The 60,372-nt window shown below is 38.2% G+C and overlaps 2 pseudogenes; both read left to right on the top strand.

The window, feature by feature from the left end:
• The first annotated feature begins 41,828 nt into the window (after positions 1–41,828).
• Positions 41,829–47,471, top strand: LOC130684559 (CGG triplet repeat-binding protein 1-like; annotated as a pseudogene).
• A 37-nt stretch (positions 47,472–47,508) lies between these two features.
• Positions 47,509–51,765, top strand: LOC118929363 (cAMP-regulated phosphoprotein 19-like; annotated as a pseudogene).
• Positions 51,766–60,372: the final 8,607 nt, after the last annotated feature.

The raw sequence follows: 60,372 nt of genomic DNA, 5'->3' as shown, positions 1-60,372 counted from the left end.
TCAGTTTCCCATTAGTAGTCAGGATCAGTCACTCAGCTGGTACAGTGATCTCTGTTGCCTGTTGATTCACTGGCTTGTGGAGCTGTAAGTGGCCAGGTCTCAGCTTCCAGTTCAGTGGAATCATTTTGTTTCATGGTGGAAGTATTCTTTATATTGGAATAAGACCTCTCGACCAGCAGAGCCTAAAGTTGAGTCAATAGGAAGCAAAATTTTTGCCAGTCGATCACCAGGAAAGTAATAGAGATGTCTCTCCCATTTCTACTCCTTTGACTCCGGCTCCATAAATTCTGACTATGGGAGAAACAGGACCAAATAGTGGGTACTGATTTCAAGCATATGCCACAACTTGAAAGATGTTACACAAGCCCACCTACCTAGTTCTCTGAGTGTTCAGATGGCACTCCCCATCATTGATGGGGAACAGAGTAAGACCAATGATTACAAGGACATGTAGAGTTTCCCAGTCCAAAGCTTTATGGAACATGATGGTGGTGGATGAGGCATGCTGTAAATCCACTGATGTTTTGACACATGCAGACAGAAGGTAAATCCATGTACAGAGTAAATATCTTTTCCAGTGTGTACAAAGTACTGTCCCTTTCCTGATGAAAATGGTCTGATGTGATCAACCCAATACCAAGTATTCAACTTATCCCGGGAATTGTGCCAAGTTAGTTATTAACCATTGGTTTTGCCATTGGAATACTGGGCACTTAACAATGACTTTTGCCAGATTGGCCTTGGTGAGTGGAAGTCTACATTGCTGAGCCTGTGTATAAGCTTCACTGCTGCCACAGAAACCTGTTCATGAGCCCACTTCGCAATGACAGAAGTGGCTGGGGAGAGGGCTGACTGACAGGAGATTGATATTCACAGAACGTGTCCTTCTATCCACCTAATTTTTAAACCTTTCTCTGGTGAGTCACCCTTTGGTGAGCATATATGTGGGCAAACCAGTATTTTCACACTGCCCATTTGGAAAGGTCTATGCCCACACCTCTTACCCAGTCTTCTTGTCACAGTTTTCCAGAGGACTCCTTCTAAGTCCTTGACCATCCAGCCAAACCATTAGCCCCTGTGTGTGGATTGGGATAGGCTCATAAGTGTGGCATCTCTTTTTCCAGGCAAAAGAAATAACCAGATGCCTTGCTCAAATTTTTGCTCACTTGGATGTTTTTCTTTCACCACTGATTTTCAGGACCATCTCAGAGTAGGGCTGTTGTGCTGGATACCATGCAGAATTATCTAACCAAGCCCAGGTTTTTTATTTCTCAGTAAACTAGTCAAAGAACTCATGAGGCCATAGCTGTAGATAGAGAGAGAGACACGAGAACGGAGTACAGCATTTGTAGGGATCTGGGCATACTTACGCCCTCAGGACCTGCTAGAGCCTAATCCTGTATGTGCCATTTTCATTAAGTGATGAAGTGCCACTGTGAACACCCAATTGTATGACTTGATGCATCAGACAACACATCAGAGCGGCCTGGATTACACGGTAATTTAGTAGTCCATGGTTAAGTGTTTAATCTCCACTAAGGCCCATTAGCAAGCAAGACAAAAGCTATTTCTCAAAAGGAGGGTAGATGTTCACAGGGGATGGTGTGTCTTTGCTTAAAGAACCCTAAGGGTATGCACTCTGATTCACATATAGGGTCCTGCCAAAGGCTCTAAACAGGATCCTCATTCGCTACCAGTACTTCAAGTAACATGGTTCATGGATCTGCTGGATAATATAGCCCAAATGGCACAGTAGCTTGGCAACTTGGATCTGTTGCAGAACAGTTTTGTTCTAGACTCCTCTCCAAATTGGTAGGTTTTCTGGTCACTCAGTATACGGCTTGGACTAGCAGGCCCAAATGTGACATATGCTGTCTTCAAAATCCAAAAAAAAGCAACAAATGGAGTGTGCCACCTGATTAAATTCATAATCCACCATCATTATTTAAGATCCACATATCTTCTGCACAGGCCAGAGAAGTCATTTGAATGGAGATGTGGTGGAAATCACTATCCCTGGATCTGTCCAGACCCTGATGGAGGCACTAATACCTGCACTCACTCCAGGAATGCAGCATTGCTTTTGGTTCATTATCTTCACAGGTAGAGGCAGTTCTAGTGACTTTCACATGGCCTTTCCTACCATACTAGCTCTCACTTGATAGGGCAAGGAACCAATGTGTGGATTCTGAAAATATCTGGTCTCTATTTCACGTTTGCATTCCACGATTGAGAAAAGAACCACAATATAAGTTTGGGATACACTGGACTCATTGTGAGATAGACCTTGAGCTAAAACATGATTGCTTGACCTCTATGAGCCCCTCCTCTGAATGGTATACTGCAGTGACTTTTGGGTAATTGGGAAATAGCATCAGTTCAGGACCAGTGTTTGAGGAACCCCTGAAAAGTCTGATTGTTTCCCCCTACCCAATGCACAGTCACATTGGTAAGTGACTTTATGTCCCTTTTGGGGAACACTGCGAAGATTAGCAGTATATGTTTTTGGCAGTGGATTCTTCCACAAGGAGACCTGGACACCTGCCTCTTCTGTGATCCTCTGGGTCTATACACTGGCTCAAGGCTGGGAACTGATTGAAGGGGCATGACTCTTTGGTGATTCAAGTCATACTTCTGTTCATTATACCTGGAGGTTTTTCCACTTAAATGAAGACTTTTGTGGACTTCCCATATATTGTAGTTCTGGTTATACAATGATCAACATCAAATATCTCTGTAAGCCAAACTATTCTGATTACTGCTTCAGCTCCACTGTCCATTACAGTAACCACATCCATGTTTTTGATGGTTAATTGACGCACTTTGGCCCAGCCATCCTAGGATATCGGCATCCTCATTGGACTAACATATCCCCATTTGAAGGTAGCAGTTTCCCCTGTAATTTATGGTTTACAGAGAAGAGCAACCACACTGCAGGTTTGGGACATGCTGGGCTCACTGTGCTTTTCAAGGATTCTGGGGCTTCTCTGATAAAAGGCATTGTCCTTTGGACCTTTTGAGATTGGTAAGCAACTCTTACATAAATCCCCTCTAAATTCTAATACTCCTAAGAGGAATACTTGCCTCTATAGTATACCAAGGAAGTTTTGGCATTTCAACTTCTTTCATATAGGTTTATATTTTGGTCAACCAAATGAAGCAAACAATTAGAGCCATTACTAGCCCCTTGAGATACTTAGTGGCCCCATGTCAATAAAGTCAGCCTGATCCAACTTTATATTCTTTCCACTCTGATTCCAAACATATTCCCCAGTTTTCTGTTAATATAAAGTTATAAAATTATACACCTCCTTGGGTATGTCACACTTCTCCATGGATCACAATTTGTACTGTTGAACATCTGTTGAGATTTATGTCTGGTTATAGGTCCAGAAGCAAAGAGAGGTGGTGCGGTAGGTCCGGAGGAGGATCAGTTCTTTGCAAGACAACTATGACATGGAAGGCCATATTAGGTTCTTAAAGCCAAGGGCGACTCAACTCATCAGGTACAAGTGGAGGGGCTGGTTTTATTGGAAAGAAGGATCACTAGATACATCAGAGATATTGTAGGCATTGAAGACACTCAGCTGCACTGAAACCCACTTATGTTTTCCCAACCCAGTTTTTAGGACCTCATCCCACCATGCACTATCTTTAATAAGAGACCCTGTAAGGTTGGGAACTCAATTTGCATTGTAATTAAGCTGTCCAACGAATTTGTCACTGAGTCTGGTTTTCATAAGTCTCAGCCCTGCAAGCTTTAGGGGTAAGAGCTTCTTTCAGAGTAGACAAAGAATATTCTAAGGCCCCTGGTGGGGATCTTGAGCTGGGAATTTAACCCCCTGAGTTTCTCATGTTTTCCCAAGTTCTCCACACATTTAGAAGTAAGCAGTCAATCCTCTTATACTCTTTATGTTCACTACAATATCTAGGCAGCAAATATTTGATTCCTGAGAACCTTGCTTTCTACAGGTACCTAAACTAATTGCCACTGCACACCAAAGACTATCAGTGCCCCTTTACCACTGAAACAGGGCCATTAATTTCAAATCTAAATCTAATCAGATTACAGAATCCAATCCAGAAACTCCAGACCCATTTCAAGATGTATTACTATGGGGAAAGGTAAGAGGTTGATCCTGGAATGGGGCATGGGAAAGGCTTTTCGGGTATCTGGTGAAGTTCTTTTTCTTGACCTGGTGGTGATAGTAGGATGTCTGCCTTGTAACATTTATTAATGCTGTATATTTATACAGCTTTCGTCTGCTGCGGCCTCGCGAGGAGACGGTACTGGAGCTTTCGGAGGCCGGGCGGGCGCGGGGGCAGGGCAGCGGCGGCGGAGCCCGCGGAGCGCAGGTGGTCTGGGACGCCGTGCCGGAGGGGCGTGTGCGGGAGGCGGCTCTGTGCCTGGCCCCGGTAGGAATTTTGCTCAATCTCGTGCGCCCGCCCGACAAGATCCATCACCGCTCAGCGCTCGTTACCTGGGGAAACTTCGTTTGCCATCCTTGGTGGAGGGTCGCCCGAGGCCTCGGTAAGACTGCGCGCAGGCTGGCCGCTTCTCGCCTCGGGAGAACCTTGTTCTCCCCTCAGATTCTCGCTCAGCCTTCCCAGCCATCTGTGGCCCGCGTCGCGTCCCTGACTTAGTGAACCAGGCTCCAAGTCGTGACGGGAGCCCCAGGTGGCCAACGAAGCAGGGTGGGAGCGAGGACGGTCTGGCCCACGCAGTAGCCAGGGCGCGGTCAGGAGACAGTGAGCAGCCTTGTGACCCTGGCCTCTCAAGGAAGTGATTGCAAGTGAACTTGACATTGGACTGGGAACTCCCTCTTGTTTCTAAGGCAGCTGTGAACCTGGCACATACCTGGAGGCACCCAGGTCCCTTTGGCACCCTCCAGCTTCCGTCCTCGGCACCAGTTCGCATTTCCCGAAGTGACTGAGGGTGACAGGAAGAGCCAAGAGCTATAGACCCTGGACGAGCATTCTAACTGGCTTGCTACGCCCAGCTGCCTTGGAACAAAACAGCTCCTGTGAGGTGAGAAGGGGTATTCCAGAAGCAGGAAACCCTCTTAGGACAGTCAGTTGGCCTGAGAACTCAGAAGAGATAGTGTGGAAGTGGAAGAAGCAGAGGCTCTATTGCTCAGCCAGAAGCAATTCAGGTCCTCCTGCCAGAACCACCGCCACATCCAGAGCCTCACAGACTGGCTGATGATGGAAGCTTTGTGCCAACTGTCAGAGATATAAACTGTGGCTGGGAGAGGAGAGCAAGCAAAAGGAACAGAATACTGCTCCTTGGGGACCTGTGAAGGCATCATGTGGAAGGAGTTACTTAACCAGCCACAGGGGTAGGGAGTGCCTTCTTCATCCCTCCCTTCTTCATGTGTCTGCTCTCTGGATTCCGAGCTGCTTGCACACTCGCACACATCTAGAGATGTGCAGACGCCCCTATCTTATTTGCAGGTGTTTTGCCAGCAGCTATGTGGATGTTTGGGGCAGGTAATATATCTCATGATCTTTCCTTTCTCATCTTACCCTCACAGTTCTCTACAATCTTCAAGGACTAGCAAAAAATGATAACATCCCAGGTAAGTTGTTCATTTATTCAGTTTTGCTTAACGATGATTATGTGAGGTTTGTAAAATATTTATACAGTCATAGAAGATAGTAGAAATGAATATGTTAACATCAGGGAAAATAAAGAGATGTCAGCAAATTGCTGGCCATGTGCCAAATGCAGTCTGCTGCCTTTTTTTTTTTTAAGGCCTGCAAACTAGAAATTTTTAGTTGGTTGATAAAAATCCAAAGTAACATTTTGTGATTGAAAAGTGTATGAAATTCAAATTACAGCATCTAAAGTTTTATTAGGACACAACCATTCTCATTCATTTATGGCTATGGCTATTTTTACATTTCAAGAGCAGAGTTAGGTGGTTGTGACAGCCGCTATATGATTTACAAGCCTAAAATATTTACTACCTGGCCTTTTACCAAAATGTTTGCTGACCTCTGATAGAGAGCAGCAAATCAGTGGTAAGGCAAAGATACCATGTAGGTTAGTGCAGATCTGGTGAGAAATGCATTGTGAGAAAATAATCTTGTGATCTTGTGAGAAATGACATTGTGAGACAGTAAGAATTGCGTTGTGAAACTGGGGCATAAACATTTTTTGATAGGCTTCATTAGGTGACATTTTGAATCTTCCAACAACAATCCTGCAATTATATCAAGAAGTGGTAGGAATAAAGTGATTCTTGGCCATTTCAGAGGAAAAGTTAAAAGAAAATATGTGACTAAATATGCAAGTGAACCATGCCAGTGCTGTTCAAAGAAGAGACATGTCTGGTTAGACCAGGGTGATGCAGGGTGGTTAGTCAGATGAGGCAGGCTCGGTGAAAGCCCTAGTAACCAGGCAGAATCTAAATCTTTGTTGTCTGGTGAGGGATTGCACTTTTTAAAAATTGTGGTAAGATATGTATAACATGAAATTCATACTTTAACCATTTTAAAGTGTAAAATTCAGTGTTGTTCACTACATTCACAATGTCATCTACTTCCAGAATATTTTTATCACACCAAAGGAAACCCTCTACCCTTAATATGCAGTACTGTAACTTGATAAGCCATTGCTGCCCATCCCCTCCCAGTCCCTAGCAAGCGCTAATATGCTTTCTGTTTATGGATTACCTATTCTGGATATCTCATACAAATGGAATGCTTTCTGTTTATGGATTACCTATTCTGGATATCTCATACAATGGAACCCATCCATGTTGTAGCATATATCTCTACTTCATCCCTTTTATGACTGCATAATATTCCACTGTATGTATACCACCTTTTACTTATCTATGAATTGATGGATATTTTGGAGCATCTTTGGTTAATGTAAACACTGCTGCTATGAGCATTCATGAACAAATTTTTGTTTGAACACCTATTTTCATTTTCTGAGGAGTGAAACTGATGGGCCATGCAACAATTCTATGTTTAACTTACTATGAAATCACCAAGCTGTGTTTTTATAGCAAGATCCCTTGCAAGTCCCTGTGACTGTTAGGTTAGTCTTTCTATTTCTGCAAAAAGCACTATTGAGATTTTAATAAAGATTGCATGGAATCTGTACACCATTTTGGGAGAGTATTGACATATTAACAGTATTAAGTCTTGCAATCCACAAATGTGAGATGTTTTTCTATTTATTTAGGTCTTTTAAAATTTCACTATTGTTTTGGAATTTTCAGTGTGCAAATCATATATCCTTACTAAAGTTTATTCTTAAGTATTTTATGCTGTTGTAAATTAATTGTTTTCTTAATTTCCTTTTTGATTGCTTATTGATAGTATATAGGAATAGAACTGGTTTTTTAGTTTCTTTGTAGATCCCTTTTTAAAATTGAAGTACAGTTGATACACATTATTATACTAATTTCAGGTGTACTACATAGTGATAGACAATTATATACATTACTAAATGCTCATAAGTGTAGTTACTATCTGTCAACAGTTATTACATTATTATTATTAACTGTATTTCTTATGCTGTAGTTCTCATTCCTGTGACTTATTTTATAATTGGAAGTCTGTACCTCTTTATCCCTTTCACCTATTTTTTCCATCCTCCCACTCCTCCCCTATGGCAACCACAAGTTTGTACTCTGTATTTATGACTTTATTTGTTTTATTTATTAATTTTTTTAGATTCCACATATAAGTGAAATCATATGATATTTGTCTTTCGCTGACTTATTTCACTTTGTATAATATCTTCTATGTCCATTCATGTTGTATGGCAAAATCTCATTATTTTTTATAGTTAATCTATTGATGAACACTTAGGTTGCTTCCATATTTTGGCTGTTGTAAATAATGCTGCAATAAACAGAGACGTGCACATATCTGTTCAAATTAGTGAGGTGTTTTTCAGGTACATACCCAAAAGTGTAATTACTAGGTTATGCAGTAGTTCTGTTTTTACTCTTTTGATGAACCACAATACTTTTCCTACAGTGCACAAGTGTTCCCTTTTCTCCACATCCTCACCAATACTTAATTCTTGTCTTTTTGATATTAGCCATTCTGACTGATGTGAGGTGAAATCTCATTGTGTTTTTGATTTGCCCTTCTCTGATGTTTAGTGATGTTGAACCTTTTTCATGTGCTTGTTGTGTTGAAGACCTGTGAGTCTTTGGAAAAATTTCTTTTCAGGTTCTCTGCCCATCTTTAAATTGGATTATTTGATATCTTTGCTGTTGTGTTGTATGTCTTTATATTTTGGATATTAACGCCTTAACAGATACCTCATTTGCAATTATATTTTCCTATTCAGTAGGTTGCCTTGTGCTCTGTTGCTGATTTCCTTTGCTGTGTAGTTCTTAAGTTTCATATAGTCCCACTTATTTATTTCTGCTTTTGTTTCCCTTTCCCGGGGAGAAATATCCAGAAAAAAATTTCTAATGCCGATCGATGGTGAAGAGTTTACTGTCTGTGTTTTCTTTTTCTTATTTTTTATTTTGGTATCATTAATATACAATCACATGAGCAACATTGTGATTACTAGATTGCCCCCATTATGAAGTCCCCACCACATACCCCATTACAGTCACTGTCCATCAGCGTAGTATACTAGAAGCTATAGAGTCACTGCTTGTCTTCTCTGTGCTGTAGTGCCTTCCCGTGTCCCTCCCCTACATTATGTGTGCTAATCATAATGCCCCTTATTCCCCTTCTTACCCACCCTCCCTAGTCCCTTTCCCTCTGACAAATATTAGTCTGTTCTTGGGTTGTGTGAGTCTGTTGCTGTTTTTTTCCTTCAGTTTTTGCTTTGTTCTTACGTTCCACAGATGAGTAAAATCATATGGTACTTGTCTTTCTCCACCTGGCTTATTTCACTGAGCATAATACCCTCTAGCTCCATCCATGTTGTTGCAAATGGTAGGATTTGTTTTCTTCTTATGGGTGAATAGTGTTCCATTGTGTATATGTACCACATCTTCTTTATCCATTCATCTACTGATGGACACTTGGGTTGCTTCCATCTCTTGGCTATTGTAAATAGCGCTGCGATAAACATAGGGGTGCATATGTCTTTTTGAAACTGGGATCCTGCATTCTTAGGGTAAATTCCTAGGCATGGAATTCTTGGGTCAAATGACATTTCTATTTTGAGTTTTTGAGGAACCTCTATACTGCTTTCCACAATGGTTGAACTAGTTTACATTCCCACCAGCAGTGTAGGAGGTTTCCCCTTTCTCTGCATCCTTGCCAGTATTTGTTGTTCCTAGTCTTTTCTATGTTGGCCGTCCTAACTGATGTGAGGTGATATCTCATTGTGGTTTTAATTTGCATTTCCCTGATAATTAGTGATGTGGAGCATCTTTTCGTGTGCCTGCTGGCCATCTGAATTTCTTTTTTGGAGAAGTGTCTGTTCATATCCTCCAGCCATTTTTAAGTCAAGTTATTTGCGTTTTGTATGTTGAGGCTTGTGAGTTTTTTATATATTTTGGATGTTAACCCCTTGTTGGATATGTCATTTACAAATATATTCTCCCATATTGTAGGATGCCTTTTTGTTCTGGTGGTGTCTTTTACTGTACAGAAGCTTTTTAGTTTGATGTAATCCCATGTGTTCATTTTTGCTTTTGTTTCCCTTGCCCAAGGAGATGCATTCAGGAAGAAGTTGCTCATGTTTATTTTCAGGAATTTTTTGCCTATGTTGTCTTCTAAGAGTTTTATTGTTTCATGACTTACATTCAGGTCTTTGATCCATTTTGAGTTTACTTTTGTGTATGTGGTTAGACTATAATCCAATTTCATTCTCTTGCATGTATCTGTCCAGTTTTGCCAACACCAGCTGTTGAAGAGGCTGTCATTTCTCCATTGTATATCCATGGCTCCTTTATCATATATGAATTGACCATATATGTTTGGGTTAATGTTTGGAGTCTCTATTTTGTTCCACTGGTCTGTGGCTCTGTTCTTGTGCCAGTACCAAATTGTCTTGATTACTGTGGCTTTGTAGTAGAGCTTGAAGTTGGGGAGCATAATCCTCCCAGCTTTATCCTTCCTTCTTAGGATTTTTTTTGGCTATCCAGGGTCTTTTGTGGTTCCATATGAATTTTAGAACTATTTTCTCTAGTTTGTTGAAGAATGCCATTGGTATTTTGATAGGAATTTCACTGAATCTGTAGATTGCTTTAGGCAGGATGGCCATTTTGACAATATTAATTCTTCCGATCCATGAGCACGGGATGTTTTCATTTATTGGTATCTTCTTTAATTTCTCTCATGAGTGTCCTGTAGTTTTCAGAGTATAGGTCTTTCACTTTCTTGGTTAGGTGTATTCCTAGGTATTTTATTCTTTTGATGCAATTGTGAATGGAATTGTTTTCCTGATTTCTCTTTCCTCTAGTTCATCGTTAGTGTATAGGAATGCCACAGATTTCTGTGTATTAATTTTGTATCCTGCAACTTTGCTGAATTCAGATATTAGATCTAGTAGTTTTGGAGTGGATTCTTTAGGGTTTTTTTATGTACAGTACCATGTCATCTGCAAACAGGGACAGTTTAACTTCTTCCTTGCCCATCTGGATGCCTTTTATTTCTTTGTGTTGTCTGCCTGTGTTTTCTTATAGGAGTTTTATGGTTTCAGGTCTTAAACCCAAATTCAGTTCATTTTTACATACGGTGTAAGAAAGTGATTAAGTTTCATTGTTTTGACTGTGGGTGTCCAATTTTCCCAACACAGTTTATTGAAGAGACTGTCTTTTCCCCAGTGTACACTTTGGCTCCTTTATTGTAGATTAATTGATCATATATGCATGGGTTTATTTCTATGTTCTCTATTTTCCTTCATTGATCTTTGTGTTTTTATGCCAGTACAATACTCTTTTAATTACTGTAGCTTTGCTATATGGTTGTAATTCAAAAAGTGTCATGTTTCTAGCTTTGTTCTTTCTCAAGATTGTTTTGGCTATTTGGTTCTTTTGGTGGTTCCATACAAATTTTAGGGTTATTCTATTTCTTTGAAAAATGTTTCTGGAATTTTGGAAGGGATTGCATTGAATCTGGAGATTGCTTTGGTACCATGAAGATTTTAATAATATTGATTCTTCATGTCCATGTGCATGGTGTTATCTTTCCATTTATTTTTGTATTCTTCACTTTCATTAATGTCTTGTAGTTTTCAATATTCAGGTCTTTTACCTCCTTGTTTAAAATTATTCCTAGGTATTTTATTCTTTATACAATTGTAAATGGGATTGTTTTCTTTATTCTCTTTATGATAGTTCAATATTAGTGTATGAAAATAAAGCTTATTTTTGTGTATTTTGTATCTGCAACTATGGAATTCATTTATGATTTTTTAACATTTTTTGATGGAGTTTTTAGGTTTTTCTATATATAATATTTCATCTTCAAATAGTGATGGTTTTACTTCTCCCTTTCCAATATTTTGGTGCATTTCATTTCCTTTTCTTGTCCGATTGCTCTTGCCAGGACTTCTAATGCTATGTAGAAAAAAATGGCAAGAGTGAGCATCCTTGTCTTGTTCCATAGAGGAAATGCATTTTTAGCTTTTCACTGTTGAGTATGATGTTATCTGTGAGTTTGTCATTTATGGCCTATATTATGTTGAGGCATATTCTCTCTATATCCACTTTGCTGAGAGTTTTTAATCATGTTCACATGGATATTGAATTTTGTCAGATACTTTATCTGAATTTGTTGAGATGATCATATGATTTGTACTGTTCATTTTGTTAATATGGTATACCATATTGACTGATTTGTAGATGTTAAACCATCCTTGCATACTTGGAATAAATCCTACTTGATCATGTGTATGATCTTTTAATGTATTGTTAATATTTTGTTGAGGGTTTTTGCGTGTATGTTCATCAGGGATATGAGCTTGTAATTTTCTTTTTTGTGGTGTCATAGTGTGGTTTTGGTATCAGGGTAATGCTGGCCTCAGAAAATAAGTTTGGAAGAGATCCTTTTCTTCTGCTTTCTGGAAGAGTTTCAGAAGGATTGGTATTAATCCATCTGTAATGCTTGGTAGAATTCATCAGTGAAACTGTCAGGTCCTTTTGTTTGTTGGGAGGTTTTTGATTATTGATTCACTCTCCTTACTAGTAGTCTGCTTGTCCATATTTTCCATTTCATCATGATTCAATCTTGCTAGGTTGTATGTTCCTGGAATTTATCTATTTCTTCTAGGTTTTTCATATAATTGTTCATAGAAGTCTTCTTATGATCTCCTTTGTATTTTTTTGGTATAAACTATAACATTTTTTTTTCAGAAAAGCAACCCTTCATTATATTTATTCTGTAAGAAAAAGGCAAAAGTTGATCTCAGTCAAGCTACCGAATGCCACAGAAGCGATGATCTTTCTTAAATGATTCTGTGAGTAAATGATTCTGATGAATAAAATTAAGGAGAAGGGTGGTTTTAAAAAAAAGTCACACACAGAATTGAACAGTTGGAAAAGGAATCCAAGCTACCCCCAACCCTGACCTTTGTTGAAGGGCTCACCAGAGATCTATGTAAATATTATTTTGAAATTTGGAGCTTCAACTTGTATGAACATGAATGCCCATGCTGAGTTTTTGCGTGCCTCTGTGAAATAGCAAAAAGAACCTGACAGACCCTATTCTTGCATTAAAGCAACACACTGTGGAAAGCCTGAAAACAAACCATCTATGCTTCATTAATTAGGTTTGTAAGTATTGTTTCATAACCAAACAATATTTCTAAAGATTTTGATAGTTTAAAGATTGCCCCATTTTGTTTTTGATAGCACATTTTGTATCTTTTTATCTGTGTATCCCTTAACTAATCATTGCAATCAGCTTTTTATTACTTTTGTCTTTTAACCTTTATACTAGTTTTATAAATGATTACTACTTTTACTATATATTTCTTTTTTAGTGAGATTTATTCTTTCATATGTTTTCTTATCACTAATTAGCATCCTTTCTTTTCAGCTTAACAAGGTTTATTTTCTTGCAGTTTCTGGCTTTTTTAACAGAATTATGCTGGTCTCATATAATGAATTAGGAAGTGTTCTGTCCTCTTTTATTTTTTTGGAAAAGTTTGAGAAGGATTGGCATTCTTTAAATATTTGGTAGGATTTACCAGTGAAGTCATCAAGGCCAAGGCTTTTCTTTGTTGGGAGATTTTTGATTACTGATTCAGACTCCTTAGTAGTTATTAATCTGTTCAGATTTCTATTTCTTTGTAATTCAGTCTTTGTAGGTTTTGTGTTTCCAGGAATTTCTCCATTTCATCCAGGTTAACCAATTTCTTTTTTTTTTTTTTTTTTGGTGTACAGTTGGTCATAGTACTCTCTTGTAATGTCGATTTTTGTAGAATTGGTAGTCATTACCCCACTTCATTTCTGTTCTAGTACTTTGAGTCTTCTTTTTTTTTCTTGTCCCTCTAGCTAGTGTTCTGTCTATTTTGTTGATCTTTTTGAAGAACTGACTTTTGGTTTCATTTACTTTCTATTCTCTATTTCATTTATTTTTGCTCTTTAGTATTTCTGTCCTTTTGCTAGCTTTGGGTTTAGTTTATTCTTTTTCTACCTCCTTAAGTTGTAGGATTAGGTTGTTGATTTGAGATATTTCTTATATTTTAACATAAGCATTTATAGCTACAGATTTCCCCCTAAGCTCCAGTTTCACTATACCCCATAAGGTTTGGTATGTTGTGTTTTTTTTTCATTTGTAAGTATTTTCTAATTTCCATTGTGATTTTTTTCTTTGATTCATTGGTTTTAAAGTGTGTTGCTTAATTTCCAAAATTTTGTGAATTTTCCTTTTTTCTTTCTGTTGTTGTCTTCTGACTTCATTCTGTTATGGTCAGAGGAGATACTTTGTATAATATCTATCCACTAACATGTATTGTGACTTAATTTGTAGCCTACTACATGGTTCTGGAAAATGTTCCATGTGCACTCAAGAATGCATGCTGCTGTTCAGTGATGTGTTCTGTGTATGTCAGTTAAATCTAGTTGAGTTCTGGTTTATTGTGTTGTTTTAAGTCCTCTATTTCCTTATTTATCTCTGTCTAGTTCTTTCAATTATTGTGAGGTGGGTATTGACATCTCCAACTATTATTATTGTAGAACTATTTCTCCTTTTGATTGTCAGTTTTTGCTTTATAAATTTTGATGTTCTGTCATTAGCTGCATAAATATTTGTAATTGAATCTTGCTCTGTTGAACTTTAAAAAATATATAATTACCTCTGTCTCTCCTAAACTTTTTTGTTTTAAAGTTTAGTTTTTCTGGTATTAATGTAGCTACTTCATCTCTCTTTTGGTTAATGTTTGCTTGGATCTCAAGTGCATACTTTATTATAGACAGAATATAGTTCAGTTGTGTTTTTATTATGTCTTTTGAATGGAGGGTTTAATTTCCACTTAATTACTGATAAAGAATAGTTTCTGTCATTTTGCTGTTTTCAATATGTCCCATGGCTTTTTTGTCTATTTCCTGCATTACTGTCTTTTGTACTTCATTCATTTGTTGTAGTGAAATGTTTAAATGCCTTTCTCATTTTCTGTTATGTATATTTGATAGCTGTTTTGTTTGTGGTTACCACGCAGATCACACTTAACATCTTAACATTATTTTAATTTGAATTTATAGCTGCTTAACTTCAATAACCTATAAAAATGCTCCTTTAGAGCTCTGTCCTCACCCTTCAGTTGTTTATGTCACAGAATTATATCTTTATACATTGTGTGTCCCCATTTACAAGTTAATTATTCTTTTAAATGCATCAATTCCTAAAATATGTGGAAAAACATGATTTGGCATTAGAAACCAAAGTTACATTAATACTAGCTTTAATTCTAATAAATTTTTTCTTTAAATGTATAACTTTCTTAATTCTTGTAGAAAACAAAGTACAGTTATACACCACTGCTACAATAATGCTAGCCTTAATTGCCAGTATATATGCATTTACTGAGATCTTTGTACAGCTTTGAGTTACTACCTAGAATCCTTTCATTTCACCTTGCAGAGCTCCCTTAAACATTTCTTTCAGGGCAGTTCTGTTGGTCATGAACTCCCTCAGCTTTTGTTTATCTGGGAATATCTTAGTTTCTTCCTCATTTTTGAATAACAGTTTTGTCAGGTATAGGATTCTTGGTTGGCAGTGTTTTTCTTCTAGCACTTTGATAAATCTGCCCACTCTCTTCTGACTTCCAAAGATTCTGATGAGAAATCTAAAGATAATCTTATTGAGGATCCCTTGAATGTGGTGGTTTGCTTTGCTCTTGCTGCTTTCAAGATTCACTCATCTTTTGAAAGTCTGATTGCAGTGTGTCTTAGTGTGGGTGTCTTTGAGTTCATCTTATTTGGAGTTTGTTGAGCTTCTTGGATGTTAATGTCTTTCATCAAACTTGAGAAGTTTTCATTTGAATATTATTTCATTGATTACATCTCAAATATTTCTCTGAATATTCTCTCTGCTCTTTTCTCTCCTTCTGGGACTTGTGCAATGCAAAGTTTATTCCAATTGATGGTGTCTCACAGGTCCTTTTCACTTTTTTCAGTCTTTTTTCTTTCTGTTCCTCAGTCTTGATAATTTTCATTGCCTTTCCTCAACCTCACTGATTCTTTTTTCTACCTGCTCAAATATGCCTTTGAATATATGAACTTTTCATCTCAGTTACTGTACTTTTCACCTTCAGAATTTCTGGTTTCTTTTTAGTGTTTCCATCTCATGGATATTCCCATTTTGTTTGCACATGTGTTCTTGACTTTTTCCATGTCTTCCTTTTAGTTTTTTTTAGTATCTGTAAGACAGTTGTTTTGTCTAGGTATATCTAGATAACTGTCTAGACATAAAGTCTTTGTCTAATGTAACTGTCATTAAGTCTTCTTCACGGGCAAATTATGTTTATTTATTTTTCATTTGAACAAGTCTTATTTACTCTTTGTATGCCTGTTATTTTTATTTGTTGAACACTGGACAGTTGAATCTAGTAATGCGGCAACTCTGGAAATCAGGTTCTCCTCTTCCACAGGAGTTGCTGTATTTTCCTTCTCTTTTAGTTGATTGTTTTTGTTTTTGTTTTTGAGTGTTGTAGGCTGTGATTGTGCCAAGGATCAGCCTGATGTGTGAATTTGATGTCTTCTTAGGTCTTTTCTGAGCCTTTTTATCAGTATGCACACTTTCTAATTTTCCTAGCATATGCAGTTGCTTTTGAATATCTTAGTCTTTAATTTTTGGTTCCTGAAAGGGGAAAAGCAAAACATGAAGGGTGGAAAATGAAGGGGTAAAAGCCAAAAAAGAAAGGGGAACAATGAAGGGAAGTGCAACAATAATGTCTGTCTGCTTCTTTATACCTCTGCTATTTCAGGACTCCTTGCAGTTCTATCACTTTGACAAGTAGGTTTTTGTGATCAGAAGCATCTCTTAGCAATCAGAGCACAGATCCCTAACATTTGGAGGATGTTTTTTTTTACTGACCATAGCACCTGCAAACTATAGTGGCTGATACTGTGGTATAAGCAGAAATTGACCAAAATTAACCAAAATATGCCATCCAAACCTTTTCTTGGAAGTTGCAAGCCTTCAACAGATTCCAGAGTTCCAAAGTCTACATCAGACTGATCCTGCCAGTGCATTTGTTGTCTAGGTGGGGAGACAAATCTTTGGTGCTTGCTCCACCACCTTCCCAGAATTTTTTCAAATTATTCCTTTTTATGGCAGAATAACATTCCTTTGTATGTAAATACTACAGTTTCTTTATCCATTTATCCATTGATTGACATTTGGGCTATTTCTGCCTTTTGGCTTTTATGAACATCTGTGTGCATGTACTTTGTTGACTACCTATTTTCAGTTCTGTTTGATGTATATGTTATATACATAATGAGTGGTATTGCTGTCTTGCATGGTGATTCTATGTTTAACTTTTTGAGGAATGGCCAAACTTTTCCTCAGCATCTTGAATCATTTCTTATTGCATAAGAAATGTATGATAGTTTCAGATTCTCTTATTTGTCCCAAAATGTTTTCCAAGTTTTGATGATAGTTATCCTAGTGTGTGTGAAGCAATTCCTCGTTGTGATTTTGATATGCATTTCCCAAAAGACTAATGATGTTGAGCATATTTTTACATGTTTTTTTTTTAAAGTCTTTGGAGAAATGTTCAAGTCCTTTGCTCCTTTGCCCATTTAAAAATTTTGGCTGTTGGTCTTTGTTGTTGAGCTGTAAAATTTCTTTATATATTCTGGCTGTCAGACCTTTATCAGCTACATGATGGCAAATATTTTCATCCACTTTGGAGACTGTCTTTTCTCTTCCTTTAGTGCAGAGAAAATTTTATTTTAATTAAGTCTAATTTATATGTTTTTATTTTTATTACATTGTTGGTGTCATATTTAAGAATACACTACCAAGTCCAAGGTTTTGAAGGTTTACTCCTATATTTTCCTTTAAGAGTTTTATGGTTTTTAGCTTTTACTAGCTCCATTTTGAATATTTGTGTTAAATATCATGTTGAGGTGGTTATCCAACATCATTTCACTAGGACGTACATCCAGCTGTTCCATGATCAAACTGGTTTTTTCCCTATTGAGTGGTATCAGCCCCCCTGTTGAAAATCAGGTTGACCATAGATGTATGGGTTTATTTCTGGACTCAAACTATTCCATTGGTCTTCATGTTTTTTCTTATGCCAGTACCATACTGTTTTGATTACTGTACCTTGTAGTAATTTTTGAAATCAGGGAAGTGTGACTTCTAATTTGTTCTTTTTGTTTGTTTAAGACTGGGCTATTTCAGGACTGTTTGCAATTCTATCACTTCGAAAACTAAGCTTTTCTGTTTCTGAAAGAAAGGCTGTTAGGATTGTAATAGGAATTGCATTGAGTCTACCCATCACTTTGAGTGGTATTGCAATTTTAATAATGTAAGGTTCTCCAGTCCCTGGGCACAGGATGTCTTTCCATTTATTTAGGTGTTCTTTAATTTATTTTAGCAATCTTTTGTAGTTTTGCATATCCTTTGTTAGGTTTATTACTAGGTATTTTATTCTACTGGATAATATTGTAAATAGAATCATTTTCATAATTTCCATTTTGGACTGTTCATTGCTGATATAGAAAACCTGATTATTTTGTGTTGATTTTGTACTCTGTAACTTTGTTGAATTCATTTATTAGCTCTTGTAACTTTTATGTGGATTCTTTGGGGTTTTCTATATATAGGATAGTGTCATATGCAATGAGAGTTTTACTTCTGCCTTTCAAATGTGGGGTTCTTTTCTTTCTTTTACTTACCTAATTGCTCTGCCTAGAACTTTTAGTATAGTGGTGAATAGTAGTGGCAAAAGTGAGCATCTTTGTCTTATTTCTAATCTTAGTGAGGAAGCTTTCAATCCTTCATCATTGTGTGAGCTGTAGGTTTTCCATACATGCAGTTAATCATTTTGAGGAAGTTTGCCTCCATCTTAATTTTCTTAGCTTTTTTATCAACAAATGGTGTTGGATTTTGTCTTCTTTTTTTATGCATCAATTGAAATGGTCACTTGATGTTTTTCTTTTGTTTTACTAGTGTGGTATATTCCACTGATTGTCTTATATTGAACCACCTTTGTATTCCTGTGATAAATCCTACTTGGCATTATTAAATTATATTTAATCTAATTCTTGATTTAGTTTGCTAGTATTTTGTTAAGGATTTTTGCATCCATATCCTTAAAGGATATTAGTCTGTAATTTTCTTGTGTCTTTATCTGACTTTGATATCAATAAAATGCTGGCCCTACAGAATGAGTTAAGACATAATCTCTCCACTTATATATTTTGGATGAGTTTCAGAAGCATTGGTATTAATTATCCCTTAACTGATTGGTAGAATTCACCAATGAAGCCATCTTGTCCTGGACTTTTCTTCTTTGAGCAGTTTTTTTATTATTGATTCCATCTCTGCTTGTATGTCTGCTGACATTTTGTATTTCTTCTTGTCAGTTTTGATAATTTGTGTTTTCTAGAAATTTGTTTCACCCAGTTATCTAAATTATTGGGTACAATCATTCATAGTACACTCTTATATCCTCTATTCTTTCTTTAATGTCCCCACTTTCATTTCTGATTTTAGTTCCTTGTGTCTTCTTTCTTTTCCTTATTATAGCTAAAGCCTTATTAATTTTATTCTCTTAAAGGAATAGTTTTGGATTTTCTGTTTCTATCCTTTCTATTCTCTATCTTTGCTGTAATATTATTTCCTTCCTTTGGTACTTTTGAGTTTCATTTGCTTATCTTTCTTGTTTCTGAAGCTGTAAAGTAATGTTATTGATGTAAGATCATTTTTCTTTGAAACAGTTATTTACTACTATAAATATCCCTATATATGCCCTGGCTGTATCCCATAAGTTATGATATGTTGTATTGTCTTTTTCTTTTGTTTCTAAGTTTTTTCTGATTTCCCTTGTGATTTCTTCTTTGTTCAATTAACAGCATGTTAATGTCCACACATTTTTTATTTTCCTATTTTCATTTTGTTATTGGTTTCTAGTTTCATTCTATTAGAGTCAAACAAGGTTCTTATGATTTTGGTCTTTTAGAGTGTATTGAGATCTGTCTATGGTTCAGCCTCTGGTCTATCTTGTACAGTGTTTCTTGGGCACTTGGGAAGAATGTATACTCTGCTATTGGTAGGTGAAGTGTTCTTCATACTTCTTATGTCTAGTTTATAGTGTTGTTCAAGTACTCTATTTTCTTATTGATCTTTTATCTAGATATTCTATCATTAATTTAAGGGGGATAGTGAAGTGTCCACCTACAATTGTAAAACTATTGTTCCTGTAATATTTATTTTGGTTGGCTTGATGCTGTCCCATAGGTCTCTTAGGTTCTGTTTACTTTTTCTTTCTCTGCTCCTCAGACTTGGTAACTTCAATTGTCCTATCTTAAAGTTAGCTTATTCTTTTCTGCATGATCAAATATGTTGTTAAACCCCTCTAGGGAATATTTCATTTCATTTATAGTATTTTCCATTTCTAGAATTTGTTTGTTTCTATATTATAATTTGTCTCTTTGCTGAATTCTTATTTGGTTCATAATTTTTTTCCTGATGTCAAGTTTTTTTTCTATTTGATTTCCTTTAACTTTTTGAGCATATTTTGTAGTTGATTTGAAGTATCTTTAGAAAGTTCAATGTCTGTTCTTCCTCAGAAACATTTCTATCAATTTATATTTTTCCTCTGATTGGGACATACTTTCCTGTTTCTCTGTATGCTTTGTGATTTCTTTGGTCATTGAAACTGGGAATTGGTATATGATGATGTAATTTTTAGAAATCACTTTCTTGCCTTTCTCCAGGCTTTGCTGCTCTTTATTGTTGATGGCTACAGTTATCCACATTTTTAATGACTTTCCTGAACTGTTTCTTTTTTTACAAAGACTTTTTTTTTTTACATTTATGGTCACTGAATTATATGTTCCTTCAGCTTGTATTCAGCTAATGTTTTGTCAGACTTTTCCTTCAAGGTCAGGGTAAGCCCCTCTCCCCAAAGAAAACAACAGCCAGGACCTTTCCCAGTATTTGCCAATTGGGTATGTGCTGGCACTTCTTTAGGACTTAGTGTGCCCACGTACAAATCTGCCTTACCCTTGACATCTTGCTTGCACTGAGCACAAAGATGGGAGAGCCTAGGGTCTTGTGAGATCTTTTCCTGGAATATATCCTGCCCAGGGTATGTGTAAGGCTTTCTAATTTTCTAGTGTACATAGGTGTTTTGATTATCCTCATTTGACAAAGAAACTCTCTCCCTAGCTTTTTTCCTCCAGGTTTTAATCAGTCTTTTATATGTCTTTACTGTATCCCATTGTCCCATGTGGCTATCAGTTTTTCTTTTGTCTTGCAATGTTTTTGAGCAATGCCCACTGTTTTTCTCCCTTGAGAGAGTTTTTATTTATATGAAACAGAGATAAGCACTTTGCTTCAGTCCTCAGGTAGCACCAGACAGATGTGAACAAACAATAATTTGTGAATAAGATATGCTCTGCTCCTTCAGAACCAGGGACCAGGTTCCCACATTGGGAACATGAGATACCATATTCAGAACTGCTACCAAGCTAGGGAGGAATGTGGTGGTAAGGGCCAACGGATATGCCACAAAGCTTTCCTACTGTTGGTTTTTTTTTTGGTATCATTAATCTACAATTACATGAAGAATGTTATGTTTACAAGGCTCCCCCCTTCAACAAATCCCCCCCACAAACCCCATTACACTCACTGTCTATCAGTGTACTAAGATGCTGCAGAATCCCTACTCATCTTTTCTCTGTTGTACAGCCCTCCTGTGCCCCCACACACATTACACATGCTATTCATAATGCACCCGTTCTTTTTCCCCACCCTTATTCCTCCTTTCCCACCCATCATCCTGAGTCCCTTTCCCTTTGGTAACTGTTAGTACATTCTTCAGTTCTGTGAGTCTGCTGCTGTTTTGTTCCTTCAGTTTTTCTTAGTTCTTATACTCCACATGTGAGTGAAACCATTTGGTACTTGTCTCTCTCCACCTGGCTTATTTCACTGAGCATAATACCATCTAGCTCCATCCATGTTGTTGCAAATGGTAGGATTTGTTTTCTTCTTATGGCTGAATAATATTTCATTGTGTATATGTACCACATCTTCTTTATCCAGTCATCTACTGATGGACACTTAGGTTGCTTCCATTTCTTGGCTATTGTAAATAGTGCTGCAATAAACATAGGGGTGCATCTGTCTTTTTCAAACTGGAGTGCTGCATTCTTAGGGTAAATTCCTAGAAGTGGAATTCCTGGGTCAAATGGTATTTCTATTTTGAGCATTTTGAGTAACCTCCATACTGTTTTCCACAATGGCTGAACTAATTTACATTCCCACCAGCAGTGTAGGAGGGTTCTCCTTTCTCCACAACCACGCCAACATTTGTTGTTCTTGTCTTTTGGATGGTGGCGATCCTTACTGGTATGAGGTGATATCTCATTGTGGTTTTAATTTGCATTTCTCTGATGATTAGCGATGTGGAGCATCTTTTCATGTGTCTGTTGGCCATCTGAATTTCTTCCTTGGAGAACTGTCTGTTCAGCTCCTCTGCCCATTTCTTAATCAGATTATTTGCTTTTTGTTTGTTGAGGTGTGTGAGCTCTTTATATATCTTGGATGTCAGCCCTTTATCGGATCTGTCATTTATGAATATATCCTTCCATACTGTAGGATAACTTTTTGTTCTATTGATGATGTCCTTTGCTGTACAGAAGATTTTCAGCTTGATATAGTCCCACTTGTTCATTTTTGCTTTTGTTTCCATTGCCTGGGAGATATGTTCATGAAGAAGTCACTCACGTTTATATCCAAGAGATTTTTGCCTATGTTTTTTTCTAAGAGTTTTATGGTTTCATGACTTACATTCAGGTCCTTGATCCATTTCAAATTTACTTTTGTGTATGGGGTTAGACAGTGATCCAGTTTCATTCTCTTACATGGAGCTGTCCAGTTTTGCCAGCACCATCAGTTGAAGAGACTGTCATTTCTCCATTGTATGTCCATGGCTCCTTTATCATATATTAATTGACCATATATGTCTGGGTTAATGTTTGGAGTCTCTATTCTGTTCCACTGGTCTGTGGCTATGTTCTTATGCCAGTACCAAATTGTATTGATTACTGTGGCTTTGTAGTAGAACTTGAAGTTGGGGAGCAAGATACACCCCCCCAATTTATTCTTCCTTCTCAGGATTGCTTTGGCTATTTGGGGTCTTTGGTGGTTCCATATGAATTTTAGAACTATTTGTTTCAGTTCATTGAAGAATGCTGTTGGTAATTTGATAGGGATTGCATCGAATCTGTATATTGCTTTGGGCAGGATGGCCATATTGACAATATTAATTCTTCCTACCCAGGAGCATGGGATGAGTTTCCATTTGTTACTGTCCTCTTTAATTTCTCTTAAGAGTGTCTTGTAGTTTTCAGGGTATAGGTCTTTCACTTCCTTGGTTAGGTTTATTCCTAGGTATTTTATTCTTTTTGATGCTATTGTTAACTGAATTGTTTTCCTGATTTCTCTTTCTATTAGTTCATTGTTAGTGTATTGGAAAGCCACAGATTTCTGTGTGTTAATTTTGTATCCTGCAACTTTGCTGAATTCCTATATTAGTTCTAGTAGTTTGGGATTGGAGTCTTTAGGGTTTTTTTTATGTACAATATCATGTCATCTGCAAATAGTGACAGTTTGACTTCTTCTTTACCAATCTGGATTCCTTATGTATTTTTGTTTTGTCAAATTGCCTTGGCTAGGACCTCCAGTACTATGTTGAATAACAGTGGGGAGAGTGGGCATCCCTGTCTTGTTTCCGATCTCAGAGGAAAAGCTTTCAGCTTCTCGCTGTTCAGTATGATGTTGGCTGTGGGTTTATCATATATGGCCTTTATTATATTGAGGTACTTGCCCTCTATGCCCATTTTGTTGAGAGTTTTTATAATGAATGGATGTTGAATTTTGTTGAATGCTTTTTCAGCATCTATGGAGATGATCGTTGGTTTTTGTCCTCCTTTTTATTTATATGGTGGAGGATGTTGATGGATTTTTGAATGTTGTACCCTCCTTGCCTCCCTGGGATGAATCCCACTTGGTCATGTTGTATGATCCTTTTGGTGTATTTTTGCATTCGGTTTGCTATTATTTTGTTGAGTATTTTTGCATCTATGTTTCATCAGGGGTATTGGTCTGTAGTTTTCTTTTTTGGTGGGGTCTTTGCCTGGTTTTGGTATTAGGGTGATGTTGGCTTCATAGAATGAGTTTGGGAGTATTCCCTCCTCTTCTATTTTTTGGAAAACTTTAAGAAGAATGGGTATTATATGTTCTCTGTATGTCTGATAAAATTCCGAGGTAAATCCATCTGGTCCAGGGGTTTTGTTCTTGGGTAGTTTTTTGATTACCGACTCAATTTCTTTGCTGGTAATTGGTTTGTTTAGATTTTCTGTTTCTTCCTTCGTCACTCTTGGAAGGTTGTATTTTCCTAGAAAGTTTTCCATTTCTTTTAGGTTTTCCAGCTTGTTAGCATACAGGTTTTCATAGTATTCTCTAATAATTTTTTGTATTTCTGTAGGGTCCGTCATGATTTTTCCTTCCTCATTTCTGATTCTGTTGATGTGTTTTGATTCTTTTTTTCTCTTAATAAGTCTGGCTAGAGGCTTATCTATTTTGTTTATTTTCTCGAAGAACCAGCTCTTGGTTTCATTGATTTTTTCTATTGTTTTATTCTTCTCAATTTTATTTATTTCTTCTCTGATCTTTATTATGTCCCTCCGTCTGCTGACCTTAGGCCTCATTTGTTCTTCTTTTTCCAATTTCAATAATTGTGACATTAGACTATTCATTTGGGATTGTTCTTCCTTCTTTAAATATGCCTGGATTGCTATATACTTTCCTCTTAAGACTGCTTTTGCTGCATCCCACAGAAGTTGAGGCTTTGTGTTATTGTTGTCATTTCTTTCCATATATTGCTGGATCTCCATTTTAATTTGGTCATTGATCCATTGATTATTTAGGAGCATGTTGTTAAGCCTCCATGCGTTTGTGAGCCTTTTTGCTTTCTTTGTACAATTTATTTCTAGTTTTATACCTTTGTGGTCTGAGAAGTTGGTTGGTAGAATTTCAATCTTCTTGAATTTACTGAGGCTCTTTTTGTGGCCCAGTATATGGTCTATTCTGGAGAATGTTCCATGTGCACTTGAGAAGAATGTGGATCCTGTTGCTTTGGGATGCAGAGTTCTATAGATGTCTATTAGGTCCATGTGTTCTAGTGTGTTGTTCAGTGCCTCTGTGTGCTTACTTATTCTCTGTTAGGTGAATCTATGCTTTGGAGTGAGTGGCGTGTTGAAGTCTCCTAAAACGAGTGCATTGTATTCTATTTCCTCCTTTCATTCTATTAGTATTTATTTCACATATGCTGGTGCTCCTGTGTTGGGTGCATATATATTTATAATGGTTATATCCTCTTGTTGGACTGACCCCCTTATCATTATGTAATGTCCTTCTTTATCTCTTGTTACTTTCTTTGTTTTGAAGTCTATTTTGTCTGATACTAGTACTGCAACATCTGCTTTTTTCTCCTTGTTGTTTGCATGAAATATCTTTTTCCATCCCTTGACTTTTAGTCTGTGCATGTCTTTGGGTTTGAGGTGAGTCTCTTGTAGGCAGTATATGGATGGGTCTTGCTTTTTTATCCATTCTATTACTCTGTGTCTTTTGATTGGTGCATTCAGTCCATTTAGATTTAGGGTGATTATTGAAAGATACGTACTTATTGCCATTACAGGCTTTAGATTTGTGGTTTCCAAGTGTTCAAGGTTAGCTTCTTTAATATCTTCCTGTCAAACTTAACTCGCTTATTGAGCTATTATAAACACTGTCGGATGATTCTTTATATCTCTCCCTTCTTATTCCAGGATGTTTTATTCTGTGCTCTTTTGTGTTTTCTTTGACTGCTTTTGTGAGTAGTTGATTTTACTTTTTGCCTTTAGTTAGCATTTGGTTGGTCTACTTTCTTTGCTGTGATTTTATTTTCTTGGGTGACATCTATTTAGCTTTAAGGGTGCTCCCATCTAGCGCAGTCCCTCTAACATACCCTGTAGAGGTGGTTTGTGGGAGGCAAATTCCTTCAACTTTTGCTCGTCTGGGAATTGTTTAATCCCTCCTTCATATTTAAATGATAATCGTGCTGGATGTAGTATTCTTGGTTCAAGGCCCTTCTGTTTCATTGCATTAAATGTATCATGCCATTCTCTTCTGGCCTTTAAGGTTTCTGTTGAGAAGTCTGATGATAGCCTGATGGGTTTTCCTTTGTAGGCGACCTTTTTCTTCTCTCTAGCTGCCTTTAAAATTCTGTCCTTGTCCTTGAGCTTTGCCATTTTAATTATTATGTGTCTTCGTGTTGTCCTCTTTGGGTCCCTTCTGTTGGGGGTTCTTTGTATTTCTGTGGTCTGAGCAACCATTTCTACCCCCAGTTTGGGGAAGTTTTCAGCAATTATTTCTTCAAATACACTTTCTATCCCTTTTTCTCTCTCTTCTTCTGGTACCCCTATAATGTGGCTGTTACTCCTTTTGGATTGGTCACACAGTTCTCTTAATGTTGTTTCAATCTTGGAGATCCTTTTATCTCTCTCTGCATCAGCTTCTATGCGTTCCTGTTCTCTGGTTTGTAATCCATCAATGGCCTCTTGCATCTCATCCATTCTGCTTTTCAATCCTTCCAGAGATTGTTTTATTTCTGTATTCTCCCTCCTTAGCTCTTGCATATTTCTCTGCAAGTCCATCAGCATTGTTATGACCTTAGTTTTAAATTCTTTTTCAGAAGATTGGTTAAGTCTATCTCCTCAGATTCCTTTTCAGGGGAGACTGTCTGGGTTAGTCTGGTCTGTATCAAATTCTTCTGCCTTTTCATGGCGATAAAGGTAGTTGCGGGGAGCTGATGTGTGTGTTGGCTGGGAGAACGTCCCTTCTTGCTAGTTTGTGGCCTTCCTCTCCTGGGAGAATGGCGACCTCTAGCGGCTTGTGTTGGGCAGCTGCATGCAGACAGGGTATCTGTTTCTTGCCCAGCCGCTGTTAAGGAAGCTCTGCACTCAGTTGCTGTGGGCGTGGCCTCTGCCTCTATGGCGGAGTCCCACCAGAGGGGGAACAGGCGGGAGGCTGTTTATCTCTGTGAGGGGCCTCGGAGCTGCTCTGCTGTCCAGGGGGTTGGGGCGCCCGGAGTTCCCCTCGTTCCCAGCTGCTGAGCTGTTTGTGCCAGGACATCTCTGTCCAGCTGTGGGGTCCCTGTTCCTTTAAGACTTTCAAAAAGCACTCGCTTTCTCTTTGTCCCAGGGAAGCCTGCTGCGGAGTTCCACTCGCAGGTTTTACTGTTCCGTTCCCCTAGTATCCAGCATCCCATGTACTGTGTGTCTGCGCTCCAGTGCGGGTGGCTAGGGCTGGGTGTTTAGCGGTCCTGGGCTCCCTCTCCCTCCCAACTCCGACTCCTCTCCTCCCTCCGGGATGTGCGGTGAGGGGCACTCGTATGTATCTTACCCCCTTCGCAAGGTGCTGGGTTCTCGCAGGTGTAGATGTAGTCTGGCTGTTGTCCTGTATCTTCTGGTCTCTCTTTATGGAATAGTTGTATTTGTTGTATTTCCAAGAATATATATGTTTTTGGGAAGAGATTTCCACTGCTCTATTCACACCGCCATCTTGGCTCCACCCCTCTCTTTCCTGCTGTTTTTTAAGTTGCTTTTGTGTTGATTCAGTGTTGGCTTGGTTGTTGTAAGGCTTTGACTATTCTAGAGTTTGACAAAGCTGGTTCTGACTGTTTCTCCTTATTTTTTGATATTTCTATGGAAGAATGAAATATTTGCATTGCCTACTTTACCATTTTGCTCATGTCATTTCTCTAGTTATTTGGTTTTATTGTTGCTTAATTTTGTATGACTTCCTGGATTGACTTTTCTTTTTCTTCTTCTTCTTCTAGTAGTTTGAAAGTTTGACATTCTATAATTTTCTTGATGTAGTTTTAAATGTATATATTTTTATATTAATAGCATTTTTATTGTACCTAGCAGCAATTAAACAAGATGTGATTTTTTCCAAATGATTACTCCTCTTCTCTAGATCCCTTTTTTTCTATAGAAATCATCCTAATTGTTTTTTCCATGTTGAATATTAATATTTTTTCCATTCTGAATAGTTGACATGCTAGTGGTTTAGACTTGACAATAAGTATTCAGGTTCTTTTGTTGTCCCAATGTCAAAAGTAATTTGGAAATACTGGTAACAGTAGTTGTCAAGCTGTAGAAGAGCTCCAATTTAAGAAGAGCAATGTTTGAGACCCTTCAGGTGCCATATCTTTATTAACTCATATAATTCCAACATTTTTGGGGATTTGCTTATACTTTTATACCACTTTAGAGCTAATGAATACCAGTGAATAAAAGTTCATATTTGGAAGGTAGGTAGGGTGATATATTCAAGGGAATATTGTAAATGGCTGAGACATTTACCTGGGTTTGAGCCCACTGAAAACTGTCTTCCCCATCCCTAAGTAATCTGCTCATCTCAAGAAGATTTTGAAATGCCACAGCTCTTTGGGAGAAAGTGAGCTTGAAGCTCTCTATGCTATTTTTTTTTACAGACTATTGAAAAAGTGGATGTGGATGTTTTTGTATCTTTTATTGCAGATTTTATCTCATTTTAGGTTCCTATTTGAGAACTTGTCTTTATCGCTTCAGATACTCAGTTAATTGGTGGAGCAATGCCACTTCCCATATTTCAAGGCATTTCAGTCTCTCAAGTCCTCACCATGTTACAGTTTCTATGGGCATTATGGAAGTATGCTTGAGGCACATGTATTTCCTCAGGAAGCTAACAGTCTTATGCCACCTGTTCACTAAGTCACAGAACCACATTTTTTCCATTTATAACTTTGGTAGAAAGTTACTGCTGCCTTCTCTGGCATTACCAGAACAAAGTTAATGGTGGTCTGTTACATTCTCAATTACTTCTTATATGTCATGTACTCTTCTTCCTTGGGTTCTACTGTTTTGATAGAGTACATTCTGGAGTATTTTGCAAAATGGATTCATGGATTTATAGTTTTTTAATTTTGTCATACTTATTTTGCTTTATTGTATGGATGGTTACTTAAAAAAACTACCACTGTCAGAAAATTGTAGGTGTATCTTTCTCAATATTCTTCTATTTATTTTTGCTGAGGATGAATCAGGTGTCAGTTTGATTCTCATTTCTTTGTAGCTAGTCATTTCTTGTTTGCTTTCATGGAAGTTGAGACTTTTAACTGAATTTTAGAAATTTCATCAGGTTGTGCTATGCATTTTTACTTTTTTCCAGAAATCATCCTTTGTATTCAGTGTGTTCTTTAGATTTGAAGTTTTGTGTATCTCTTCAGGAACATGTTCTACTATTTCTTTTTTCCTTTCCTCTATTGTATGTGATCTGTCCTGGAATTTCTTCTGGAGTGTTATTATCTCTTCAACTAATCCATATTCTATAAACTCTTTTTCATTATTTATCTGATTTTTATTTTTTTATGAAAGATTTCTATAATTTTGTATTCTACATCCATTTTGTTTACTAGTAGATTTTTGAGAGCACTTGCTTTATTTTTATTTTCTTAATTAAAATGTCATTAATATACAATCTTATGTTGGTTTCAAATATACATCAACACCCCATGGTCAACTTATATAGTGATACTAAATTATTTGCCCCTTTATTTCTCTCCCTCTTCCCCCACACCCTGCACCTGCACCAGCCTTTCCCACTTGGCAAACACTAGTCACAAACACTAGCAGTGTCTGTGAGTCTACTGCTATTTTATTCCTTCTGCTTTGCTTTGTTTTTATATTCCACAAATAAGTGAAATCATATGGTATTTGTCTTCCTCCACCTGGCTCATTTCATTGAGCATAATACCCTCTAGATCCATCCGTGTTGTTGCAAATGGCATTCTTTTCTTTTTGTGGCTGAATAATATTCCACTGTGTATATTCCACTTTATCCATTCATCTACTGATGGATGCTTAGTTTGCTTCCATATCCTGGTTGTTGCAAATAATGCAGTGATAAATATAGGGGTGCATGTGTCTATTTGAATCAGGGATTTTGTTTTCTTCAGGTAAATTCCTAGTAGTGAATTATGGGTCAAATGGTATTTCTATTTTTAGTTTTTTGAGGAACCTCCATACTGATTTCCACAATGGTTGAACTAGTTTACATTCCCATCAGCAGTGTAGGAGGATTCCCCTTTCTCCACCTCCTTGCCAGCATTTGTTGTTCCTAGGCTTTTCTATGTTGGCCATCCTAACTGGAGTGAGGTGATATCTCACTGTAGTTTTAATTTTAATTTTCATTTATCTAATGATTAGCAATGTGGAGCATCTTTTGATGTGCCTGTTGACCATTTGTATATCTTCTTTGAAGAAGTGTTTGTTCAGGTCCTCCAACCATTTTTTAATTGGGTTATTTGTTTTTTGGGTGTTGAGGTGTATGAGTTCTTAATACATTTTAGCTGTTAACCTCTTACCAGATGAGTCATTTACAAATATATTCTCCCATCCTGTAAGATGCCTTTTTATTCTGCTGATGGTGTCTTTTGCTGTACAGAAACTTTGTAGTTTGATGTAGTCCCATTTCTTCATTTTTTATTTTGTTTCCCTTGCCAAAGGAGATATGTCCAGGAAATAAGTGCTCAAGATTATATTCAAGAGATTTTTTTCCCATATTTTCTTCTAAGAGTTTTATGGTTTCACGACTTACATTCAGGTCTTTGATGCATTTCAAGTTTACTTTTGTGTATGGAGTTAGACAATAATACAGTTTCATTCTCTTACATACAGCTGTCCAGTTTTGCACTTACCAGTTGTTGAAAAGGCTGTCATTTCTTCATTGTATATTCATGGCTCCTTTATTATATATTTATTGGTCATATATGTGTAGGTTTATATTTGGGCTCTCTATTCTGTTCCTTTGATCTATGGGTCTGTTCATGTGCCAGTAAAAAATTGCTTTGATTACTGTAGCTTATAGGAGAGTGTGAACTCAGGGAATGAAATCTTCCCAGCTTTGTTGTTCTTTCTCAGGATTGCTTTGACTATTCAGGGTCTTTTGTGGTTCTATATGAATTTTAGAACTATTTGTTCTAGTTCATTGACAAATGCTGTTGGTACTTTGATAGGGATTGCATTGATTCTGTAGATTGCTCAGCAGGATGGCCATTTTGACAATATTAATTCTTCCCATCTATTAGTGTGGGTAGATTTTCATTTACTGGTGTCTTCTTTAATATCTTTCATGAGTCTCTTGTAATTTTCAGAGTATAGGTCATTCACCTTCTTGGTTGGTTATATTCAAGATATTTTATTCTTTTTGATGCAACTGTAAATGGAGTTGTTTTCCTGATTTCTCTTTCTGCTAGTTTGTTGTGAGTATATAGGAATACAACAGATTCTGTGTATTAATTTTGTATCCTGCAACCTCACTGAGTTCAGTTATTAGTTCTAGTAGTTTTGAAGTGGAGTCTTCAGGGATTTTTATATACAATATCATGTAATCTGCAAACAGGGACAGTTTAACTTCTTCCTTACCAATCTGGATGCCTTTCATTTCTTTGTGTTGTCTGATTGCCGTGGCTAGGACCTCCAGTACTATGTTGAATAAAAGCAGGGAGAGTGGCCATCCTGGTGTTGTTCCCAATCTTAGAGGAAAAGCTTTCAGCTTCTCACTGTTAAGTATGATGTATGGCCTTTATTATGTTGAGGTACTTTCCCTCTATACCCATTTTGTTGAGAGTTTTTATCATGAATGGATGTTGAATTTTGTTGAATGCTTTTTCAGCATCTATGGAAAATGTGGTTTCTCTTCTTTTTTTTTGTTGATGTGGTGGATGATGTTGATGGATTTTCAAATATTGTACCATTCTTGCATCCCTGGTAGGAATCCCACTTGATTATGTTGTATGATCCTCTTGATATATTTTTGAATTCAGTTTGCTAATATTTTGTTGAGTATTTTTGCTTCTATGTTCATCAGGGATATTGGTCTGTGGTTTTCTTTTTTTGTGGTGTATTTGCCTGATTTTGGTATTAGAGTGGTGCTGGCTTCATAGAATGAGTTTGGAAGTATTCCCTCCTTTTCTGTTTTTTGGAAAACTTTAAGGAAAATGGGTCTTCTCTAAATGTCTCATAAAATTCAGCGGTGAATCCATCTGGTCTGGGAGTTTTGTTCTTGGGTAGTTTTTTGATTACCGATTCAATTTCATTGCTGGTAATTTGTCTGTTTAGATTTTCTGTTTCTTCCTTGGTCAGTCTTGGAAGGTTGTATTTTTCTAGAAGTTGTCCATTTCTTCTAGGTTATCCAGTTTGTTAGCATATAGGTTTTCATAGTATTCTATAATAATTCTTTGTATTTCTGTGGTGTCTGTCATGATTTTTCCTTTCTCATTTCTGATTTTGTTTATGTGAGTAGATTCTCTTTTTTTCTTGATAAGTCTGGCCAGGGGTTTATCTATTTTGTTTATTTTCTTGAAGAACCACCTCTTGCTTTCATTGATTCTTTCTATTGTTTTATTCTTCTTGATTGTACTTATTTCCACTCTGATCTTTATTCTTTACCTCCTTCTACTAACTTTGGGCCCCATTTGTTCTTCCTTTTCTAGTTTTGTTTATTGTGAGTTTAGACTGTTCATATGGGGTTGCTATTCTTTCCTGAGGTAGGCCTGTATTACAATATACTTCCCTCTTACATGGCATTCACTGTGTCCCACAGATTTTTCGGTGTTGAATTATTGTTGTCATTTGTCTCCACATATTGCTTGATCTCTGTTTTTATTTGGTCATTGATCCATTGGTTATTTAGGAGCATGTTGTGATGTCTCCATGTGCTTGTGGGATTTCCCATTTTCTTTGTGTAATTTATTTCTAGTTTCATACCTTTGTGGTCTGAGAAACTGGTTGGTACAATTTCAATATTTTTGAATTTACCAAGGTTTTATTTTTTGGCCTAGTATATGATCTATTCTTGAAAATGTTCCATGTGCACTTGAGAATAATGTGTGTTCTGCTGCTTTTGGGTGTAGAGTTCTGCAAAATGTCTGTTAGGTCCATCTGTCCTAATGTTTTGTTAGTGCCTCTGTCTCCTTACTTATTTTCTGTCTGGTTGATCTGTCCTTTGGAGTGAGTGGAGTGTCAAAGTCTCCTAGAATGAATGCATTACATTCTATTTCCCCTTTTAGTTCTGTTAGTATTTGTTTTACATATGTAGGTGCTCCTGTGTTGGGTGCAAAGATATTTATAATGGTTATATCTTCTTGTTGGATCGACCCCTTTATCATTATGTAATGTCCTTTGTCTCTTGTGACATTCTTTGCTTTGAAGTGTATTTGGTCTAATACAAGTACTGAAATTCCCACTTTTCTCTCCCTATTAGTTGCATGAAATATCTTTTTCCATCCCTTCACTTTTAGTCTGTGTATGTCTTTGGGTTTGAAGTGAGTCTCTTGTATGCAGCATATAGTTGGGTCCTGTTTTTTTATCCATTCAGTGACTCTGTGTCTTTTGATTGGTGCATTCAGACCATTTATATTTAGGGTGATTATCGATAGATACGTACTTTTGCCATTGCAGGCTTTAGATTCATGGTTACCAAAGGTTCAAGGTTAACTTCCTTACTATCTAAGAGTCTAACTTAACTCACTTAGTATGCTATTACAGTCTAAAGGTTCTTTTTTTCCCCCTCCTTTTCTTCCTCCTCCATTCTTTATATATTAGGTATCATATTCTGTATTCTTTGTCTATCCCTTTTTATTACATCCAGTGACAGCTATTAAACTTTAGGAACACTTCCATCTATAGCAGTCCCTCCAAAGTACACTGTAGAGATGGTTTGTGGGAGGTAAATTATCTCAGCTTTGCTTATCTGGAAATTGTTTAATCCCTCCTTCAAATTTAAATGATAATCTTGCCAGATAAAGTATTATTGGTTTGAAGCCCTTCTGCTTCATTGCATTAAATATGTCATGCCACTCCCTCTGGCCTGTAAGGTTTCTGCTGAGAAGTCTGATGGTAGCCTGATGGACTTTTCTTTGTATGTGATCTTATTTCTCTGACTTCTTTTAATGGTCTATCCTTAAACTTGATCTTTGGCATTTTAATTATTATATGTCTTGGTGTTGTCTTCCTTGGGTCTCTTGTGTTGGGAGATCTGTGCACCTTCATATCTTGAGAGACTGTCTCCTTCCCCAGACTGGGGAAGTTTTCAGCAATGACCTCCTCAAAGACACTTTCTATCTATTGGCAGATCTGCTACCCAGGCCACTGCCGGAGGTACTATCTTCTCCTGTTTTAAAGGCCCACCCAGCTGTAATTAAGAAAATAAAAATGAAACAACTGTGGGCTCCTCATGGGGAGGATCATCCACCTCCCCAGGTTGTGGAGCACTCCATGCTCCACCCCTATACCCAGGATGAACTGGTAGACATGAGTGGTATAGGCAGAGGCCATCAGAATCTCTGCCTACATGGCTTTTACATCTCTGGGATAACGGGGTAGAAAACATTGTTGTGTTGGGTACTGAGATGAGTAGAATGGCTTTCCTAATGACTCACCCTTCCCTCTGGCAGCGGTTGCAAAATGCCCATCATGCCTCAGGAAATCAGACACTCCTGGAATGACTGACAGCTGCCATCAGGACAGTCTGGCCTAATCAGGGTGATTTACCATATTTTTGTAGTAGTTGGAAAATGTATGCAGAGCCCCAACAGTTACTGTGGGAATTAGGTATGAAAAACATCATCTATAATATGGACCCCCAGGGCCCTGATGAGGAGGTGTTCACTATAGGAATGAGAAACCTGGTGCTGCATACAGCTCCCACATCTCTCTTTGGGTCCCTAGTGAATACTCTTGCTTCCCACCTAGGGCAACCTGTAAGAGAGGCTACTTGTACTTTAGCAGATCTGGGGGAGATTGAAACAATAAGGGCATGGAGGGAAGTATGGGCCATGATGGAAAGGAGAAGTGCAAAAAGCCCCATGAAGGTCTTGAGGACCCAGATGTGGGTTGATTCAATAAAGGCTGGGTAGTGAAAGGAAAACTCGATGGGCAGCCCAATAGAATATTGTTAGAACTATGATACTAATTAAAGTCAGAGCAGCAGTTCCAGCTACTGAGGTCCAGGACACAGAAACCAGAGACAGGCCTCATGCCAGGCATGTGTCCCCGCAGAACTTCATGGGAGACAGTACTCAGGATTCGCCTGAGCCCTCACCCCCACAGGAGGATGATTGGGCATTGCAGTTCAACTGAGGGGGAATCAAAGTCCCCACCTTGGGGGACATGGTGGGGACCAGAGGCCACATGTAGAATTAGCGATTCATTGGTCCCCTGTGAATGTACAATGTGTCCTGGCACTGATGGACAGGAGCTGAGTGTTCTTTCATTCATGGCAACCCTGACTGCTTTCCCAGGACCCCTGCTGTGATAGATGACCATGGGGATGGGTAAGGCAGTTAGAGTGAAGAAAGCCCAAATGTCATTGGGGATAGGGCATTAACCCCCAAAGGAGTATACCATGTATATTTCTCCCATCCCTGAATATATTTTGGGGGTAGATAATCCTGCAGGCCCTGTGGTTAACAGACCAGTGCAGGTGAGTTCAGACTGAGGGTACGTTTGGCAAAGGCAGTTCTGAGGAGACATGCTAAGCACCCATCTGTATCTCTCCCTGTACCTTGTCAGGTGACAAATATTAAGCAGTATAAATTGCCAGGGGAGTACAAGGAAATTGGAGAAACTCTACAGGAGTTGGAGAGGGTTGGCATCATAAAGCCCACTCATAGTCCTTTGAATCCCCCAGTGTGGCCAGTGAGAAAGCCAGACAGCTCCTGGTGTATGACTGTAGACTACAGGAAATTTAATAAAGTCATACCCCCTTTGCATGCTGCTATCCCCTCCGTAGCAGACATTCTGGACACCCTCAGCCATGAACTGGAAATGTATCATTATGTAGTAGACCTTGCTACTGCTTTCTTCTCTATTGACATAGCACAGGAAAGCCAGGAACAGTTTGCCTTCATGTGGGAAGGCTGACTGTGGACATTCACTGTCCTTCCACAGGGATATCTCCACAGTCCCACCATCTGTGATGGACTTGTAGCCCAGGACTTGGCCACATGAAGGAAACCGCAAACAGTGCAGTTGTATCACTACATTGATATTATGCTCACGTCTGATTCTGTTGCATATTTAGAAGGGGCAGTTCCTAGACTGTTGCAATATCTATAGGAAAAGGATGGGCTGTGAACAGCACCAAGGTTCAGGGGCCCGGCTTGTTAAATTCTTGGGGGTTGTCTGGTCAGGTAAAACAAGTTGTTCCTGAAGCAGTTATAGACAATGTCTAGGCTTTCCCCACCCCTACCACTGTGGCAGTATTCCAAGAGTTTTTGGGTGTTTTGGGCTACTGGAGAGTGTTTATCCCACACTTGGCACAAATTCTGAAGCCCTTGTACCGGTTGGTATGAAAAGGCATCACGTGGGACTGGGGTGCGACATGTGCAGCTGCTTTTACTGATGTCAAGCGGGAAGTCAAAGCCATACAAGCCTTGCATATAATGGGCTCATCAAGGCCCTGTGAACTAGATGTTCATGTAACCGAAGATGGTTATGGATGGGATCTTTGGCAGCAGCTTAAACGGACATGCCAACCTATTGGATTCTGGTCACAACTATGGAAAGGAGCAGAGGTCTGGTACACCTTGATAGAGAAGCTACTGGCTGCTGTGTACCATGCCTTGCTGGCTACAGAGCCCATTGCTGGAACAGCTCTGACCAAGGTAATAACCACCTATCCCATTGCTGGGTGGATGCAAGACTGGAGCCAAAGGCCATGGAGTACCATGGCACAGACACATACACTGGTCAAATGGGGCACATATTTATAGCAGTGCAGCAGCACCCTCTCTACTAGCCCCTTAAGTTGAGAACTCCAATGCTTACTGGGGTCAGTGACCTATACAAGTGGAAAGCAGGAAGAATTTGCTTTTCAGCCCTTGGTAGCCAAGACTCCTTATCAGGAGGGAAAAGCCCCAATACCTGAAGATGCTTGGTACACAGCTCCAGTCCTGGGCAGCTCCCGAAGTGGAGGGCTGTGGCTTTTCATCCTAAGACTGAGACAATATGGATGGAGGATGGAGAGGGGAAGAGCAGTCAATGGGCTGAGTTGTGGGCAGTATGGCTCATGATCACCCAGGAGCCCTCCCCCATAGTTGTCTGCACTGACAGCTGGGCTATCGGGGCTTGACCCTGTGGCTACTGACACGGTATCATGCCAACTGGATAGTTGGTCACCAGCCCCTTTGGGACAAGAATTGTGGCAAGACTATGGGCTTCTGGTCAGACTAAGACTGTTACTATATGTCATGTGACTGGCCATTGGCATCCCAAGGGAATGATGAAGCACACACATAGGCCCAGGTGAGCTGGCTACAAGGAAAGCCTGCCTCTCATGTGTCCTAATGGCTGCACCAGTGTTTGTTGCACATGGGGCAAAAGACAATGTGGGCTGTAGCCCATTGGTGGGGCTTGCCACTGACCTTTGAAGAAGTCAGCAGAGCCCGGAAGGAGTGCCTTGTGTGCTCTAAGAGGGACTTACACCGAGTCCCACAGAAACATGAGACAATAGTAAGGGGCCAATACCCCTTGTCAGGTGGCAAATAGACTATATTGGGCCTCTGCCCATATCAGAAGGATATCAGTATGCCATGACATGTGTGGACACAGTACTGGACTATTGGTTGCTTTTCCTGCACATCGTGAAGATCAGCAAACCACCAAGAGGGGCGTGGAGCATCTTTTTGCAGTCTATGGCCAGCCACAGGTGATTGAAAGTGATCAAGGCACCCACTTTAATGGACATGCTTTACAAGAATGTGTACAGCAATTAGAAATAAAGTGGAAATTTCATGTACCTCATAATCCTACTGTGGCAGGCATGATAGAGAGGTACAATGGTTTATTGAAATCTCGCCTGAAGTCGGACACCAGCAGTCTACGGGGTTGGTCAGTTCACCTATGGACAGTGCTGTGGTGTTTGATTTGAGCCCTTTGGATATGCTCACACACCTTGGTGCCTCTCCTCTACAATTGTAGATCCAAACCAAAGATGAGCTATTGAAGCCAGGATATGGCCAGCAGAGCAACTTCCTGCTGCCAGCCCCTACTGCCTTAAGCCCTGGAGATGCTGTTGAATGGACCTGGCCCTGGACATTTTGACCCATAGACCAGCAATGGCTGGCCCTTCTGCCTCCTTGGGGAAAAGGCCTGGAAGCTGGCCTCATCTGTATTCCTGGAGTAACAGCTGAATGGCCCCCAATGATCACGGTAGTATACCCAAAACATCTAGGAGGTAAGAGCATCTTGCGGGGAAGTTTTGTTTTATCTTTATGGCCAGTGCATGTACCTCCCATAGCCCTATATATCAACCTATATGTAACTCCCACAGGGAGGGGGCTGAAAGTCTGGTATACTAGACCAGGACAAGATCCCATTCCTGCCACTGTTTTGTCACAGGACCACTCTCTTGCATGTATCCTACCTGATGGACAAGATTTGCCTTATGCTGGTGTCATTAAAACATGTATCTTATCGCCCTTAAGGTTATTTTCTCCTACAGTCCTTGTGGCCTGAATGCGCCCCCTGGCTGCAGCTGCCGCATGATGATTGCTCTGAACCCTCAGCTACTGCCTGCCTATGGAATGGATGAGCTATGGACTTAATGGGCATAAGATTTTTAAACTTGCTGAATCCTCCAGCTTGAGGATTCTCATGTTTTGTTCTTTTTCTGGCATCATTAATATACACTTAATTTGAACAACATTGTGGTTGCTATACTGCCTTCCCAATGCTCCCTCTACATTACGTGTGCTATGTCCCTTTCTCCCCTTATCCCTCCCTTCCCACACATCCTCCCAAGTCCCTTTCCCTTTGGTAACTGTTAGTACATTCTTCAGTTCTGTGAGTCTGCTGCTGTTTTGTTCCTTCAGTTTTTGCTTTGTTCTTATACTCCATGGATCAGTGAAATCATTTGGTACTTGTCTTTCTCCACTTGGCTTACTTCACTGAGCATAATACCCTCTAGCTCCATCCATGTTGTTGCAAATGGTATGACTTGTTTTCTTCTTATAACTGAATAATATTCCATTGTGTATATGTACCACATCTTCTTTATCCATTCATCTACTGATGAACACTTAGGTTGCTCCCAGGTCTTGGCTGTTGTAAATAGTGCTGTGATAAACATAGGGGTGCATCTGTCTTTTTCAAACTGGGATCCTGCATTCTTAGGATAAATTCCTAGGAGTGGAATTCCTGGGTCAAATGGTATTTCTATTTTTAGTTTTTTGAGGAACCTCCATACTGCTTTCCACAAAGGTTGAACTAATTTAGATTCCCACCAGCAGTGTAGTAGGGTTCCCCTTTCTCCACATCCTCGCCAACGTTTGCTGTTGTATGTGTTTTGGATGCTGGCCATCCTAACTGGTAAGAGGTGATATCTCATTGTGGTTTTAATTTGCATTTCTCTGATGATTAGGGATGTGGAGCATCTTTTCATGTGCGTGTTGGCCATCTGAATTTCTTCTTTGGAGAAGTGTCTGTTCAGATCCTCTGTCCATTTTTTAATTAGGTTATTTGCTTTTTGTTTGTTGAGGTTCATGAACTCTTTGTGTATTTTGGATATCAGCCCCTTATCAGATATGTCATTTATGAATATATTCTCCCATACTATAGGATAACTTTTTGTTCTACTGATGGTGTCCTTTGCTGTACAGAAGCTTTTTAGTTTGATATATTTCCACTTGTTCATTTTTGCTTTTGTTTCCCTTGCCCATGGAGATATGTTCATGAAGAAGTTGCTCATGTTTATATTCAAGAGAGTTTTGCCTATGTTTTCTTCTAAGAATTTTATGGTTTTGTGACTTACATTCAGGTCTTTGATCCATTTGGATTTACTTTTGTGTATGGAGTTAGATGGGAATCCAGTTTCATTCTCTTACATATAGCTGTCCAGTTTTGACTACAGCAGTTGGTGAAGAGGCTGTCATTTCCCCATTTATATCTGTGGCTCCTTTATCATATATTAATTGACCATATATGCTTGGGTTTATATCTGGACTCTCTATTCTGTTCCACTGATCTACGGGTCTGTTCTTGTGCCAGTAACAAATTGACTTGATTACTGTGGCTTTTCATAGAGCTTGAAGTTGCGGAGAAAAATCCCCCCTGCTTTATTCTTCCTTCTCAGGATTGCCTTGGCTATTTGGGGTCTTTTGTGGTTCCATATGAATTTTAGACCTATTTGTTCCAGGTCATTGAAGAATGCTGTCAGTATTTTGATAGGGATTGCACTGAATCTGTAGATTGCTTTAGGAAGGATGGTGATTTTGACAATATTAATTCTTCCTACCCAAGAGCATGGGATGAATTGCCATTTATTAGTGTCCTCTTTAATTTCTCTTAAGAGTGTCTTGTAGTTTTCAGGGTATAGGTATTTCACTTCCTTGGTTAGGTTTATGCCTAGGTATTTTATGCTTTTTGATGCAGTTGTGAATGAAATTGTTTTCCTGATTTCTCTTTCTGCTAGTTCATCATTAGTGTATAGGAATGCAACAGATTTCTGTGCATTAATTTTGTATCCTGCAACTTTGCTGAATTCAGATATTAGATCAAGCAGTTTCAGAGCAGATTCTTTAGAGGTTTTTTTAATTATATACAGTATCATGTTGTCCACAAACAGTTACTGTTTAACTTCTTCCTTACCAATATGAATGCCTTTTATTTCTTGGTGTTGTCAGATTGCCATGTTTAGAACCTTCAGTACTGTGTTTAATTAAAAGCAGGGATAGGGAGCCTCCTTGTCTTGTTCCCAGTCTTAAAGGAAAAGCTCTCAGCTTCTCACTATCAAGTATGATGTTGGCTGTGGTTTTGTCATATTTGGCCTTTATTATGTTTAGTTTCTTGACCTCTAACCCATTTTGTTGAGAGTTTTTTCATGAGTGGGGGTTGAATTTTGTCAAATTATTTTTCAGCATCTATGGAGATGATCATGCTGTTTTGCCCTTCTTTTTGTTGATGTGGTGTGTGATAGTGATGAATTTTTGAATACTGTACCTTGCTTGCTTCCCTTGGATGAATCCCACTTGGTCTTGATGTATGATCCTCTTGATGTATTTTTGAATTTGGTTTGCTAATATTTTGTTGAGTGTCTTTGCATCTATGTTCATCAGGGATATTGGTCTGTAATTTTCTTTGGTTGTGGGGTCTTTGCCTGATTTTGGTATTAGAGTGATGCTGGCTTCATAGAATGAGTTTGGAAGTATTCCATCTTCTTCTATTTTTTTGAAAACTTTAAGGAGAATGGGTATTATGTCCTCTCTGAATGTCTGATAAAATTCAGTGTTGAATCCATTTGGTCAAGGGGTTTTGTTCTTGGGTAGTTTTTTGATTACTGATTCAATTTCATTGCTGGTAATTGTTCTGTTCAGATTTTGTGTTTCTTCCTGGGTCAGTCTTGCAAGGTTGTCTTTTTCTAGAAAGTTGTCCATTCCTTCTAGGTTATCCAGTTAGCATATAATTTTTCATAGTATTCTCCAATAATTATTTACATTTCTGTCATGTCTGTAGTGATTTTTCCTTTTTCATTTCTGATTCTGTTTATGTGTGTAGATTCTCTTTTTTTCTTGAAAATTCTGACTAGGGGTTTTTCTATTTTGTTTACCCTTCTCAAAGAACCAGCCCCTGGTTTCAATTATTTTTTCTGTTGTGTTATTCTTCTAGATTTTATTTACTTCTTCTCTGATCTTTATTATGTACATCCTTCTGCTGACTTTGGGCCTCATCTGTTCTTTCCCATTTCAATAATTGTGAATTTAGACTGTTCATTTCAGATTGTTCTTCCTCCTTTAAATAAGCCTGGATTGCTATATACTTTCCTCTTAGAACCACCTTCGCTGTGTCCCAGAGAATTTGGGGCTTTGTGCTGTTGTTTTCATTTGTCTCCATATATTGCTTTATCTCTGTTTTTATTTGGTCATTGATCCATTGTTTATTTAGGAGCATGTTGTTAAGCCTCCTTGTGTTTGTGAGCCTTTTTGTTTTCTTTGTACAATTTATTTCTAGTTTTATATCTTTGTGGTCTGAGAAGTTGCTTGATGCAGTTTCAATCCTTTTCAATTTGTTGAGGGTCTTTTTGTGGCCTAGTATGTGGTTTATTCTGGAAAATGTTCCATGTGCATGTGAGAATAATGTGTATCCTGCTGCTTTTGGGTGGAGTGTTCTATAGATATCTTTTAGGTCCATCTGTTCTTATATGTTGTTCAGTGCCTCTGTCTCTGTACTTATTTTTTGTCTGGTTCTCTTCAACAAACTATTTTTCCAATTACTTTACACAAATTAGGATGGCCAATGTAAAAAAAAAAACAAATCAGAAAATAACAAATGTTGGTGAGGGTGTGGGGAACCTAGACCTCTTGTACATTGCTATGGGAATGTAAAATGATGCAGCCACTGTGTAAAACAGTATGGTGGTTCTCAAAAGCTAAACATAGGATCACCATATGATCTAGCAATTCCACTCTGGTTATATACCCAAAATAACTGAAAGCAGGTTTCAAATAAATATCTGTATACCCATGATCATAGCAGCATTATTCACAAAACCCAAAAGGTAGAAGCAATCCAAGTATCTATTGATAGATGAATGGATGAACAAAATGTGATATATAATAGATTAGGTTTAAAAAGGAATGAAATTCTGACATATGCTACAACACAGGTGAACTTCAAGGGATTATGTTAAGTGAAATAACGCAGACAAAAAACACAAACAACATATGATTCTACATATATGACACCTACAGTAGAAAAATTCATAGGGACAGAAAATAGATCCCTACCCAGGACAGGTTTCACCCACTTCCCTAGCTACAGACCCAATCCTACAAAAAGGCAAGACTTTCTAGCACCACAGGGAAATAGGGCTCAAACCCAGACAATATTTCCCCACCACCACTTGCTGAAAAGCTGATTTGAAAGCATCTCCAGGTTTGAACAAAGTGCCAGGATTTCATGCATTTATGCTTTTGCACTGGACACCCTTCAGTACTAAGCATTGAGACAAAAGAACTGGAAACTAATGCAAACCTTATTCAAAGTCAGCATGGGAAGGTTTGTAATGACAGCACCACCTGCTAGAAACCTGTCTGAGATTGCTGTGTATGTGACTCCTCATACTGAGTCACTGAGTTTGGAGGTAAAGCTGTGTTAATATGGAGGAAGACTCTTCTGCACTCCTTGCACTGTGATTCTGAATCATGTTTGTAAGTCTGCCATTAGTGACCACCTCAAGTCAAAGATTCATACCAAGAGGAAGGAAGACTCTGAGATCAGAATGTGAGAAAGAAGCAGAGGCTCCTAACTTCATCCTTTCCCTGCAACAGTACTGTGCAGAGAAAGTGTTATCCAGGATTTTGTGAAAATGTGCCTGGAAGCCAACATCCAACTTGAGAAGGCTGATCACCCAGCATTCCATGCTTCCTGCCTCACCACATGATGAATAGAGACTCCACACCTAAGTCAGAACAGCTGAGGACAGCATATCTGCCTGATGAATATGAGAATGAGAATCAAATCCTCAACTCACGAGATTGTTGACAAGGAGGATACCACTACTGTGACCAAGATAAATATCAAGTATTAAAGTTGGATGGTGGTTGTCAGAGGCTGAGAGGAGGGGAGAATGGAGAGTTAGTGTTTAGTAGGTATAGAGTGTCAGTTATGCAAAATGAAAAGAGTTCTCAAGATGGACAGTGGTGATGATTGCACAACAATGGTAATGTATTTAATACCCCTAAAATATACACTTAAATGGTTAAAAATGGTCAATTTAGCTATGTGTATCTACTATAATTTTAAAAAAATATGTATACATATAAGAAATCTCTTTGAAAGCCCCAGAGAGCTAATAAGGCAGTAAAGAATTACAAGGACAATATCTGGGAGATGAGGAAACCCACAACTCTCTGGTTTTGTCCTAGGCTCAGAATGTCTTCATAATAAGAATGAGGAGGAACCAACTCTACATAAACTAGCCATTGTTGGGATTAAAGGCCAACTTCAAATATTATCATTGTCGAATTTATTTAAAGTGGTCTAGGGTTACTACTGACTCTGGCTATCTGCCAAAGTAAACGTTAGTCCTCTCTGGAGGAAAATAACATCATTGCAAAGCTCAAATTACAGTTTTTAATAATCAGTATCTGACTTTCAAATAAAAAACAAACAAGCGTAGAGAAAGACAAGACCATGTGACTTGAGAACCAAGAAAAACAACAGCCAGTGCAAACAGACCCATCAGGTATCTTCATAATAGCATTTGAACTATGTTTAATATTTTCAGGAAAATAAAAATGAGCTTGACAATTTCAGAAGAAAAATTTTAAACTATTTTTTAAATCCAAAATGAAAATTCTGGAAATGAAAAATGCAATAATTGAAATAATAATCCAATACATACAGTCTTACAATAGATTATACATGATGAAGAAAAAAGCAGGACAGAAAAAATAGAATGTAATATAATGACAAGGGATAAAAAACACAGAATGTAAGAGACATACAGGATACAATGAAAAGGTCTACTATATATATTTAACTGGAGTCCCAAAAAGAGAGATATTGTGGAAGAAGCAATCTTTGAAGAAGTAATGGAGAATATTACAAAACTAAAGAAAGCCACCACCAACCCACAGAGTCAAGAAGCCAACCAATATACCAAACAGTACAAATGCAAAGAAAACCACACCTAAGCACATTATAGTAAAACTGCCATATACCAAAGACAAAGAGAAAAATCTTAAAACCAGTATGGGTGAGGGAGAGGAAACATAACTTTCAAGGGTGAACCATACCAATAGCTGACTTCTCCATAGAAAGAGTAAAAGCCAGAAGACAAATGCATATCTTCAAAATACTGAAAGAAAATAACTGGTCATCTGGAACACTGTAATTGGTGCAACTATCCTTCAAAAAAGTGAAGGCAAGCAAGAGGCCCTGTAAAGCTACAACAAACTTGAAGAGGATTCACACTTTCCAAATTCAAAACTTATCCCAAAGCTACTATAATCACAACAGTGTGGTACTGGCATAAAGATACACATATAAAAGGAATAGAATTGAGAGTCCAAAAATAAACCCATACATAGTCAACTGATTTTTTACAAAGGTGCCAACTCCACTCAATTGGGATAGGATACTCTCTTCAACAAATGGTGCTAGACAACTAGATAACCAAATGCAAAGTAAAGAATTTATTACCCTATCCTTTATATAAAAATTAATGGCACAAATCTACAACCTAAATATAAGAGCTAAAATCATAAAACTCTTAGAAGAAAACTTGGAGATAACCCTTCATGAGCATGAATTTGGCAATGGATTCTTACATATGACACCATAATACAAGCAATGAAAGAAAAAATAGACAAACTGGACTTCATAAAAATTATACACTTTTATACCAAGGACATTTTCAAGAATGTGAAAAGACAACCTACAGAATGGGATAAAATATTTGGAAGTCACAAATCTGACAGAGACTTAATATCTAAAATACACAAAAAACTCCTAAAGCACAACAATATAAACACAAACCAGTTGAAAAGTGGGCAGAAGACTTGAAGAGACATTTCTCCAAAGAGATATACAAATGGTCAATAAGCATGCAAAAACATGATCAACGCCATTAGTCATTAGGGAAATGCAAATCAAAACCACAATGAGATACCACTTCACACTTTAATAGGATGGCTGTAATCAAACCAATGGAAAGTAAACAGGTATTAGCAAGGATGTGGAGAAATTGGAACCTTTATACATTGCTGGTAGGAATGTAAAATGGTGTTGCTACAGTTTGGTGGTTCCTCAAAAAGTGAATGTAGAATTACCATATGACCCAGCAATTTGACTTGTAGGGATTATAACCCAAAGCATTGAAAATAGAAATTCAAACAGATACTTGTATACCAATGTTCAATGCAGCATTATTTACAATCGCCAAAAGGTAGAAATAGCTCAAATGTCCATCAAGAGATGAACAGACAAAATGTGATATAATAACAGTGGAATAGCATTAAGCCATAAGAAGAAATGGAGACTGCAAGATTAAAGATGGTGCCATGAGAGGTGAGACAGAGGCCTCCTCCCAAAACCACATATAGTACAAAAATATAGTTAATACAACTAATCCTGAAAGAGCAACAGGAAAGAAAGCTATGCCAGACAGCATACACCTGGAGAAAAGAACAGACATCATGGAATAGGGTAATGTACCAGAGCTGTGATCTGGCAGGACCCAAGCCCTTACTCCACTCCAGCTCAGTGGTGGGAGGAAGATAAATGGAGTGGGGAGGGGTTGCCTAGGACTGCTAAACACCTAGCCCTGGAGATATGCTCTGGGAGCACGAACCTACACTGCATGATGCTCTGGAGATTAGTGGAGTTGGAAAACTAAGAGAGGCGGAATACTCAGAGACACGGATTCCAGCTACTTGTGGAAAACAGGGATCCACATCAGGCTGCTCTGGGACAAAAGAAAGGCAGGCAGTCTGAGAGACTTCCTAACAGCGAGAGGGCTCCTAAAGGAGCAAGGATTGCAGACAGCTTGCTGCTCAGGAGAAAGGACAGGTGAACAAAACTCAGTAAGCTCTGTCCAGCAGGTTGGGAACATAAAAGGAGCTTCAGGCGCTCCATCCCCCTGGCTGGAGATGCAGCTCTGAGGACCCCCACCATGATACATGGTCTGTTGCACCTTCCTCCTGGTTGGCACCAGCTTGGAAACTGGCAGCCCCTGCCCTGGCATCAGGCCAGCTAAAGGAAGGCACCACCTATGGCAGCTACAAACACAAAGCACAGAGGTTTACACTTGTGCACTCAGCCCACTGGTTCTGGCAGTGGAGAAAGGCACAGCAGCCAGGAAGTAGGAAACAACTCTTTCCTGCCCCCAGGCAACAGTGCCCTCCCCTGTGACCCAAGATATAGCTTCAGGGGCTAAGCAGCTCGAGAGTAGAGCTTCTGGGCACTAGCCGGCACCACATACAAATATGAGACATCAAAGAAACGTGGATGAAACCAAAACCCCACAAACATCAGAAAAAGCCAAGCGAAACTGAATTCATCTATCTTCCCAAAAGAGATTTGAAAATAAAAATCATGAACATTTTCATGGAGGTACAGAAAAATGTTCAAGAACTCAGGTACGAATTCAGGACTGAGATCCAATCATTAAGGAATTCAATATCTGAAATGAAACATACAATGGAAGGATTTAAAAGCAGATTAGATGTAGTAGAGCAGATGGTAAATGGAATAGAAATTATAGAAGAGGAATACGAAAAAGCTGAGGCATAGAGAGAGAAAAAGGATCTCTAGGAATGAAATAATATTGAGGGAACTGTGCAATCAATCCAAATGGAACAATATTCGCATTGTAGGGGTACCAGAAGAAGAGAGAGAAAAAGGGATAGAAAGTGTCTTTGAGGATGGGATGTAACTGCTGAAAACTTCCCAGTCTGGGAAAGGAGATAGTCTCTCAGGCCATGGAGGTACACAGATGTCCCAACACAAGGGACCCAAGGAAAAAAACACTAAGCTATATGATAATTAAGATGGCAAAGATCAAGGGTAAGGACAGACTTTTAAAAGCAGCCAGAGAGAGAAAAAAGATCACAGACAAAGGAAAACCCATCAGGCTGTCATCAGACTTCTCAACAGAAACCTTACAGTGGCAAAATATATTTAATGCAATGAAGCAGAAGGGCCTTGAACCAAGAATACTCTACCCGACAAGATTATCGTTTAAATTTGAAGGAGGGATTAAACAATTTCAGGTAAGCGAAAGCTGAGAGAATTTACCTCCCACAAACAATCTCTACAGTGTATTTTGGAGGGACTGCTATAGAAGTGTTCCTAAAGCTATATAGCTGTCACCAGAGGAAATAAATCACAGTTAAGAAAGTTGAACAATTAATTACTAAGCAGATGCAAAATCAAATCAACTATCCCTAAAGTCAGTCAAGGGATAGACAAAGAGTACAGAATATGATACCTAATATACAAAGAATGGAGGAGGAAGAAAAAGGAGGAAAAATGAACCTTTAGATTGTGTTTGTAATAGCATACTGAATGAGCTAAATTAGACTGTCAGATAGTAAGGAAGTTACCCTTAACCTTTGGTAACCATGAATCTAAAGGCTGCAATGGCAATAAGTACATACCTATTGATAGTCACCCTAAATGTAAATGGTCTGAATGCACCAATCAAAAGACATAGAGTCACTGAATGGATGAAAAAACAAGACACGTCTATATACTGCCTACAATAGAGTCACTTCAAACCCAAAGACATACACAGACTAAAAGTGAAGGGGTGGAAAAAGATATTTTATGCAACTAATAGGGAGAAAATCAGGTTTTGCAGTACTTATATCAGACAAAATAGACTTCAAAACAAAGAAAGTCACAAGAGACAAAGAAGGACATTACATAATGATAAAGGGGTCAATCCAACAAGAGGATATAACCATTATAAATATCTAAGCACCCAAAACAGGAGCACCTACATATGTGAAATAGATACTAATAGAATTAAAAGGGGAAATAGAATGGAATACATTCATTCTAGGAGACTTCCACACTCCACTCACTCCAAAGGACAGATCAACCAGACAGATAATAAGTAAGGAGACAGAGGCACTGAACAACACATTAGAACAGACGGACCTAACGGACATCTACAGAACACTCCACCCAAAAGCAGCAGGGTACACATTCTTCTCAAGTGCACATGGAACATTTTCAAGAATAGATCATATACAGGCCACATAAAGAGTCTCAGTAAATTAAAAAAGATTGAAATTGTACCTAACCAGCTTCTCAGACCACAAAGGTTGAAACTGGAAATAAATTACACAAAGAAAACAAAAAAGCCCACAAACACACGGAGGCTTAACAACATGCTCCTAAATAACCAATGGATCAATGACCAAATAAAAACAGAGATCAAGCAATATGTGGAGACAAATGACACCACTAATTCAACACCCCTAAATCTGTGGGACACAGTGAAGGCCATGCTAAGAGCGAAGTATATTGCAATACAGGCCTACCTCAGGAAAGAAAAACAATCCCATATGAACAGTCTAAACTGACAATTAATGAAACTAGAAAAAGAAGAACAAATGAGACCCAAAGTCAGTAGAAGGAGGGACATAATAAAGATTAGAGCATAAATAAATAAAATCGAGAATAAAACAATAGAAAGAATCAATGAAAGCCAGAGCATACGGCAGTGAACATGTTATTATAAATTTGTCCAAACCCACAGAATAGGCAACACCAAGAGTAAACTCTAATGTAAACAATAGACTCTGGGGGATACAGATGTATTGAGGTAGGTTCATCAGTGGTAACAAATGTACCACCTTGGTGGAGGATACTGGTAATGGGAAGGCTGAGGAAGTGCTGGGTCAGGAGGTATATGGCAAATCTCTGTATCTTCCACTCAGTTTTGCTGAGCCAACTACTCTAAAAAAATAAAGTCTATTTTAAAATATTTAAATGGTAAATATATATTTTACAATTAAAAATTTTAATAAATTGTTAAAATTGCAATTTTATGTTATATATTTGTATCCAAAATTTAATTTTTATTTTTAACAAAGAAAGGTGGCAGAGCCAGAGAATTGAGGTTAAGTGGAAGCAGTATGTGTGCAGAAGTCCCCAAGGCAGCCTCTGCCAAGGAGCAGAAGGAAATGGAAGATAAAACTGATTAGTCCAGAGAAAGCTGAAGAAGCAAAATTAAAAGTGAGGTTTCCTCATCTGGGACAAAAGCCTGGAGGTTCAGGTTTCTTAAGGTAACGATTGCAGAAAGGGCAAAAATGCTTTGATTCTGGGGATTACAACAATGCAAAAGCAAAAATGAAGAACAAGCAACTTCCTACTGCAGCCCCAGTAAGACAGAGGTCACTGGTGACCACATTCCCACTCCACAGGACCTTCCTTAGTGGAAACCATCCCTTGTGGCTAGCAAGCTGGCTGGCTGATTAAAAGAGCAGAACAGCATGAATCTTCTAATTCCCATTATTTCTCTGCTTCTCCTTTCCTTTCACTAAGTCACTGGAGAATGCCAGCTTTGCAGGGAATGCTGGTGTGTGCTGCTGTTTAAGGGGATATACAGTGTAGAGTTCTTGATTATTTAACAGTGCACTGATGAAAAGAACATGTTAGAGCAATATAATCTACTTGAAAATATTTGTACACATTACCTAGTGTGGGAATGGTTCCAACAAGTAACAAGCAAGTTTTACAATTTTAATGTTTTGGCTTTCTTTAATTCACCTTAATTATAACTCGGTATGTTACTCTTATTTAATATAATAACCTCTATTTTATTGATTTATTCTGTATTTTCTTTTTGGATTTTTCAAAACAGAAGTTTAAGGCCACGAGTTGGAGGAAACATCACATATTTCAAACACAAATAGATGGGGCTCCAGATTTGTATCTATGTGCTTGAACTTGAATGGCCTTAAACCTGTTTCAGCTTTAACAACAGAATTTTACTTGGGCAATATTTGCCCATTCTGGTGTAACTTATGTGATTCTAGTGCCTAATAGCTGTCATTGAAGCTGGTATTCCTATTCAGTTCTATTGTGTTTGAGCACCTTTTGTTATTGAAGATGTGAATGAAGTGTGCATATGCATTGACTGTTGGATTCACTTTTGTGCCATTTTTGTAAATACAAAATGTTTTGCACAACCTCTCACAAGTCTACTAATTTCACATATTAAAAAGTAGATGATGTACCAACCAGAAGCCCGAGAGTTCCTACACAAAACTCTGTATGTCATTAGGACTTCTGTATAGTTAGGAGTAGTTTACAATCTTGGGCTTATAGAATACCAAACTGAAATCTTTGCTCAGTCTGAGACAGACTTAAGCTTTTTCATTTGTTACTAATGTCCATGACATTCAGTGGCCTTGTGCAAATATGATACGTTGCTTAGGCCTATCTTTTGTCCTATATAGAACATTTCATTTTGACTTTTATGAAAATTGCAACTCATGTACTTTATATAGACTTTTAAAATGTAGAAATGTTTACTTCCACAGTCAATTTTGAGGACACTAGAATAAAAGGCTTCAATTCTCTGACTCTTTTGGCCACTCCCTCCCCCTTTATTTTTTGCTTCTTTGACTCAGATCATTTTGGGCTGTGCTGTTCAGTCTATTCAGTAGCATAGGTGTCTATATCCTTAATTTTGAAATTTGCTCTGCTGAGTGCTGTGTTTTATAACACAATAATGGTGTATTCCTTAAAATTTCTCAGTTGTTAATACTGCATTATTACTAATATTTGACAATTGTCTAAATAAAAAGAAATTTATAATGAAACAAATATTTGAGAAGACTGACCCAAAAACCTATGTCAGGGTGAGATGAATTCTGGTAAATAATTTTAAATAATTACAATGAGATGAGTGAATTAGGCTTGTGACAATTACAGTCATTTACATGATAAGTGGAACATATTCATATTAAAATATTTAGGCATTTTGCTTCTACAGATGTCACTTTAATAAAATAACAATTTAATTAAAAAAAAACAAAAAAGTGAAGGCAACATAGAGACAGTTTCAGCAAAGAAAAAATGATAGGGGTAACAACCTTCAATGAAAAAACCAGTAGTAATAATCTTCTGTTATCCCAGATGGAAGCCTGAAGGTGCAGAGGGGAATGAAGGGCAACCAAAAAGTAACTATATGGATAAGTCTAAATTAATACTGACAACATAAACTAACAACAATATCAGATCTTTGGGTTTAAAATATACAAAGATTAAATTACTCAACATTAGCAAGTGGGTAAATGGAATAAGCCTTCAAATGTTCTAAGTTCTTTGCATTAGTCTAGGAAGAGGAAAAATTACTAATTAGACTTTTTTAAGTCAAAGATACATGTTTTCATTTCTAGGGTAACAACTAAATAATAAAAAACATGGAACAACTAAATAGAGGGAAAATAAAATAAGAAAAATAAGCAATCTAACAAAGGGAAATAAAAGAGAAAAAAGAACAGAGCATGGGCAAGACAAATAAAAAGCAAATAGTAAAATGGTAGATACAAACACAAATTAGCAACAATTAAGTGATAAAACAATGACCAATGTTATGATTAAAAGAGAGTCGCCAAAAGCCACCACTGAAATTTTAATGGAGATTACCCTTAATGTTTAGATTGCTTTGGGTAGCAGTATTGAAACTTTAACAATGTATCTCTTCCAATCTCTGAACAAGGGATGTCTTTCCACTTATGTCTTCTTTAATTCTTCTCCAATATTTTATACTTTTCATTGTACAAGTCTTTCATCTCCTTAGTTAAGTCAATTCCTAAGTACTTTACTCTTTTTGATGTGGTATATACATATAATGGAATGTTATTCAGCCTTACAAAGGAGGGAAATTCTGACACCTGCTGCAACATGGATAACCTTAAGGACATTATATTAATTGACATAAACCAGCCACAAAAGGACAAATACTATAGTCAAATTCACAGGCAGCCAGGGACTAGTGAGAGGAGAGAAAGGTAAATCATTGTTCAATAACCATGAAGTTTCAGTTTGGGAAGATAAAGAAATGTTATGGAGATGGATGATGATGATGGCTGCACAACGTGGACCTGATGCCGCTGATCTATACACCTAAAAATGAGAAAATGCACATTTTATGTAATGTATATTTTGCCATAATAAAAAAAGTAAGTAAAAATAAAAGGACTGAAATCAGAGAGTAGGTTCTCTGAGTACAGCAGAATTCAGCTGGAATTCAATTACAAAAGTTCAGTAGAAAATCTTCATGTGCTTAGAAATTAAGCAATATCATTCTAAATTACCTTGCATCAAAAAAGAAATCACAATGTAAATTAGAAAATATTTTGAACAAAATGATAATGAAAATACTACACATCAAAATTTGGGGAATGCAGCTAGAAGTTGCATTTTGACAGAAAGTTACAGAATTAAATATATACACTAGATGGAAGGTTGAAATTGTTTATCTGTCTCAAAATGGTCAGGGGAGAAAAACAAGTGAATTAAATCTACAGAAAACAGAAAGAAGTAAATAATAAAGAACAAAAATTAATAGGATATAAAAATAAATACAAGTTTCTTGCCCTAAAACACCTCAAAGATTTGTAACAGGGCTAGATATGTAAACCAGCAGCCATTATATAAAGAATACATCTTGGAATAAAAGTAAGTACAGGTGTTCAGGAAGGTAACAGATAAGAGGACAGTTAATATTGTTCAGGGTGGTGTAAGGGAAAGACACACAGAAGCAGTAATATTTGAGGTAAACCTTGATGGGAAAATATGCAAGGTGAAGGCCTAGTATGTGAGCATAGGGAACCTCAAAAAATCCAGCATAGCTAGAGCTAAAAGTGTTGCCCAGAGGTTGGGGCAGGAGCATATGGCAAGAGAAAAAGACTGTTGTAAAAGAAGTTGAGCCCTAATGTAAAACTCTTTTTCAACACAGTCAAGAGCTTAAACTGTCTCCTGATTCTCCCAAGAACCCTATTTAATAAGCATAGAGAGAAATGACTTCACTTGTAAAGATAAGAAACTGAAGTTCATGGAAAATATAACTTACTGATGGGAAAACTGTTTCTTTCTCTACTCTTGCAACACTTCTTACACTACATGTGTGGGTTTTTCCACACCAAGCAATTCTCCAATTCTTGGCAGACAAGGACTGGAAGCCCTACACATGAACTCATTTTGATTCTAATTGCCCAGAGTTAGTGCAGACCCTGCTGATTAAGGGCTCAGTCCCACAAGACTGCTTCCAAAGCACTAGGTTGTCACCTGTACTTCTCACAGACTGGCTTATAAATCAGGGGTTTCCACAGCCCTTCTTCAGGCTCCATAATTTGCTAAAATGGCTCAGGGAAACACCTACTTAGATTTACCAGTTTATTATGAAGAATATGATGAAGTATACATATGAATGGCTACATGAAGAAATACACAGGGCGAGGTCGAGAAAGGTCCTGAGCATGGAGTCTTTTCCTACAGATTCTAGGGTGTACCTCTTCTCAGTATGTGGACCCCTCACCAACCTGGAAGCTCTCCAAAGCCCAGAGTTTAGGGATTTTCATGGAGAAATCATGTAGGCATGATTGATTTATTAATTCAATCTCCAGTCCCCCTTTCCTCTCCAGAGGGAAATTCTAAGTTCCTAATCCTGGTATGGTCTTTCTGGTGACCAGCCCCCATCCTGAAGCTATCTAGGGGTCCCCGGCCAGTGAATAGAACAAAAGATGCTCTTAGCACCCTTATCACTCAATATATTACATGGGTTTTAGGAACTGTGTCAGGTACCTGCAGCAGAAACCAAATATATATTTCTTATTATATCACACTTGCCAAAATAACAGCAAAATAGGACCAGACCCTGCTGCACTAACGCAGACAGTTCTTTTGTGCCCCAATCCACTGTTTTTGTACAAGGACTTTATATAAGAAATAAATACATTAATTGTTAATCAGAAAAACTACCAGAATGAGTTGAGTTGATGGACATGACCAAGAAGAATGCACAACACAAGGCCATTATTTATTTATTTGTTTGTTTATTTATTTTTAATTTTATTTTGATACCATTAATGTACAATTATTTGAACATTATGGTTCCTAGACTCCCCCTATTATCAAGTCCCCCCACATACCCCATTACAGTCACTGTCCATCAGCATAGTAAGATGCTATAGAATCATTAATTGTCTTCTCTGTATATATTGCCTTTCCTGTGTCGCCCCCACCCTGGCTACATTATGTGTGCTAATCATAATGCCCTTTTTTCCCCCTTATCCCTCCCTTCACAACCATCTTCCCCAGTCCCTTTCCCTTTGGTAATTGTTAGTACATTCTTGGGCTCTGTGAGTCTGCTGCTGTTTTGTTCCTTCAGTTCTTTCTTTGTTCTTACACTCCACAGATGAGTGAAATCATTTGATAATATTTGATAATCCACAAAAAAAAGTGGATTAGGTATATGTACCACATCTTTATCCATTTATCTTCTGATGGGCACTTAGGTTGCTTCCATCTCTTGGCTATTGTAAATAGTGCTGCGATAACCATAGGGGTACATATATCTTTCTCAAACTGGGCTCCTGCATTCTTAGGGTAAGTTCCTAGGAATGCAATTCCCAGGTCAAATGGCATTTCTATTTTGAGTTTTTTGAGGAACCTCTGTACTGCTTTACATTCCGACCAGCAGTGTAGTAGGATTCCCCTTTCTCCACATCCTCACCAACATTTGTTGTTTGTCTTTTGGATGTTGGCCATCCTAACTGGTGTGAGGTGATATCTCATTGTGGTTTTAATTTGCATTTCTCTGATGATTAGCGATGTGGAGCATCTTGTCATGTGCCTGTTGGCCATCTGAAATTCTTCTTTGGAGAAGTGTCTGCTCAGCTCCTCAGCCCATTTTTTAATTGCCTTATTTGCATTTTGTTCGTTGAGGTGCGTGAGCTCTTTATATAATTGGGATGTCAATCCCTTATTGGATATGTCATTTATGAATATATTCTGCCATACTGTAGGATGTCTTTTTGTTCTACTGATGGTGTCCTTTGCTGTACAGAAGCTTTTTAGTTTGATATAGTCCCACTTGCTCATTTTTGCTTTTGTTTCCCTTGCCTGTGGAGATATGTTCATGAAGAAGTTGCTCATGTTTATGTCCAAGAGATTTTTGCCTGTGTTTTCTTCTAAGAGTTTTATGGTTTCATGACTTACATTCAGGTCTTTGATCCATTTTGACTTTACTTTTGTGTATGGGGTTAGACAATAATCCAGTTTCATTCTCTTACATGTAGCTGTCCAGTTTTGCCAACACCAACTGTTGAAGAGACTGTCATTTCCCCACTGTATATACATGGCTCCTTTATTGTATATTAATTGACCATATATGCTTGGGTTTATATCTGGCCTCTCTATTCTGTTCCACAGGGCTATGGGTCTGTTCTTGTGCCGGTACCATATTGTCTTGATTACTGTGGCTTTGTAGTAGAGCCTGAAGTCAGGGAGCATAATTCCTCCCACTTTATTCTTCATTCTCAGGATTGCTTTGGCTATTCGGGGTCTTTTGTCATTCCATATGAATTTTAGAGCTATTTGCTCTAGTTCATTGAAGAATGCTGTAGGTATTTTAATAGGGATTGCATTGAATCTGTAGATTACATTAGAGAGGATGGTCATTTTGACAATATTAATTCTTCCTAGCCAATAGCATGGGATGAATTTCCATTTATTAAGGTGTATTATAGTTTTCAGGGTATAGGTCTTTCACTTCCTTGGTTAGGTTTATTCCTAGGTATTTTATTCTTTTTGATGCAGTTGTGAATGGAATTGTTTTCCTGATTTCTCTTTCTGCTAGTTAATCATCAGTGTATAGGAATGTAACAGATTTCTGTGTATTAATTTTGTATCCTGCAACTTTGCTGAATTCAGATATTAGATCTAGTAGTTTTGCAGTGGATTCTTTAGGGTTTTTTATGTACAATACCATATCATCTGCAAACAGGGACAGTTTGACTTCTTCCTTGGCAATCTGGATGCCTTGTATTTCTTTGTATTGTCTGATTGCCATGGCTAGGACCTCCAGAGTTATGCTGAATAAAAATGGGGAGAATGGGCATCGTTGTCTTGTTCCCAATCTTAAAGGAAAAGCTTTCAGCTTCTTGCTGTTACATACAATGTTGGCTGTGTGTTTGTCATATATGGCCTTTATTATGTTGAGGTACTTTCCCTCTGTACCCATTTTGTTGAGACTTTTTTTCATAAATGGATGTTGAATTTTGTCAGATGCTTTTTCAGCATCTATGCAGATGATCATGTGGATTCTGTCCCTATTTTTGCTGATGTGGGGGATGATGCTGATGGATTTTTGAATGTTATACCATCCTTGCATCCATGGGATGAACCCACTTGACATGATGGATGATCTTTTTTATGTATTTTTGAATTTGGTTTGCTAATATTTTGTTGAGTATTTTTGCATCTATGTTCATCAGGGATATTGGTCTGTCAATTACTTTTTTTGTGGTGTCTTTGCCTGGTTTTGGTATTAAAGTAATGTTGGCCTTCTGGAATGAGTTTGGCAGTATTTCCTCCTCTTCTAAGTGGAGGAAAACTTTAAGGAGGATGGGTATTTGGTCCTCACTAAATGTTTGATAAAATTCAGCAGTGAAACCATCTGGTACTGGAGTTTTGTTCTTAGGTAGTTTTTGATTACCAATTCAATTTCTTTGCTGGTAATTGGTCTATTCACATTTTCTGTTTCTTCCTGGGTCAGTCTTGGAAGGTTGTATTTTTCTAGAAAGTTGTCCATTTCTTCTAGGTTATCCCGTTTGTTACCATATAATTTTTCATAGTATTCTCTCATAATTCTTTGTATTTCTGTGGTGTCTGTAGTGAGTTTTCCTATCTCATTCCTGATTCTGTTTATGTGTGTAGATTCTCTTTTTTTTCTTGATAAGTCTGGCTAGGGGTTTATCTATTTTGTTTATCTTCTCGAAGAACCAGCTCCTGCTTTATTGATTCTTTCTGTTGTTTTATTCTTCTTGATTTTATTCATTTCCGCTGTAATCTTTATTATGTCCCTCCTTCTACTGACTTTGGGCCTCATTTGTTCTTCCTTTTCTAATTTCATTAATTGTGAGTTTAGACTGCTTATATGGGATTGTTCTTGTTTCATGAGGTAGGCCCATATTGCAATATATTTCCCTCATCGCACAGCCTTGGCTGCATCCTACAGATTTTGTGGTGTTGAATTATTGTTGTCATTTGTCTCCATATATTGCTTGATCTATGTTTTTATTTGGTCATTGATGCTGTAATTATTTATGAGCATGTTATTAAGCCTCCATGGGTTTGTGGGATTTTTCATTTTCTTTGTGTAATTTATTTCTAGTTTCATATCTGTGTGACCTGAGAAGCTGGTTGGTGCAATTGCAGTCTTTTTGAATTTACTGAGGTTCTTTTTGTGGCCTAGCCTATGATCTATTCTTGAAAATGTTCCATGTGCACTAGAGAAGAATGTGTATCCTGTTGGTTTTGGATGGAGTGTTCTGTAGATGTTGGTTAGGTCTATCTGTTCTAATGTGTTTCTCAGTGTGTCTGTCTGTTTACTTATTTTCTGTCTGGTTGATCTGTCCTTTGGGGTGAGTGATGTGTTAAAGTCTCCTAAAATGAATGCATTCCATTCTATTTCCCCCTTTAACTCTGTTATTTATTTCACATATGTAGGTGATCCTGTGTTGGGTGCACATATATTTATAATAGTTTTGTTGTCTTGTTGGACTGACCCTTTTATCATTATGTAATGTCCTTCTTTGTCTCTTGTTACTTTCTTTGTTTTGAAGTCTCTTTTGTCTGATACAAGTATTACAACTCCTGCTTTTTTTTCCCTGTTAATTGCATGAAATATCTTTTTCCATCCCTTTACTTTCAGTCTGTACATGTCTTTGGGTTTGAGGTGAGTCTCTTGTAGGCAGCATATAGATGGGTCTTGTTTTTTTATCCATTCAGTAACTCTGTGTCTTTTAATTGGTGCTTTCAGACCATTTACATTTAGGGTGATTATCAATAGATATGTACTTATTGCATTGCAGGCTTTAGATTCGTGGTTACCAAAGGTGCAAGGGTAATTCCCTTACTATCTAACAATCTAATTTAACTCACTTCATATGCTATTACAAACACCACCTAAAGGTTCTTCTTTCCCCCTCCTTTTTCTTCTTTCTCCATTCTTTGTATTTTATGAATCATATTCTGTACTGTTTGTCTATACCTTGAGTGACATTTGTTTAGCCTTGGGAATACTTCCAAATATAGGAGTCCCTCCAAAATGCACTGTAGACGTGGTTTGTGGGAGGTAAATTCTCTCAGCTTTTGCTTATCTGCAAATAGTTTAATCCCTCCTTCAAATTTAAATAATAACCTTGCCAGGCAGAGTATTCTTGGTTCAAGGCCCCTCTGCTTCATTGCACTAAATATATCATGCCCCTCCCTTCTGGCCTGTAAGGTTTCTGCTGAGAAATCTGATGATAGCCTGATGGGTTTTCCTTTGTACGTGATCTTTTTTCTCTCTCTGGCTGCTTTAAATGTCTGTCTTTATCCTTGATCTTTGCCATATTAATTATTATATGTCTTGATTTTGTCTTCCTTGGGTCCCTGGTGTTGGGAGATCTGTGCACCTCCATGGCCTGAGAGACTATCTCCTTCCCCAGATTGGGGAATTTTTCAGCAATTACCTCCTCAATGACACTTTCTATCCCTTTTTCTCTCTCTTCTTCTGGTACCCCTATAATGTGAATATTTTTCTGTTTGGATAGGTCACACAGTTCTCTCAATATTCTTTCATTGTTAGAGATTCTTTTTTCTCTCAGTACCTCAGCTTCTTTGTATTCCTCTTCTCTTATTTCTATTCCATTTACTGTCTCTTCTCCTACATCGAATCTGCTTTTAAATCCCGCAATTGCATGTTTCATTTCAGATATGGAATTTCTTATGATTGAGTCTCCATCTTAAATTTGTTCTTGAGAAGATGGCGGTGTGAGTAGAGCCAGTCTTCTCCCAAAACCATATATATATTTGAAAATTCAATAAATACAACTATTTCTAAAAGAGAGACCAGAAGATACAGTATAACATCTAGGCTACATCTATACCTGTGAGAACCAAGCACCTCATGAAAGGAGTGAGATTCAGGCTGTGGCCCAGTGGGACCCAAGTGCGCCCCTCACCCCAGCTCCTTGGTGGGAGGAGAGGAGTCAGAGCGAGGAGAGAGAGGGAGCCCAGGACTGCTAAACACCCAGCCCTAGCCATCTGCACTGGGAGCACAGACACACAGTGTGTGGTGGGCTGGATACTAGGGAAACAGGACAATAAAATGGGCAAGTGGTTCCCCACAGCCTGCGCCCCTGGGACAAAAGAAAAGCAAGTGATTTTTGAAAGTCTTAAAGAGACAGGGGCTTCACAGCTGGATGGAAGCATCCCGGTGCACTCAGCCCAGCAGCTGGGAATCTGGGGGAACTCCGGGCGCCCTAACCCCCTGGATGGCAGTGCAGCTTGGAGGCCCCTCACAGCAATAAGCAGCCTCCCATCTGTTCACACTCCAGCATGGCCCCGACATAGCAGAGCAGCAGCCTGAGGCCGGCCACACTTACAGCAGCCGCCCAGGCCAAACATAGAGTCCCTGTCTCCATGCAGCTGCCCATCACAAGCTGCTAAGGGTAGCCATTCTCACAGGGGAGTAAAGCCACAAACTAGCAAGAAGGGACATTCTCCCAGATGACACACATGCCAACTCCCGACAACTACCTCTGTCACCATGAAAAGACAGAAGATTTTGATCCAGACCAGACTAACAGAGACAACCCCTGAGAGTAGCTTGGGGAGATAGAGCTAACCAATCTTCCTGAAAAAGAATTCAAAATAAAGATCATAACCATGCTGATGGACCTGTAGAGAAAAATGCAAGAGCTAAGGGACAAAGTGGGGAGGGAGACTACAGAAATAAAACAATCTCTGGAAGGACTTAAAAGCAGAATGGACGAGATGCAAGAGGCCATTAATGGAATAGAAACCAGAGAACAGGAATGAAGAGAAGCTGACGCAGAGAGAGATAAAAGGATTGCCAGAA

This window comes from Manis pentadactyla, chromosome 8, assembly GCF_030020395.1.
Source record: "Manis pentadactyla isolate mManPen7 chromosome 8, mManPen7.hap1, whole genome shotgun sequence".
Taxonomy (NCBI): Eukaryota; Metazoa; Chordata; class Mammalia; order Pholidota; family Manidae; genus Manis; species Manis pentadactyla.
The sequence above is the reverse complement of the archived record's forward strand: the minus strand, read 5'-3'. Positions and strand labels throughout refer to the sequence as shown.